General features: G+C 42.2%; 2 protein-coding genes across 4 annotated transcripts in view; both read left to right on the top strand.

The window, feature by feature from the left end:
* The window catches only part of LOC135539360 (protein kinase C alpha type), a 204,167-nt gene extending 188,104 nt beyond the window's left edge, over positions 1-16,063 (top strand). The window contains exon 17 of the mRNA XM_064965190.1: positions 12,216-16,063. Coding sequence (XP_064821262.1) covers positions 12,216-12,386 — 171 coding nt within the window. The 3' untranslated portion in view covers positions 12,387-16,063. The remainder of the gene's footprint in view (positions 1-12,215) is intronic.
* A 7,644-nt stretch (positions 16,064-23,707) lies between these two features.
* LOC135539357 (voltage-dependent calcium channel gamma-5 subunit-like) lies at positions 23,708-57,246 on the top strand. Of its 3 annotated transcripts, none has more exons than XM_064965184.1 (6): positions 23,708-24,062; positions 39,185-39,424; positions 44,777-44,863; positions 54,484-54,624; positions 55,661-55,806; positions 56,282-57,246. In XM_064965184.1, the coding sequence occupies exons 2-6, from the start codon at positions 39,229-39,231 to the stop codon at positions 56,552-56,554; spliced, it is 843 nt and encodes a 280-aa protein (XP_064821256.1). In that variant the 5' UTR covers positions 23,708-24,062; positions 39,185-39,228; the 3' UTR covers positions 56,555-57,246. The 3 variants fall into 3 exon arrangements, with proteins under 3 accessions (XP_064821256.1, XP_064821258.1, XP_064821257.1); XM_064965186.1 differs by lacking the exon at positions 23,708-24,062 and adding an exon at positions 27,243-27,267; XM_064965185.1 differs by lacking the exon at positions 23,708-24,062 and adding an exon at positions 33,720-33,790.
* Positions 57,247-60,579: the final 3,333 nt, after the last annotated feature.

Consider the following 60,579-nt stretch of genomic DNA (forward strand, 5'->3'; position numbering starts at 1 on the left):
AACGGTAGTGTAAGGTCGTGGCCAAAAGTTTTGAGAATGACACAAATATTAATTTTCGCAAAATCTGCTGCCTCAGTTTGTATGATGGAAATTTGCATATACTCCAGAATGTTATGAAGAGTAGTCAGATGAATTGCAATTAATTGCAAAGTCCCTCTTTGCCATGCAAATGAACTGAATCCCCCAAAAAACATTTCCACTGCATATCAGCCCTGCCACAAAAGGACCAGCTGACATGTCAGTGATTCTCTCGTTAACACAGGTGTGAGTGTTGATGAGGACAAGGCTGGAGATTACTCTGTCATGCTGATTGAGTTCAAATAACAGATTAGAAGCTTCAAAAGGAGAGTGGTGCATGGAATCAGTGTTCTTCCTCTGTCAACCATAGTTACCTGAAAGGAAACACGTGTCGTCATCATTGCTTTGCACAAAAAGGGCTTCACAGGCAAGCATATTGCTGCCAGTAAGATTGCACCCAAATCAACCATTTATCGTTTCATCAAGAACTTCAAGGAGAGCGGTTCAATTGTTGTGAAGAAGGCTTCAGGGCGCCCAAGAAAGTCCAGCAAGCACCAGGACCGTATCCTAAAGTTGATTCAGCTGTGGGATCAGGGCACCACCAGTACAGAGCTTGCTCAGGAATGGCAGCAGGCAGGTGTGAGTGTATCTGCACGCACAGTGAGGCAAAGACTTTTGGAGGATGACCTGGTGTCAAGAAGGGCAGCAAAGAAGCCACTTCTCTCCAGGAAAAACATCAGGGACAGACTGATATTCTGCAAAAGGTACAGGGATTGGACTGCTGAGGACTGGGGTAAAGTCATTTTCTCTGATGAATCCCCTTTCCGATTGTTTGGAGCATCCTGAATAAAGCTTGTCCGGAGAAGACAAGGTGAGCGCTACCATCAATCCTGTGTCATGCCAACAGTAAAACATCCTGAGACCATTCATGTGTGGGGTTGCTTCTCATCCAATGGAGTGGGCTCACTCACAATTTTGCCTAAGAACTCAGCCATGAATAAAGAATGGTACCAACACATCCTCCGAGAACAACTTCTCCCAACTATCCAGGAACAGTTTGGTGATGAACAATGCCTTTTCCAGCATGATGGAGCACCTTGCATAAGGCAAAAGTGATAACTAAGTGGCTCGGGGAACAAAACATCAATAGTTTGGGTCCATGGTCAGGAAACTCCCCAGACCTTATTCCCATTGAGAACTTGTGGTCAATTCTCAAGAGGCGGGTGGACAAACAAAACCTCACAAATTCTGACAAACTCCAAGCATTGATTATGCAATAATGGGCTGCCATCAGTCAGGATGTGGCCCAGAAGTTAATTGACAGCATGCCAGGGCAGATTGCAGAGGTCTTGAAAAAGAAGGGTCAACACTGCAAATATTGACACTTTGCATCAACTTCATGTAATTGTCAATAAAAGCCTTTGACACTTATGAAATGCTTGTAATTATACTTCAGTATTCCATCATAACATCTGACAAAAATATCTTAAGACACTGAAGCAGCAAACTTTGTTAAAATTCAGATTTGTGTCATTCTCAAAACTTTTGGCCATGACTGTACACGTACAGTATGTGCTTAGATCTCCCAGCAATGAGAATATTCCCCAGAGATCAACATTCACAGTTGACATTCAAATGTGTAATTACAAAACAGTAGTTACATAGTGGAACAACCGAGTGTGTAATAACATCCGGAGTCACATATGTGGAATAACCTTTGGCAAGTTAGTGTACTTACATATTCTTTATTCCAGTTGTGTAATAACTGATTCTGCAACAGCCCTATTACCATGGAACGACATAGTAAAACCTATAACTACTATGTTAGCAGTTATTACTGTTACTTTACATCGTAATAGGGTCAAATTAATGTCAAGTGATATCTAATCATCCTAACGGATGCAACTACACCAACTGTGGATACGTCCCAAATGGCACCCTATTCCTTACATGGTGCCCTATAAAGGGAATAGGATGCCATTTGGGACGCCGCCTGTGTATTGCATGTGGAGGGTCCACATTTCAGCAGCAATGCAGCAGGCTAGTTGACTCATGACCAACCATCAAACCCTTCCGTAGCAATCTGTCCTCGCTCTGGTCCAGGGTGTTACGTCAACCTCCTAATTCTTTCCATTCATCCAGATGCAGTGGAAGAAGGCTCAGCCGCACATAACGCCCTGGACCAGAGCCAAACCATGATAGAATGCAGCTTCTCGCTGCCCCCCTTTAAACACGGTCAAAACAACCCTGTAAGACCTGTATAATGACTTAGACCGTCGCAATGGAAGGCGTTGGCGATGCATAATTAACAGCATGCCCATGCCTTATGTATGTACGTCTTTAACATGAGCGGACTCGCTGTCATACGAAGTCAGGGAGTGTTTCTGAATCCCTGTGTGAACGCACACGCACCCACACAGACAAAACATACTTTATTATGAAAGTGATGTATGTGAAAGGGACGAAGTAAGTCCTTCGGTGTGCACGTTCAGGTGTGTGTGTCTTCATTGTCTGTCTTCCTTTTAAATGTGCAGCGTACTTCTGTTCCAAACCCCTTGTGCTTCTCACAAGGTGAATACTGGCCTCCCACTGTCCCTGGAGTCTCGCGCTGGTGTGTGGACTCCAGTATGAGTATGTAGGTAGAGGTGTGTGTTGGTGTGTGGACTCCAGTATGAGTATGTATGTGTGTTGGTGTGTGGAGTATGAGTATGTGTTGGTGTGTGGACTCCAGTATGAGTATGTAGGTAGAGGGGTGTGTTGGTGTGTGGACTCCAGTATGAGTATGTAGGTAGAGGTGTGTGTTGGTGTGTGGACTCCAGTATGAGTATGTAGGTAGAGGTGTGTGTTGGTGTGTGGACTCCAGTATGAGTATGGTGTGTGTTGACTCCAGTATGAGTATGTAGGTAGAGGGTAGTGTGTTGGTGTGTGGACTCCAGTATGAGTATGTAGGTAGAGGTGTGTGTATGTTAGGTGTGTGGACTCCAGTATGAGTATGTAGGGAGTGTGTTGGTGTGTGGACTCCAGTATGAGTACTCCAGTATGTATGTGTGTTGGTGTGTGGACTCCAGTATGAGTATGTAGGTAGAGGTGTATGTTGGTGTGTGGACTCCAGTATGTGGATAGAGGTGTGTGTTGGTGTGTGGACTCCAGTATGAGTATGTGGGTAGAGGAGTGTTTGACTGCAGGTGTGTGTGGATGAAAGACAAGTGACAAGATGAAAGGAGAATGATAGATGGAAAGTAAAAAGATATATGGACAGACCTGTGTGTGTGTGTGTGTGTGTGTGTGTGTGTGTGTGTGTGTGTGTGTGTGTGTGTGAGAGAGAGAACTAAACCTCTTCCCCTGACCTATAATAACCATCATCCATTTCAATCCAACTCCACACTGGAGTTGTAACACAGGCACCACCGGGAGTCTATTACAACCAATTGTCTGTCATTAGATTCATCTTTACACCGCCACCCATCCCTCCCTGACCTGCCTCTGTCTCTCTAATCCTCATCCTCTCCTCCTCATCCATCCTCTCCTGAATCAATCACACTTCATGCCTTTTCTGACAGCTGGGAGATTGCCATTTAATAGCCAGGTACAGTGAGACCCAGATTATGAACACTAGAGGGTTTATCCATCTATCGGAAACAGAGCAGGACAGATAGAACGCAGGGAAGAATAACAAGAACACCTGCTACAGTAGCTATTTATAGATACAGCTTATCTAGACTCATATTTAGAGAACCACTTGATATGTGGTTTAAGTTTGTAAAGATGGAAGTGGGTCAAAGTGGAAGGATATAAGACTTGCTGATTAATGGTGATGGAATCACTGTGGTCAGGGAGCTCACCGTAAAACTTAAATTAATAGCCCGGGTGTTTATTTGCTTCAATCACTGAACACAACAGGTGCTTATTGGAGACAAACTTCTATTTGAGCCAGGTGTCTATTTCCTTAATGAGCACAGCTTTTGCTCATTTGCATGTATAATTCCAGCATTCACTTCCAACATTTTAATTCATTTCTTCATTCCCTGCACCAATGTGTTATCATTTACATGCTGTGTCATGTTTCTTTTGTCTTAGTATGCCTCTATTAATAAAAAATTAATAAAAAATAATAATAATTCCTTGCCAGAATTATTCTCCTGGTAACTGTGCATTTTCGGCAGTTCTTACTTGCCACTGGAGGGCGATCGGACGATTTCTAGGGGTTTGTACTCCCTATGTTGTTGACTGTTTTTCTGCTTGTCTGTTAGCTATAAGTTCTAAGCTGTTAGCAGTCAATGGTTAGCAGTTTCTTACTGGCTATTAAAAAAAGATTGCCTTACTTTTTTTTTGTCATCCCTGAATTATTTAATGTAACAAATCAAACAATAAACCTCGTAAACAATTCATGGTTAACCTGGTAAATAAAACATTTAGAGCCGTCGTTTATTTAAAAAAGGCATTTATTTGATTAAATTTATGTCGTTGCCCGAGTATTAAAAGGGACAAATGGCTACTTGAGACTCGTTGAGTCATATTGAGGAAGTGTTGGATTGGAACATAAGGCAAGGCTGAGGTGCTGTGAAACACACATACTGTAGGTCTGAAACACACATACTGTAGGTCTGAAACACACATACTGTAGGTCTGAAACACACATACTGTAGGTCTGAAACACACATACTGTAGGTCTGAAACACACATACTGTAGGTCTGAAACACACATACTGTAGGTACTGTAGGTCTGAAACACACATACTGTAGGTCTGAAACACACATACTGTAGGTCTGAAACACACATACTGTAGGTCTGAAACACACATACTGTAGGTCTGAAACACACATACTGTAGGTCTGAAACACACATACTGTAGGTCTGAAACACACATACTGTAGGTCTGAAACACACATACTGTAGGTCTGAAACACACATACTGTAGGTCTGAAACACACATACTGTAGGTCTGAAACACACATACTGTAGGTCTGAAACACACATACTGTAGGTCTGAAACACACATACTGTAGGTCTGAAACACACATACTGTAGGTCTGAAACACACATACTGTAGGTCTGAAACACACATACTGTAGGTCTGAAACACACATACTGTAGGTCTGAAACACACATACTGTAGGTCTGAAACACACATACTGTAGGTCTGAAACACATACTGTAGGTCAGACACAAACATACACACACAGATAAACACATGAAAAATACTGTATGAACAAACTCACCAATCTACATTTTGGACTGTCTATGAGTCATATGTTTTTAGTGGTGGTGGTTGTCTGTGTTCTTTTTGGATTTTCCCTTCTAGATTCATTTGAGACAGAAACCTAATAGTATTATCTGATTACTAAAGAACAATTAGGACATTACTATAGACCAACTGATTTTGAAGGATGGATGAAACAACTGTAGTATTTTAAGTGTTGTTGACCAAAGATACAGTGCCTCAAAGAATTCACATCCATTGACTTTTTCCACATTTTGTTGTTACAACCTGAATTTAAAATGGATTAAATTGACATTTTCTGTCACTGTCTACACGCAATACCCCATAGTGTCAAAGTGGAGTTATGTTTTTTGATATTTTTACAAATTAATTCAACATGAAAAGCTGAAAAGCCTTGAGTCAATATGTATTTGTTTTTGCAAGCCTAAATAAGTTCAGGAGTAAAATGTTAACAAGTTGCATGGACTCACTCTGTGTGCAATAATTGTGTTATGACATAATTTTTTTATGACAACCTAATCTCTTTACCCCACACATACGATTATCTTTAAGGTCCCTCAGTCGAGCAGTGAATTTCAATCACAGATTCAACCACAAAGACCAGGGAGGTTTTATCAATGCTTTGCAAAAAAGGGCACCTGTTGGTAGAAGGGTTAAAAAAAAAAGTTGACATTGAATATCTCTTTGAGCATGGTGAAGTTATTAATGACACGTTGGATGGTGTATCAATACACCCACAAAGACACAAGTGTCCTTCCTAACTCAGTTGCCTGAGAGGAAGGAAACCATTCAGAGATTTCAGCATGAGGCCAATGGTGAATTTAAAACAGTTACATGTGATAGGAGAAAACTGAGGATGGATCAACAACCTTGTAGTTGCTGCACAATACTAACATAATTGACAGAGTGAAAAGAAGGAAACCTATACAGAATAAAACATGCATCCTGTTTGCAACAAGGTACCTAAGCAATAGTGAAACATTTTTGGCAAAGCAATTACATTTTTGTCCAGAATACAATGTTTTTGTTTGGGGCAAATCCAATACAACACATTACTGAGTACCACTCTGCATAATTTCAAGCAAAATGGTGGCTGCATCGTGTTATGGGTATGCTTGTTATCGTTAAGTCTGGGGAGTTTTTCAGGATAAAAGAAATGGAATGGAGCTAAGCACAGGCAAAATCCTAGAGGAAAACCTGGTTCAGTCTGCTTTCCACCAGACACTGGGAGATGAATTCACCTTTCAGCAGGACAATAACCTGAAACACAAGCCAAATTTACACTGAATTTGCTTGCCAAGATGACAGTGAATGTTCCTGAGTGGCCAAGTTACAGTTTTGACTTAAATCAGCTTGAAAATAGTTGTCTAGCAATGATCAACAACCGATGTGTGAGCTTGAAGAATTTTGAAAAAAAAATGGGCAAATGTTTCACAATCCAGGCGTGGAAACGCTTAGAGATTTACCAAGAAAGACTCACAGCTGCATTCGCTGACAAAGTATTGACTCTGAGGTGTGAAAATATATGCAAATATTTCTGTATATAATTTTCAAGAAATTTGCCAAAACGTCTTGGTATATTGTGTGGAGATGGGTTAAAAAATATATGTGTAATCCAATTTGAATTCAGGCTGTAACAACAAGATGTGGAATAAGTTGAGGGGTATGAATACTTTCTGAAGGCACTGGATGCTAGTAAGAAGATCATCAAAACAACAGTGAGATGCTGAGGTCGTTCTGTGGTAGGATAGAGAGAGAGGAAGAGTTTGAAATGGTGAGGGAGAATACTTCATTTTAATAGAAACAGACAACCATTTATCATACTAAATATAATTCCTTTAATATGCTTGAGTTGCGAGTGTTTTTTGTGTGTGTGTGACACAGAGAAATACCCAAAGTACGTCAAATGGCAGTTTACGAGCAATGCCATCTGTCATTAAGAGTAGCACAACGTAGCGTGTACAATGAGTGACATTGTAACAAACATTAAACACATCGAAACTAAGCTATACAGCAGGTTTGAGTCAATTTCATTGGGGTCAACATTCAGTCAATTCAGGAAGTAAGCCAGAATTGGAATTGCACTTGACTTTCTGAATTAATTTAATAGAATTAGCATTTGCACACGGGGGTTAGGTCTCAAAGGCAAAAAGGGGGAGGATGAAAAAGAGGAGAGGAGGTGATGAGAAAAGAAGTTGGACAGAAATCTATTGCCTTTAGTGGAAGATTTGGGAAAACGTGTAGGAGATTGTTTCTCAAGATCAACATGAGATGTGTGACTGACTGGCCATTGTTCAAACAAGCCAAATAGACACGACAGTATTCGAGGAGACTGATGAAAGAGGGGGATGGAAGGAATTTGTGCAATACTCCTTTCATCCATCTCTTGTGTGGACACCTTGAGAGCGAGGATGTGTGTGCGTGGGGTCGGTTTGACAGGGGTCTGTGTTTGAGTGCACAAATCTTTGTGTCTATAGAATGGAGTATGCTGTTGTTTCGGGGTGTCATTTGGTACAAAAACCCATAAACGTCATCGTAATCTGTCAGCGTGAATTCATATGCGCCTTTCCTTCCACAATATGTATTACAAGGAGATCTGTGCTGTTTTGCGCCACAAAGATGTCGCCATATCAGTATGTGCCTTCTCTCTTCTATGTTGATATGTGTTGTGGCTGTTTTCCTCTCCTCTGTTCTACTGTGCCTTGACACAGAGTGACAGTGGGTGGCTGGGAGCCAGTGTCACCTGTCTGTCAGTTTAGGAGTCAAGGAGGACACAGGAGTACAGTCAGAGCCCCCAGGCTCACTGAACACACACACACATATACACCACCCAACTCTGAATACAGGACAATGGGACTTTTCTATTTTGAACAGACACATACCACCACCAGCGTGCCGTGTAGACGACCACACCATCCCAATCAATGAAGATTTTCCAAGCACAGTGGAACACACACAGCCGTACAACAATGTAGACCTCCATAGGGAATCCATAGTGAATTCCACTCTGGAGAAAGAACTTCCACATCCAGACCCAGGCTTTCCATGTTAAAAAAACACTTTCGCACTCTCATGCCAACCCAAACATTACTGTGCTGGCTCGGTTTTTTACCTTTCACATTGTCCTTTCGGGCATGGTTCCAGCAACTATGTTGGGTGTATTTCTGAGGTGTCCTAATCAGTGATTGATGTAGATTTCGAGTCAATATATCACCAATCTTCCCCTATCTGCAAGTATGGCCAATGGCATTACACCTTATTGACATGTAAATTCAACTAACCAATCTGAATAAATAAACATCCAAATAAATATTTCTGCAGTAGCAAGAGGAAGCATAACCAACCCTGTTACAGGTGCGTAACGAGGCCAGCACAGTACAGCTTGCATCTGCTTGTCTCTGCTAAGTAATGTAAATCGACCCATATCCTTTTCCCATGCCGGCTTACAGAACAGAGAGAGATATAGAGAGGGAGGGATATTCCCTGCCAGGTTCCTGGGGAGGTTTAAAGCCCATTAAGTAGGACGAACACACACACACACACAGTGTAGGTGGAATAACTGATGAGGACAGAGCGAGAAGAAGAGGTGCAGCAGGGTTTCTGGTGTAAACACAGAACCACACTGTGAAGTTGGAGAATAAGTCTTTAATTCCCCAGTCCCCACTGCCTGTGCTCTTTGTAATGCCCCTGTGAACTGTGGTGTGTTATTATAGATTTACCATTGTCATTTTATGTGTTGACTGTATCCGTAGCAATGTAATGGTCCTAAAGCGTTTTGAGTTATATATTTGAATTTACCCAATTAACCAAGGTACTGGCGACAATCCTTAGACTCTTAAGACCCAACCCAAGAGGGAATCACTGCAACCAACCAGTAGCCTCCAAAATAAACCACCATTTTGGGGAAGATTGCCTTTGAAAAGAAATGTTCCACCAAACTCTACAGGCCTTCACGTATCAATTGTTAGAAGGCACACTGTGTCATGAAGTAGAATTGAGGCCTTCACAAGTTCAAGCCACAGTGCCAGGCACTTTAAAGGGTGTCAGAAGTGTGATGTTACTGACAGCAGTATTTTTGGTGTTGGCGGCCATTTTGTGCCATTTGCGTCCCAGTCGCCCTAATGTTCTTCAGTAATGCCGTAGGGCTAGAGCAGCTGCTCTTATTCAGATGTAATGACATACTGTCATGTAACAATTATTCAAGACGGATGCAAAATACTTAAGCAGATGTATTCTCCAGTCACTCTGGGTAAAGGCATCTGCTAAATGACTCAAATGTATAGTGTAAATCGATTTCTCTGCCCATTTTGCATTCAAGTTTAAAAAACGTACACAATACAATTGAAATAAGACAACTGAATGCTGGCTTGACTCCATTGAGAACTATGTCATACTGTACATACATACAAATGAATCACATAATGTATGTTTTCTTGTAGATGACCGAAATGAGATGTACACCCATGCTCCCAGAGCGTTCACAGAGTTGACCTTGGCTTGTTAGCTGTGGAATGCTAATCCAACCATCCTCGCCTGATACTTCTCCATGCTATTGATAGGTTGAAAGGATGAAAGCGGCTCAACTTTTCTCACATTCAATAGCAGAGGTTTGCTCTGCTCTTGTCAACACTCCAATTATCCCTTTGACAACCTGCTGTTGCTATTTTGATTCAAGTGAACTTCCTGTTTGTCGCAACGCAATCAGCTTTGACAGTGGGGGTCAGATGTTACGTAAAACCTCTACATACAGTCGGGGTCAGATGTTACGTAAAACCTCTACATACAGTGGGGGTCAGATGTTACGTAAAACCTCTACAAACAGTGGGGGTCAGATGTTACGTAAAACCTCTACAAACAGTGGAGGTCAGATGTTACGTAAAACCTCTACAAACAGTGGGGGTCAGATGTTACGTAAAACCTCTACAAACAGTGGGGGTCAGATGTTACGTAAAACCTCTACATACAGTGGGGGTCAGATGTTACGTAAAACCTCTACATACAGTGGGGGTCAGATGTTACGTAAAACCTCTACATACAGTCGGGGTCAGATGTTACGTAAAACCTCTACATACAGTGGGGGTCAGATGTTACGTAAAACCTCTACAAACAGTGGGGGTCAGATGTTACGTAAAACCTCTACAAACAGTGGAGGTCAGATGTTACGTAAAACCTCTACAAACAGTGGGGGTCAGATGTTACGTAAAACCTCTACAAACAGTGGGGGTCAGATGTTACGTAAAACCTCTACATACAGTGGGGGTCAGATGTTACGTAAAACCTCTACATACAGTGGGGGTCAGATGTTACGTAAAACCTCTACATACAGTGGGGGTCAGATGTTACGTAAAACCTCTACATACAGTGGGGGTCAGATGTTACGTAAAACCTCTACATACAGTCGGGGTCAGATGTTACGTAAAACCTCTACATACAGTGGGGGTCAGATGTTACGTAAAACCTCTACAAACAGTGGAGATCAGATGTTACGTAAAACGTCTACATACAGTGGGGTTCCGAAATGATTGGCACTCTTGATAAAGATGAGCAATAAGGACCACATAAAATAAATAATTCAACTATTGTTTGCTCAATAAATGGGATATGTAATATTATTTTATACTGATACAATTGCTCAGAGAAAATTATTTAGTTTCAAAAGTAATATTTTTTTATTTTAAATGGTAGGGGTCAAAATGATTGACACCCCTAAAGATTCTTAGAACTAAAGAAATAGTTTAGTGTTTGGTCCATAGCATGCAATGACTACATCAAGCTTGTGACTCTACAAACTTGTTGGATGCATTTGCAGTTCGTTTTGATTGTGTTTCAGATTATTTTGTGCCCAATAGATATGAATGGTTAAAAATGTATTGTGTCATTTTGGAGTCTGTTTTATTATGAATAAGAATAGAACAAGTTTCTAAACACCTCCACATGAATGTGGCCCCTACCATGATTGTGGATAATCCTGAATGAGTCCTGAATAATGATGATTGAGAAAGTTATATTGTCAATGATCATACCCTCAAGACATGCTAACCTCTCACCATTACAATAACAGGGAGGTTACCATGTCTTGGGGGTATGATCTTTGACCATTTGTACTTGTTAAACAAAATGTTTTTTTCTGAGCAATTTTATTAGTATAAAATAGTATAATTTCCACATTTTTGTGAGCATACAATATAGCTCAGTATTTGAATTATTTTATACAGTCGTTATTGCTCCTCTTTCTTTTACATTTGAGTAATTTAGCAGACTCTCTTACCCTGAACCACTAACAGTAAGGAGTGCATGCATTTCCATACCGGTCCCCTTTGGGAATCGAACCCTACCAACTGAGGCACACTTCAGTGTGTCAATAATTACGGACCCCACTGTACATCCAAACAGGTTATCGGGTCAGGAGCGACTAAGACGTGTTTGACTGTAGAGATCCTGACATCATCTCCCTCAACTCCCCCTGCGACTCTTTCCAAAGTCGTCTTCGTACAGATTGCTGTTTCACAGCTGCACGCCAATGTTACTCTTTAAAACCATTGGATTCCGTTGCATTAAAAACCTTATAATCCAGGTGACTGGGGTTTCCTCCCAAATGGCATCCAATTCCCTCCACAGTGCACTACTTTAGGGCCCATAGGGCTCTGGTCAAAAGTAGACGCACTATAAAAGGAATCGGATGTCATTTGGGACTCGTACTGGGATGTAGAGCATGTCATGTGATGTTAGCGTGGGAACAGGAGGGGGAGAATAGGAATAGAAAGAGCGGTATCAGGTGCGAAATGTTCTCTCTTTCCCTTCGTTCTCTCGTTTAGCAGACCAGGCGATGGAGGGATATCTAATCAAGCCCGGTTTCTATTTGCACATGTATTTCTTCTTACCTTTGTGTGTTCTGTATGTTACAGTTGCAGCCACCTGCGCCTCCCATTTTAAAACCTTTCTGTCTCTCTCTCTCTTTCTATCCCTCCCTCGCAGTGCGGCAAAGGGGCGGAGAACTTCGACAAGTTCTTCACGCGCACCCAGCCCCAGCTCACGCCACCCGACCAGCTGGTCATCGCCAACATCGACCAAGCTGACTTCTCAGGCTTCTCTTTCATCAACCCCCAGTTCATGCACCCCTCCCTGGTCTCCCTGCACACCGTATGAGGAGGAGGGGGGGGGGGACCACGGACCCCCCTTCCTACTTCCGCTACCTACCTAGTACTAACCTTCCACCAACTGCAGCTTCTCCAAGTCAAACTCCCAAAACTTTACAACAACAACGTGGACGCTGATATCGACCACCATTTTGAGTTCCTCTATCAATGTATTAATGATGTGTCCTAGAGGAATGGGACTTGGGGCTCTGAGTGAGAGGAGTTGGTGAGTGGAAGTGCTGTGTGTTAATGGTGAGGGGGAGGATGAAGGTTTGAGGAAGGAGGCGTATGTAGGGTTGATATACTTTCCCACCCACCCGTTGTGTTTGTATTCGAATGGGCAATTATTTTAAACCAACTCCTATTGAAATTATTCATGATAGGTATTGAGATGACTGACCTGTTGTTTTGAATGTGTGGGGACAAAACCCATGAAACAATGCCAGTTTTTTAAAAACTGATTCTAGAGCGAAGGGTTAACTTATTGTTAAACCCTGTACTGGCTATACTAGTCTCCATTGAAACCCAAGGAAACTACAAACGTAATCTCTTGTTTTGAGCTATTAGGTCAGAGTTTGAGCCAAATATGAGGTCAGTACAGGGAGACTCTGTTTACAGTCTTACCTTGTGTTGGTGAGATTTTATTTCAATATGTGTCATAACAGGTGCCCCTATGTTTCAATATGCATCAAATAATACACACCCAGTACGAATATCATGACACACTAACAATAACACACACATACAAATGTAGGCTCTTCATTTGATCACCCTATTGCAGGAAAACTTTCAGGAAAACTTTCCTGCATTGCAAACTAAAAAGTGTCATGTATTTGACGTTTAAAAAAAGGCTTTTGAAGTCTGTAATTTCCACTTAGAAATGTCCGACTTTATTTTCCCTTATGAAAAATGTATCACCACCTTTTAAAAAAAGGCTATTAATTATGATCCACCTAATAATAATTCACATTTCCTGTAGCTGCAGGATTATTTTCCTGCTGTAGCAAACTGGCTCAAATTAAGACCGTGTATCTGTACACACAAATTACAGTTACACAGGGATATCTTGAACCTTGAACTACAGGTTGTATGGTTATCTTGTCATTAGGTTTACAACTGTGAGTGGACATTCAGACAGAATGCAGTAGAAGTTCTGGTTAGAGGAAGTAGGCAGTGCAACAGTCCCATCTTCTTTAAACACCTACACAAGAATCACAGGTTAACAGAAGTGTAAAAGGTCGAGATCAAGTAACACTACTTTATGACAACCTTTTTACTATCCTCCCAACTTTGTTGTCACTGTTTGCCCACTTATCAAAAATGGCCATGATTCTCTTTGACGTGAGGAAGTCCTTCAAAGTTAAGTTCCTGAGGGAAAATTCTTGAGGATTTAGGAAGGAAATTACCTAGAACTCTGTTTTTTGTTTGTTTGAGAGGTAGCAACTAAATGAAATTGATGTTGAGTTATTGTCTGCTTACTCTATGAACCGTGCAATATTATATTGCATGCTTATACCCTTCTACATGGATATAACACCATTCTAACCATGTTGACTAGAGTATCACGTTATTAAAACGTTTAGTTCCCCTTTCTGCTTTAATGTGATGTCATGCATTCCCCCCCCAATTAGTTCTAATTAATATTTTAATGTAACACATACCAGTGTTTTAACTCTTTTGTAAATATTCATGAGTGATTTAAAAAAAAAAGTATAGTATCTCGCAGTTTTTATACCAACAACTGAATGTGATTTTATTACTTTAGATAGGTTAACATATTTCTATGTAAAAAAAAAATAAAAGTACCCCAAAATATCAATTTTGTAACGATTAGGTAATCAAATCGGTCGGGATTAGCAAACTGAGAGAAACATCTGGACGTCTTTTGCAGATATTATCAAGCGTTTTCCGCTTGCTCTCATCTCAATCGCGCGTATCCGATGTTCTTGAATGCGATCGTTGAGTGAGTTGACTGAATGTGTGCCTGGCTCTTGTATCTGCATGATACTCGGTACCAGTAACCAGGCCACTGGTCAGACAGCAAGGAGTCTCCGCCCAAACACAGATCCAGGATCAGCTGAACCTAAGCCATTCACAATTAGGAGACTATGGGCAAATCTGACTCCAGATATGCGGTTAGGGGAACTCTTAAAGACGTCTCTGTATTAGACCAGCGGGACAACTTGCTCTCTAGTGTGAAGGGGTTTTGTTTCTTCTTATCGTTAGTGTTTGTTCATATAAAAAAAATACAATTTACCTAATTTTTGTTTTGTTTTTTGGGGGGTTATAGATTCTGCTCAAGTAATTCAGGAATGTCTCTCGGAATTATCACCATAGCAATTCATATCTTCACATCTAACTGTTGATGGATTCATACAATTCCCTTGACTTTTGCTCCTCTAAACCTTTTTCTAACCTTGTAACTGTGCCAATCCTGAAATAGCCAGAACCCGATGATAGCAGCGTTGCACTAGCTGTAGTCGTACCGATGACGCGTCATTACCGAAGTCTTGTCAGTACCAAAATCTTGTCAATACCGATGTGTTGTCAATACACATGTTTTGTCAATACCGACGAGTACAGATGTCTCTCCCTGGTAGACTCTTAGTGATTAGTCCAAGAGAGTGTGCCAACCCACATATCACAGCGTCTGTCCGACACGTGCTTCTCGCTGAAAATATGTAGCTAAGGGAATGCTAATTCAAATAATGTCGACATGGTTCTGATGCCAGTCAATTTGGCAGTCGTTTCTTGTAGGTTTTTTTAATTTTTCTGTCACATTAGTAGCCTACACCTCCGTGTGAGTTTACCTTTATGCTTTATAGCCGGACAGCAGTATGACGCTTCTGCTATACCATGCCTGCTTACCCCTTACCTTACCTCTCTGTGCCTATCAGTCAATGTGTATGTTTACATGCGTGTATGTGAGAGAGAAGGAAGGAAGGAAGGAAAGCATAAATGGGTGGTTGATGAGTGATTGGGTGAATAAATGAGTGTATGTGGTTGAGTGAATAATTGGTCAGTGAACAACCACGTTCCTCCTATTGGCCTGTTAAACCCCCTGTCTGGGTAGCTCATCTCCTCTGTTCATCCTTCCATTCCTCCCCCCTTTCTCAGTGCCTGGGCAATCAATCCATTCTCTTATTGACAAAGCCCTCATCCCTTCTCCTTCAAGATCCAATCAGTTCATGAAAGCAGTTTTGTGTGAGAAACTCACCTGCCCCTTCCCATCCTCCCAAAACACACTGGGGAGAGAATTGGCCAAATATGTTTGTTTTCACCTTCGTTTACATCCTGTGTTATATTTTCCTTTGCCTTAGCTCCTACCGGTGCGTCCCAAATGGCACCCTATTCCCCATACATTGCACTACGTTTGTCCATAGGCCCTAGTCAAAAGTAATGCACTATATAGGGAATAGGATGCCATTTGAGAAACAGTCAGTCTCTAAACTCTCCCCCATTCTCTGTTGATTCATGTCCAAACCAAGCGCTTCTTCTGTCCCTGTACATAATGATTTAGATATCTACATAAACCTGTAAAAGAAAGAATATATTGTATTTTGCAAATGGTGTATGTTCGTCCTCCCCAAAACCCTTTGAAAGCGAGTCTGGGCTACTTACCTTGTAATCAAGTGTCATTTGTACCTACTGTATGATAATGCAAATAAAAAATACAAATAATGGCTATTCGGAAGCTGTTGTCTTTTTTACTTAAACATAAACTCAACTCATCAAAATCCAACATTATAAAAGGTTTGTTCCTGGGAATGACATTACTCTATTTAAATATACTGGGTAACACTTTACGGTCCATAATAAACCATTTAGAAGGCATTTACAAAATGTTTGCTCGCCATTTATTAGTCACTACTCCCACATTTGTAAACGTTAGTACATTTTGAAATTACACTGGTCACTCCAAACATTTTGAAAGTGTTTCTAAAGTACAAATGGCGCTCACTTTAAATGGCAAAAAGACTACTAATGATTTATAAATGTATAACACACAATTTATAAATGCCTTATACATGGTTTATTACAGACTCTTAAAATAATGTCACATTTCTGTCAACTCACAATCATCAAGTGTTCTCAAAATGGGATTGGTTTTTCTAGTCTTATTCTGAGAGATGCATCTCCTGCAGAACCCCAATATCGCTGTCATCGTTTCCTCTCCTTCACTGCTGACTTGGACGGGAAGTTTGCAATTGATGAAACCATTGGAAAATTTGATTCGAGCAAACAAAGTATGAAAAGGCACAGAAATGGGGTTTTAGCTGCGAGGAAGAGAAGATGGCTTGCTTGGGGAAAAGTCAGATGGCCTTACCTGATTCTTTGACAGTCAACCCATCTACACTAACAGCACGAGCACAGAATACAACAAGGAAACGACTTTCACAAACAGTTGGTCCAGTTGTAAATTGTTATATGAACACAGTCACAACAGCATTTCTCATAACTGTCCCTTACGGGAATCAACACATGCAACCAAGATGTATGACATTATGTCCACGATCTCAGTAAGCTTCAGTAACAGGTGTCCAAGTCTCTCTTGCCGTTTGGATAAGCGTGATGAACCTTAACCAAGGTTCAGTAAGCCTGGCTTACCATCATATGCGAGGAAAAGGGGTGAGTGCATACGGACATTAAAAGTTTACAAGCTGGTTGGCACAGGAAGGCCCCTGCAGATGTTCCAGTTACGGAGTTCAACCTGTACTTAATATCTATCTGGGCTGTGTCTCAAATGGCACCCTATTCCATATATAGTGCACTACTTTTGACAAAAGCCCACTGAGTGTACCAAACATTAGGAACACCTGCTCTTTCCATGACAGACTGACCAGGTGAATCCAGGTGAAAGCTTTATAAACGTCACCTGTTAAATCCCCCTCAATCAGTGTAGATGAAAGGCAGGAGACAGATTTAAAGAAGGATCTTTACACCTTGAGACAATTGAGACATGGATTGTGTATGAGTGCCATTCAGAGGGTGAAACATTTAAGTGCCTTTGAATGCAGTATGGTAGTAGGTGCCAGGCGCACCGGTTTGAGTGTGTCAAGAACAGCAACTCCGCTGGTTTTTTCACCCTCAACAGTCCTCCGTGTGTATGAAGACCACCCAATGGACATGGAGTCAACATGGGCCAGCATCCCTGTGGAACGCTTTCGACACCTTGTAGAGTCCATGCCCCGACGCATTGAGGCTGTTCTGAGGGCAAAAGGGTGTGCAACTAAATATTAGGAAGGTGTTCCTAATGTTTTGTACACTCAGGGTATACAGGGTTCCATGTCCTCTCCCATGTGGACTCATGAGGTCATTACACCTTTGCAACCAGGTCAGACAAGCAGAATACAGGAACTATAAAAGCTGTGGTAGGTAGGTAATGAAATTGCTTACTGTAATGTTTGTGTACTTAATACTTAGAATTTCATATCTGTGTTTGTGTGAAAGCATTTGTGGAAGAGCTTGAGATAAGCAAATTCTTGTACTGTGTACGCTACACTATATCCTGTGCATAATGACAAATCAACTTTGATGTGGCATGGACAGACATAGACAGACGTGAGTACTATACACCCACCTTATGCAGATGTCTGAGTAGGTTGATCATCAGCTCCATTGCTGGGTAGACTGAAGGACAGGCTGGTGTTGATGAAGAACTATGGTGGAATGGTCAGATCTGTTAGAACTTATCAGAAAGGGCAGCATTTTTTGGCGGATCTACAGAGCGGATATCTACGGAACGTCTTACTAACCAACCAGGGGCCAATCAATGAGGTGGAAGGAGCTCCATTCATTTCATGTCAATTCAAGGGATGAAATTCAAATATTGTGAGATATACTGTCCATTCGAAAAGTATTCAGACCCCTTGACTTTTTCAAAATGTTGTTACATTACAGCTTTATTCTAAAAGTGATTCCTCATCAATCTACACACAATACCCCATAATGACAAAGCAAAAACTGCTTTTTAGAAAGGTCTACAAATTTATAAACAAATTTGGAGAAATATCACATTTACAAAAGTATTCAGACCCTTTTCTCAATACTTTGTAGAGGCATCTTTGACAGCAATTACAGCCTTGATTTATGACACTACAAGCTTAGCATACCTGTACTTGGGTAGTTTCTCCCATTCTTCTCCTCAGATCCTCTCAAGCTCTCAGGTTGGATGGGAAGTGTCGCTGCACAGCTATTTTCAGGTCTCTTCAGAGATGTTTGATCGGGTTCAAGTCCGGGCTCTGGCTGGGCCACTCAAGGTCATTCAGAGACTTGTCCCGACGCAACTCCTGCATTGTCTTTGCTGTGTGCTTGGGGTCATTGTCCTGTTGGAAGGTGAACCTTTGCCCCACTCTGAGGTCCGAAACGCTCTGGAGCAGGTTTTCATCAAGGATCTCTCTGTACTTTGCTCTGTTCATCTTTCCCTCAATCCTGACTAGTCGCTGCCGCTGAAAAACATCCCCACACCATGATGCTGCCCTCACCATGCTTCACCGGATGGTGCCAGGTTTCCCCCAGACGTGAATCTGGCATTCAGGCCAAATAGTTCATCTTGGTTTCATCAGACCAGATAATATTATTTCTCATGATTTAGAGTCCTTTAGGTACCTTTTGGCAAACTCCAAGTGGGCTGTTGTGCCTTTTACTGAGGAATGGTTTCTGTCTGGCCACTTTGCCATAAAGGTCTGATTTAATAGTCCCTCTGACAGAGATAGTTGTCATTCTGGAAGGTTCTCCCATCTCCACAGAGGAACTCTGGAGCTCTGTCAGAGAGACCATCGTGTTCTTGGTTACCTCCCTGACCAAGGCACTTCTCCCCCGTTTGCTCAGTTTGACCGGCGGCCAGCTCTAGGAAGAGTCTTGGTGGTTCCAAGCTTCTTCCATTTAAGAATGATGGAGGCTACTGTGTTATTGGGGACCTTCAATTCTGCAGAAATGTTTTGGTACCCTTCCCCAGATCTGTGCCTCCACACAATCCTGTCTCGAAGCTCTATGGACAATTCCTTCGACCTCATGGCTTGGTTTTTGCTCTGACATGCACTGTCAACTGTGGGACCTTATATAGACAGGTGTGTGCCTTTCCAAATCATGTCGAATCAATTGAATTTACCACGGACTCCAATCAAGTTGTAGAAACATCTCAAGTATGATCAAAGGAAACCGGAGTCAACATGATCAAAGGAAACCGGAGTCAACATGATCAAAGGAAACCGGATGCTCAATTTCAAGTCTCATAGCAAAGGGTCTGAATACTTATGTAAATAAGATATATATACAGTGGGGCAAAAAAGTATTTAGTCAGCCACCAATTGTGCAAGTTCTCCCACTTAAAAAGATGAGAGGCCTGTAATTTTCATCATAGGTACACTGACAGACAAAATTAGAAAAGAAATCCAGAAAATCACATTGTAGGATTTTTAATGAATTTATTTGCAAATTATGGTGGAAAATAAGTATTTAGTCACCTACAAACAAGCAAGATTTCTGGCTCTCACAGACCTGTAACTTCTTCTTTAAGAGGCACCTCTGTCCTCCACTCATTACCTGTATTAATGGCACCTGTTTGAACTTGTTATCAGTATAAAAGACACCTGTCCACAACCTCAGTCACACTCCAAACTTCACTATGGCCAAGACCAAAGAGCTGTCAAAGGACACCAGAAACAAAATTGTAGACCTGCACCAGGCTGGGAAGACTGAATCTGCAAAAGGGAGGCAGCTTGGTTTGAAGAAATCAACTGTGGGAGCAATTATTAGGAAAAGGAAGACATACAAGACCACTGATAATCTCCCTCGATCTGGGGCTCCACGCAAGATCTCACCCCGTGGGGCAAAATGACCACAAGAACGGTGAGCAAAAATCCCAGAACCACACGGGGGGGGGGGGGGGACCTAGTGAATGACCTGCAGAGAGCTGGGACCAAAGTAACAAAGCCTACCATCAGTAACACACTATGCCGCCAGCGACTCAAATCCTGCAGTGCCAAACGTGTCCCCCTGCTTAAGCCAGTACATGTCCAGGCCCATCTGAAGTTTGCTAGAGAGCATTTGAATGATCCAGAAGAAGATTGGGAGAATGTCATATGGTCAGATGAAACCAAAAATAGAACGTTTTGGTAAAACCTCAACTCGTCGTGTTTGGAGGACAAAGAATGCTGAGTTGCATCCAAAGAACACCATACCTACTGTGAAGCATGGGGGTGGAAACATCATGCTTTGGGGATGTTTTTCTGCAAAGGGACCAGGACGACTGATCAGTGTAAAGGAAAGAATGAATGGGGCCATGTATCATGAGATTTTGAGTGAAAACCTCCTTCCATTAGCAAGGGCATTGAATGTGAAACGTGGCTGGGTCTTTCAGCATGACAATGATCCCAAACACACCGCCCGGGCAACGAAGGAGTGGCTTCGTAAGAAGCATTTCAAGGTCCTGGAGTGGCCTAGCCAGTCTCCAGATCTCAACCCCATAGAAAATCTTTGGAAGGAGTTGAAAGTCCGTGTTGCCCAGCAACAGCCCCAAAACATCACTGCTCTAGAGGAGATCTGCATGGAGGAATGGGCCAAAATACCAGCAACAGTGTGTGAAAACCTTGTGAAGACATACAGAAAATGTTTGACCTCTGTCATTGCCAACAAAGGGTATATAACAAAGTATTGAGAAACTTTTGTTATTGACCAAATACTTATTTTCCACCATAATTTGCAAATAAATTCATTAAAAATCCGACAATGTGATTTTCTGGATTTTTTTTCTCTCATTTTGTCTGTCATAGTTGAAGTGTACCTATGATGAAAATTACAGGCCTCTCATCTTTTTAAGTGGGAGAACTTGCACAATTGGTGGCTGACTAAATACTTTTTTGCCCCACTGTATATATATGTTTTAATACATTTGCAATCATTTCTAAAAACCTGTTTTTGCTTTGTCATTATGTAGATTTGATGAGGGAAAAAAATGTTTTATCAATTTTAGTATAATGCTGTAACAAAACAAAACGTGGAAAAGGGGAAGGAAGGGGTCTGAATCCTTCCCGAACACACTGCACTATACAGCACAAGGCTTTACAATGACTTCACCTGAATGAGCAAGAAGCTCATGACACTCCCATAGAAACATACAGCTCTCTGTCTCTCATTCGCTCTCTCCCTCAAGAGGTCCAAAGCTGTTACTTTTACTTTGTGAGACACAAAATTGTACAAGTGTACATCATGCTCTTCAATGTTTATTAGTTTCAACATAAGTAACACCCAACCATGACATCTTAGCACTCTGACGTGCATACGTGCGTGGGTGAGTGGGGTGGTGGGCAAGGAGAGGAGGTGTCATTAGATTTGTTGAATCTCTCTCTCCCCCTCTCACTCTCTCTCTCTCTCTCTCTCTCTCTCTCTCTTAATCTGACTCTACATCTTAACAGCAATTAACCCTCTTCAATAAGAGAGTCTTTGCTGTCAGTCTGGTATAATTGAATTAATAAAATGATTGTGATGAAGTGCCATGGGATCCCTCGATGCCTTATTAAGCCATCATGGTCCTGTCCCAAATGGCACCCTATTCAGTACACTACTCTTGACCAGGGCTCTTGGGGCTCTAGTCAAAAGTAGTCCACTAATATTTGAGAAATGGGAAAAGTGCCATTTGGAACGAAGCCCATATCATTGTGTCAACGGCTTCCCTGAATCTGAATCTAATTAACTGTCTGCTTTGCTCTACCAGTAACCACTAGGGATGTCTGCTCAACATCTGAGCTGCTATAGTCTGGAGCCCTAAAAGTCTGTTCATTGCTCCAGTGTGAGTATTGGAATGGGAGTTTTGGAAGCTCTGTGAAAACGATGGTACTGTATGTTGAGGGAACTTGTTAAAAGGTCCAGCTCTCTCAAATCCAAATTCCTTCATTGAAATGAGAAACATTGTGTCAATATTGCCAAAGCATCAATGTATGCAATATTCTTGAAATTGTAAGGTAATAATAAAACAATAAATAATCAAATAGAATAGTTAAAACGAAATAGAAATAACAACAATAGAATGATAACAGTGGATAGTAATAGAAAATAGAATCAATAATTGTTTAAACATGGAAAATAACAAACTATTATTACTACTAAAATGAATGCTACCACCACTGTTATTTACACTAATACCACAACGATCCCTATGATTACTATTACCAATACTATAATACTATAATAATACTAAAAACCTCTCTCCTCCCTCACTCACTCACACACACAACCCCTGTTTAGTGTTACCAGAATGTAGTGACAGCCACTCCTCTTCCCCAGAGTGTGTAATCTAATTTAGTGTGCCACTGGTTCCAGAACCAGGCCCAAAACAATACTAATTATCTATTTATCCAATTATGAACACAGCAACCTTGACCTTCTCTCCCTTTCACACTCTCAGGGTGCATCCCAAACAGCACCCTATTCCCTATATAGTTCCGCTACTTTGACCAGGGCCTCAGTGCATTATATAGGGAATAGGGCCATATTTGGGATGCAGCCTCAGGGCCGGTTGCTTCATATTTAATGTTCAGCTACGATGGGGATGAAGTATAGTGGTTCGGTAATGTCCCTAATGAGGGGTTAATGAGAGGAGTGGAGTTTTGAAAGGTTGCTGGTGCTGAGTTATAGAATTCCATTCAATTCTATGTCTATGGTTGTAGCTACCACGGCAATTTGTTACTTCAAAAACGTTCGAGGTCTTTATAATCCATTAGGACACATTTTATATCAGCAACATTTTATACACTGCCTGTGGGGCATATTCTGGCCCTGTCCATGGAGCTGAAATGTTACCAAAGCAACGCTTTGACTGCGAAAGAACATGGATAGACGGGAAGAATAACAGGTCGTAGCTTCACTGATGCCAGAACAAACATACATAATCAAAGTTAGCTTTTGCGAAATAGGCCTAACAATTGTGCCAGGAAAAGTAGTTCTCCCTTGGGTGGAGAGGGAAATGCAAGGGGCGATATAATAGCTGAGAAGCAATGAGACATGTATATGTGGACAATCAACGTTTTCCAGACGGCTTTTAATTATGGATACTACACTGATAGGCCATATGCTCGTAAATAATTGGATAAATGACCATATGCGTCTCCTTTGGGTGGGTCAGTGCTACATTTAGTTGTAATGCTTTGTAAATGTTATGGACACATAAATACCATAGACAATATGTTTAATAATAATGTAGTAAATAATTATAACTTTTTTAAATGAAATGAGTTATGATGCTAAAGTCACCCACAGGTACTTGTCTTGAATGTCACATGATGGAAGCTTCGTCGTGGGTTTGATGCTTGATTGAAGAGCAGTGTCGTATTCGGCTCACTCGAATCCAGAACGTTGATGAAGAAAAGTCTATGGGTGCCAATCTCTGGACCGTAGTTTTATCCAAAAGAGGGACATTATTTGTGGTCTGAATTTCGCAAAAGCTAACTTAGATTTTGTTTAATCAGTGAAGCTTCATAGGCTAACCATATCCCCAAAGGCTGCCTCTGCCCAACTGCTGGCGCCAGGCTGAAGTGGAGTGCGCAACGAGTATTGTCCTGTTGTGGGGCACTAAGTGCGCGACACATCCACTGCTTCTCCGCGAGTCTGTAGACAAGTGTAGAGCGACACGAGAGGAACAGTATTGTAAGAAAAATAGCGCTTTCCTCGAAGAGACTTATTTGTGAAGGTAAACTATGTTTATTTGAATTATTTCCTTTCCTTTTGAAGTGTCTTTAGTAGGCTGTCCGAAATGGGTTCAGTTGACATATAGGTGCTCAGAAGCGCCTCTTTAGTCTGTTCGTCTCCACGTGATATACTATTGTTTTCTACATTCACTGCTTTGTAGAAATAACTTATTTTCGAAGCTTACGCTTATTCCTGGGATGTAGCAATGTAAAAAAATGTAACTGTCAAGGTCGAATAATGATACAATAAACACTATCCTTTCTATAAATGTTCAAATCCATTTAGTCAGCTATTGATTTTAAGGTGGAGGGAAAACCTTTACTTCCATAAACAACTTTTTACCATATCGATGTGAATACGAACAGGTAGTTTTTACGACTGTGTGGGAATGATATTTTAAGCATGAACTAATGTGTAAGCAAGTCTGGAATTGACGTTGTTGGCAGGCAATTATAGACATAATTGCAAGCCCTTGCTTTGAAAATCGAAACGATATTGAACGCATCCCACTTGGTAATTTAATTTAGGTTTAGTGCATTACTGAAGAGCAGGACCAGGCAGACGTTGGTGGAAAGTGGAGTCAGTATCGATTTTGTTTGGTGGTTTGAGTATCTGTGATGCTGTAATACGTTTGATAGCATATTTCACTGTCACTGTGATCAAACTCCCAAAACTGAAACGATCGAAAACGTTCTAACTTTACCTTACTGAATAGTGTTATTGACTGTGTGTTTGTTTATTCCATGTTTAACTCTGTGTTGTGCTTTGGTTTATCTTGGCCAGGTCTCAGTTGTAAATGAGAACTTGTTCTCAACTAGCCTATGTAACAGTATAACTTTAGAGCGTCCCCTCGACCATACCCGGGCGCGAACCAGGGACCCTCTGCACACAACAACAACTAACACCCACGAAGCATCGTTACCCATCGCTCCACAAAATCCGCGGCCCCTGCAGAGCAAGGGGAACTACCTCTTCAAGGTCTCCGAGCAAGTGACGTAACCGATTGAAACGCTATTTAGCGCGCACCAGAGCTAACTAAGCGAGCTGTTTCACATCCGTTACACCTACCTGGTTAAATAAAGGTGATTTATTTTTTAAGTAATAGGATACATGCACATTACCCCAACCCTTTCCAGAGCCCATTGGGGCGAGTTGGGCAGCACATGGTAATGGCATGTGTGTTTTAGTGGCATGGCCACACAATCATGGAATAGTCCCAATCAGTATTATCCAGCGAAAGTCTAACAGGTTAGATTGGGCTACGTGTTGTTCATGTAGATAATCAACAAAAACAAGGATCAGAATGAGAAATTGGGTGATTTTATCTTGTGCTTTAATTACAGTTGATTATTATTTACAATCCTGTAACACTTGTGACAAATAAAGGTTACATAATCAAAGACCAACTAACTGTATTGTTTTGAATAAAACTGACTTAAAATTGCTGTTAAAGTCATAATGAAGTAAGAGAGAAATGAGTTATTATCTGCCAAGTCTATACATGCCTGTAGCCTTGGAGACTGGCAGTCATGAACACAGACCAATGTTATTTAACCTGCTGGCGGTTACCACAGGCTAATTCACAGCCGATGTACACTGACACAGCATCAGCATCTGCTTGACAGGGAGCTAATACCACTCTCCCTCTTTTTCTGTTGGAGGTGCCCTATCACAGGGCCTGCCTCTTCTTGTACAGTCTGTCCTGCTGTCTGTCCGCTTTACATTATCTCAGCCAGCCTGCCTATGCTTCTGTCTCCTCTCTCCTAAGGCACTGTCATAACAACACATTGACTCGTGACTTTTACATCTAATTTCTGTTTCTTCCGACTGGCTCATTAGCCTATTCTGTCACACCCTGATCTTTCACCTGTCCTTGTGATTGTCTCCACCCCCCTCCAGGTGTCGCATATTTTTCTCCCATTATCCCCTGTGTATTTATACCTGTGTTCTCTGTTTGTCTGTTGCCAGTTCATCTAGTTTGTCAAGCCTACCAGTGTTTTCTTGTGTCAGCTTCTGCTTTTCCCCAGTCTCTCTTTTCTCATCCTCCTGGGTTTTGACCCTTGCCTGTCCTGACCCTGTACCCACCTGCCTGCCTGGAGGAGCCTGCCTGCCTGTACCTTTGCCCCACCTCTGGATTACAGAACTCTGCCAGACCTGAGCCTGCCTGCCTGTACCTTTGCCCCACCTCTGGATTACAGAACTCTGCCAGACCTGTTACTTCGACACGGTCTGCATTGTTACTTCGACACGGTCTGCATCTGGGTCTTACCTTGATACCTGATATATTCAGTCTTCCTTAATGTGGGAACCTTAGTATTGTGCTGCACACAAAAGAGACATGGCCAAGTTGAGCACTAAAAGAGAGAGTACTTGGTCTCATGACAAAGCGAGAGAATGTGCCATTTCTCCGGGTGACTGGCTGTGTTTTGCCATTTGCCCCTCAAACATGACGTATGCTTCTATGTTATGATGAACCGTGGGAGAGTTCATCGTAGCATACAGTTTCAATGTCCTACAGCTGAGGTATAAAGATACTAATTTGTGTTTTATTTTAAGTGAAAATACATTTGAACAGATCCCATATAGATTTCTGACATAACCAACAGTGGAGTGTCATCTGAAAGATTTTATTTGAGAAAATGATCACCACAGTTACTCATTTTATTTTTGGATCAGTTGATTGACAGGCTGCTAACATTCTGGCCTTGTTTGAAGAGGCAGAAACACTTTATTTGGATAGTCCATCTGTAGATGCTCTACAGATTATCTTCACGCTAACTATCTACTAACTCTAACCTTAACCCTTATCTTTACCCTAAATATAACCCTTACCCTACCCCAAACCTTAACCCTAACCCTTATTCTAAACTTAACCCTGACCCTTATTCTAAGCTTAACCCTGACCCTTACTGTAACCTTCGCAAGCAGTTGCTTATCAACAGAGAGTTTGCTGATAGTATGACCATCTGTAGAGCACTTACAGACGGAAAATCGGGACTATCCAAATAAAGTGTGACCGAAGAGGCGAGCACAGCCAAGAAACACTGGCTGAGATCTGTCAGGGAGATGCCTTTGGAGCAGCATAAAAGGCTTGGAGCGAGGCAAGCACTGCTCAAGCCTACTAACATGTTCTGACATGAACTGTCCCCAGGCATTCAGTCAGAGGCAGTCCGTTGTTGCCTCTGAACCCTAAAGACTCGAGGCTGGTAAGATGCCCTCTGCAGTCTCCAGAGGTTTAACTGTTGGGTTGAGTTTGTGTTCAAAATTAATTATTTTTGTTGTTGTTGTGGAAATTGAAATCTTTAGATGGAGGGCCATTGGAATGTTGTTTTCACAGTGGTGAAATTTCATGACCTGGTATTTATTTTTGGGCTAAGTGACACGTTTTGGGATATTTTTATAGCCAAAAATACATCGTTACTAACAACAGTCTCTTGTGACGTATAGTAGATACTCTTGTAAGCATGGTGCTGGGGAAGCGTACCGGGAGTCTCCGAGTGTTTTGTAGGTCAGGAAGACTGTTTGACGTAGGAGTATGACTGATTTAGCACAGCCCTGTAGTGCCTATGCTACTGTATGCTAGTGTTATATACAGGGGCTATGGAGTGTGATGATTGTGGCTAGCTAACTGCTAGCTCCCTCCATAGCTGTGTTGGGGCTCCATGTCATGTCCCCCATGTCCAGCCACTGTCCACAGGGCTCTATAGTCCTCTGATGCTGTCCACCCCACTGACCGCCAACTCGCATGGGCTAAGTGACACGTTTTGGGATATTTTTATAGCCAAAAAATACATCGTTACTAACAACAGTCTCTTGTGACGTATAGTAGATACTCTTGTAAGCATGGTGCTGGGGAAGCGTACCGGGAGTCTCCGAGTGTTTTGTAGGTCAGGAAGACTGTTTGACGTAGGAGTATGACTGATTTAGCACAGCCCTGTAGTGCCTATGCTACTGTATGCTAGTGTTATATACAGGGGCTATGGAGTGTGATGATTGTGGCTAGCTAACTGCTAGCTCCTGGTATTAACATGAGTGGTATTCATAGCTGTGTTGGGGCTCCATGTCATGTCCCCCATGTCCAGCCACTGTCCACAGGGCTCTATAGTCCTCTGATGCTGTCCACCCCACTGACCGCCAACTCGCATCAGTGGAACACACAAGCCATGTTACTCTGGAGACTGTGCATAGCGACATCTGGCCGTCATGGAAACTGGGTCAGTGGCTTTTACGAAAGGAGTGTACAGATGAATCCTTGACAGTGACAGAGAAATAATGTTGTTGTTTTTTAAACAGACAATTTGGTTAACATTAATTTCTGTTCTACTACTGACAAATGTTTGAGTAACTCCAGACGTTATTGTGTTGGATTGTAACCAGGTCCTAATGTGACAATCACGTTCAGTGGTAGGGACCAAGTCAGTTGGGTAATTGAAGCCTAAATGGCTGTTTATACTGTTGAATTTGCATGAGCTGCTATGTTCAGAATGCTTGGTATTAAAATGAGCAGGTATGTTCAGAATGCTTGGTATTAAAATGAGCAGGTATGTTCAGAATGCTTGGTATTAAAATGAGCAGGTATGGTCAGAATGCTTGGTATTAAAATGAGCTGCTATGTTCAGAATGCTTGGTATTAAAATGAGCAGGTATTTCAGAATGCTTGGTATTAAAATGAGCTGCTATGTTCAGAATGCTTGGTATTAAAATGAGCAGGTATGGTCAGAATGCTTGGTATTAAAATGAGCAGGTATGGTCAGAATGCTTGGTATTAAAATGAGCAGGTATTTCAGAATGCTTGGTATTAACATGAGCTGGTGTGGTCAGAATGCTTGGTATTCAAATGAGCAGGTAGTTCAGAATGCTTGGTATTCAAATGAGCAGGTAGTTCAGAATGCTTGGTATTCAAATGAGCAGGTAGTTCAGAATGCTTGGTATTAAAATGAGCAGGTATTTCAGAATGCTTGGTATTAAAATGAGCAGGTATTTCAGAATGCTTGGTATTAAAATGAGCAGGTATTTCAGAATGCTTGGTATTAAAATGAGCAGGTATTTCAGAATGCTTGGTATTAAAATGAGCAGGTATTTCAGAATGCTTGGTATTCAAATGAGCTGGTATGTTCAGAATGCTTGGTATTCAAATGAGCAGGTATTTCAGAATGCTTGGTATTCAAATGAGCAGGTATTTCAGAATGCTTGGTATTCAAATGAGCCGGTATTTCAGAATGCTTGGTATTCAAATGAGCTGGTATGTTCAGAATGCTTGGTATTCAAATGAGCTGGTATGTTCAGAATGCTTGGTATTAAAATGAGCAGGTATGTTCAGAATGCTTGGTATTAAAATGAGCAGGTATGTTCAGAATGCTTGGTATTCAAATGAGCAGGTATGTTCAGAATGCTTGGTATTCAAATGAGCAGGTAGTTCAGAATGCTTGGTATTCAAATGAGCAGGTAGTTCAGAATGCTTGGTATTCAAATGAGCAGGTATTTCAGAATGCTTGGTATTAAAATGAGCAGGTATTTCAGAATGCTTGGTATTCAAATGAGCAGGTATTTCAGAATGCTTGGTATTCAAATGAGCTGGTATGTTCAGAATGCTTGGTATTCAAATGAGCTGGTATGTCCAGAATGCTTGGTATTAAAATGAGCTGGTATGTTCAGAATGCTTGGTATTAAAATGAGCTGGTATGGTCAGAATGCTTGGTATTAAAATGAGCTGGTATTTCAGAATGCTAGGTATTAACATGAGCTGGTATGGTCAGAATGCTTGGTATTCAAATGAGCTGGTATGTTCAGAATGCTTGGTATTCAAATGAGCAGGTATTTCAGAATACTTGGTATTCAAATGAGCAGGTATGTTCAGAATGCTTGGTATTCAAATGAGCCGGTATTTCAGAATGCTTGGTATTCAAATGAGCAGGTATTTCAGAATGCTTGGTATTGAAATGAGCTGGTATGTTCAGAATGCTTGGTATTCAAATGAGCTGGTATGTTCAGAATGCTTGGTATTCAAATGAGCTGGTATGTTCAGAATGCTTGGTATTCAAATGAGCTGGTATGTTCAGAATGCTTGGTATTCAAATGAGCTGGTATGTTTAGAATGCTTGGTATTCAAATGAGCTGGTATGTTCAGAATGCTTGGTATTAAAATGAGCTGGTATGGTCAGAATGCTTGGTATTCAAATGAGCAGGTATTTCAGAATGCTTGGTATTAAAATGAGCTGGTATGTTCAGAATGCTTGGTATTAAAATGAGCTGGTATGTTCAGATTGCTTGGTATTAAAATGAGCTGGTATGTTCAGAATGCTTGGTATTAAAATGAGCTGGTATGTTCAGAATGCTTGGTATTAAAATGAGCTGGTATGGTCAGAATGCTTGGTATTAAAATGAGCAGGTATGTTCAGAATGCTTGGTATTAAAATGAGCAGGTATGTTCAGAATGCTTGGTATTAAAATGAGCTGGTATTTCAGAATGCTAGGTATTAACATGAGCTGGTATGGTCAGAATGCTTGGTATTCAAATGAGCTGGTATGTTCAGAATGCTTGGTATTCAAATGAGCAGGTATTTCAGAATACTTGGTATTCAAATGAGCAGGTATGTTCAGAATGCTTGGTATTCAAATGAGCCGGTATTTCAGAATGCTTGGTATTCAAATGAGCAGGTATTTCAGAATGCTTGGTATTGAAATGAGCTGGTATGTTCAGAATGCTTGGTATTCAAATGAGCTGGTATGTTCAGAATGCTTGGTATTCAAATGAGCTGGTATGTTCAGAATGCTTGGTATTCAAATGAGCTGGTATGTTCAGAATGCTTGGTATTCAAATGAGCTGGTATGTTTAGAATGCTTGGTATTCAAATGAGCTGGTATGTTCAGAATGCTTGGTATTAAAATGAGCTGGTATGGTCAGAATGCTTGGTATTCAAATGAGCAGGTATTTCAGAATGCTTGGTATTAAAATGAGCTGGTATGTTCAGAATGCTTGGTATTAAAATGAGCTGGTATGTTCAGATTGCTTGGTATTAAAATGAGCTGGTATGTTCAGAATGCTTGGTATTAAAATGAGCTGGTATGTTCAGAATGCTTGGTATTAAAATGAGCTGGTATGGTCAGAATGCTTGGTATTAAAATGAGCAGGTATGTTCAGAATGCTTGGTATTAAAATGAGCAGGTATGTTCAGAATGCTTGGTATTAAAATGAGCAGGTATTTCAGAATGCTTGGTATTAACATGAGCTGGTATGGTCAGAATGCTTGGTATTAAAATTAGCAGGTATTTCAGAATGCTTGGTATTCACATGAGCTGGTATGGTCAGAATGCTTGGTATTCAAATGAGCTGGTATGTTCAGAATGCTTGGTATTCAAATGAGCAGGTATTTCAGAATACTTGGTATTCAAATGAGCAGGTATGTTCAGAATGCTTGGTATTCAAATGAGCCGGTATTTCAGAATGCTTGGTATTCAAATGAGCAGGTATGTTCAGAATGCTTGGTATTGAAATGAGCTGGTATGTTCTCAGAATGCTTGGTATTCAAATGAGCTGGTATGTTCAGAATGCTTGGTATTCAAATGAGCTGGTATGTTCAGAATGCTTGGTATTCAAATGAGCTGGTATGTTCAGAATGCTTGGTATTAAAATGAGCTGGTATGGTCAGAATGCTTGGTATTCAAATGAGCAGGTATTTCAGAATGCTTGGTATTAAAATGAGCTGGTATGTTCAGAATGCTTGGTATTAAAATGAGCTGGTATGTTCAGATTGCTTGGTATTAAAATGAGCTGGTATGTTCAGAATGCTTGGTATTAAAATGAGCTGGTATGATCAGAATGCTAGGTATTAAAATGAGCAGGTATTTCAGAATGCTTGGTATTAAAATGAGCTGGTATGGTCAGAATGCTTGTTATTTAAATGAGCAGGTATGGTCAGAATGCTTGGTATTAAAATGAGCAGGTATGGTCAGAATGCTTGGTATTAAAATGAGCTGGTATGGCCTATTAGCAACATCTACAAACACAGTCGATGACATGTAAATCGAACTCTACAAATCCCCAATTACACTAACCCATAGATCATAACAAGGACGGTTCCAAGCAACCAATGGATAACACCATAGCCTAAAAATATCAACATCAAAAGACTAAACATAAATTCCATATGTGATCCTGACCAGTGACCACCCTTTTTCCATGAGGCTGTGAGAGTTATTGGAACAGAGTTCTGATTCGTTGCAGGTTTTTTTTCCCCCCCATCATTGACTTTCCGACCGTTGTGTTGAAAACGGTAGTTGGCTTTAGGATTGAATAGAGGCTGATGAGGCTGGGTGCGTGCTAATTGAATGGACAGCGAGAGTACTGACTGACCTAGTTCCATTAGTGATGATGCAGTGGGTTCCATTCCACTGGAGACAGTTAGATGCATGGTCAATCTGATATCTGCTGTGGCCATACAGCATTTATTACGATGCGGCCTCCGCCGAAGTCAGAGCAAACATAATTTTTGCACTTCGCGGATCAGAGCTGTTGTCAAGGAAGTGAGTGTGTTTATACAGAACCTCCCGCCCCAACCTACCGTCAACCAATCGTGTCAATGCAGAGCTGTATGGAGCCATCCGCGTTATTACAACATTTGAGAGATGCACGGCGATGTGGTACGGAGCTTGATTTGGCCTCTGTATTCCTCCGGAGCCTCAGACCACATTTTCGGATCAGGCATAAATTGGCTTTTGGTCGCTGTTACAATGAACTCCGCCCTCGCGTGGTGAGTGGCGGGAGACACCACAGAACAGACCTGGGTCATGTTCATAAGGCACCAACTGGAGAAAAATGAAACAGAACTGGGACTTGTCGAACAAGAAACTATAATTTTAGTTTTCTTTTGCAGAATATCTTAAAGCATTTTCTATTTCTTGCTTTTATGAACATAACCCAGAGTAGGTGCATGGTCAAAATGGCTTCAGGTGCAGTCAAATAAGATTGTTAGGTTTCTATAGTAATAAAAAAATACTAGACACTAAACAGAACTAGATTGTTGCAGTTGGGTGTTCATCCGTGTATTGGATTCCAGTCACAGAATGGATGTGCCCATCTTATTCAAAGGTAGTTTGTTATAATGCAAAGAGGGACTATGAGGCTTTTTGGATCTCCCGGCTTAGGCCCTGGAAGCTTTGAACATCTAATGAGAAACATTGGTCAATAGACAGTTTTTCTCGGCTCAATCGCCATTCATAATCCTGTACGGGCAGGACCAATGTTTGGACTGAATTAGCATTCATAGTAGATTGAATGAGGCCTGTTGATCTCTTTGTGTGCGTGTGAATGGACATGATGCAGAATTTAGTTATTGGCTGTGGGTATCCTTTGATCTAATCTGAAAAGTGTGTGTGTGTGTGTGTGTGTGTGTGTGTGTGTGTGTGTGTGTGTGTGTGTGTGTGTGTGTGTGTGTGTGTGTGTGTGTGTGCAGATGCAAGCATGTGTGTTATGTGCATTTGTCAATAGGTTTCTTGGAAACCAATGACTCACACAAAGAATTGGCAAGTTGGACATCATCATAGCTTCCTGTACTCCCCACTGTACCATGGCAACAGGTATTAAGCCTTTGCCAAGACTGTGCTTCAAGTGGCGAGGACGGAACACAATGACACTCAAACAATTATATATTCCAAATGATCAACTGGGTGGTTCTAGCCCTGACTGCAGATTGGCTGAAAGCTGTGGTATATCAGACCGTATACCATGGGGTATGACAAAATGTTATTTTTACTACTCTAATTGTGTTGTGTCGTGACTAAGAACAGCCCTTAGCTGTGGTTTATTGGCCATATACCACACCCCCTTGGGCCTTATTGCTTAAATAGACTCCCTGTTTGGATTCTGTATTTTGTCTAAGATGTGACACTTATAAGTGGATCCATACCAATCTAGGAAACTTGTTTAAAAAAAAAAAATCAAAAATCAAAACACCACTAGCTACTGATGATAAGCATTTAATCGTGCTATCCTTTGGGTGGGCAGAGCAAATGGCTCCTCAAAAGGATGCGGCCACTAGGATAATGATATCTAAGGGATTCGGAAATAACTAAAATATTACATATTAATCTTTTCTTTCTCATTTTCATGTTGAGGTAGAGGATATTGTTCTGCCCTAACGGCAACTATTTCACCATGACACTTAGACGTCAACTAGATTAAACTGCATTCCCACTTCTGACTGCCTGGTATTTTCACTGTAGAAAATATAAGTCTGTCTGGATATTTCTCCTAGTATTTTACTTGTATATGGCCCAAAAGTCCACAACACCCTGCACTGGTTGCTTTCATGAATATACAACAGAATATCTTTGCAAATAACTTCCTGTGGAAGTAGCTGTTTGGACACTTCATAGAACCAGTTAACTAGCATTAATGTACACAGTCAAATCTGTAAAAAAAAACTTTAAAAAAATGTCTTCCCCCCAACTGAAAGCTTTAAAATAGTTCTACTCTATTTCTTCTGAATTTCAGGTCCATATTGGTTCAAATCCTAGAAGTCCTCATCTTTCAGCATCAGATAGTGACTATGTAGCAAAGCCAGGCATGGCAAAGTTCTCCCTGCCTCCACTTGTCTCTGGTCCCTTCCATATGTCTTGGGCCCTTCTTTCCCCATCCAAACACTTGTCGAGCCCCTCTGGCAACCAGCCTCCCCATCTGCGACAGCCAGCCCGAAAAGCCTGCAAACGTCACTGTTCAAATACAGTCCCATAGAGTTGGAATGGAAAATCACATACTTTTACCCTATTCCCCCAGCCACTTTAATACGGACAGACTATTTCTGACTGATCGCACAAGGACTAATGACGTCTGTATATTTTTAAACCATCTTGCACTGACAACGCGTGATCAACAGTCAGGCTTGTTCTGTCATTTATGTTCTGTCATGTATTATTTAGTATTCTGTCATTTGGTGCTCTGTCAGTGTTGTGATTTAGTGTTCTGTTATTTTGCATTGTCATTATGTGTCCTGTCGTTTAGGCATAGCGTTTTGTCATTTATAGTTATCTATTATTTGAAATGTAGTTTTGTCTACACCAGGAGGTAGGCCTTCTATACATTGAAGCTCAAACTGCCTTGATAGATCTCTATTTTTAGAGGTTTGGTAATGATGCCGTGTGTGTGTGTGAGAGTGTGTGTGTGTGTGTGTGTGTGTGTGTGTGTGTGTGTGTGTGTGTGTGTGTGTGTGTGTGTGTGTGTGTGTGTGTGTGTGTGTGTGTGGGAGTAACGAGCGCAACTGGATGCTAGCATCGAACGTTAACCACCCTATGATAAAACACAGTAGCCTGTCAATGAATGGCCTTGTGCGTCACACGCAAGCTAGCGCGTCACATGCTAGCAAAGCCACTGGTGTTGAAAGGCTGGTATTAATATCTAAGTGGACGTGTGGGTAAGAGCTGTACTGAATGGGGACTGATTGGCTACCTGATAATGGCCCTCATTTGCTTTCCCCTCATTGCTTACACCTGCTGAACCTTTGTGCTAAAAAGTCCCATTTGATTGACTGGTGAGTCTATGGCTGTGTTCCAATCACTTTATCACCTCCTCGTCTCCTTTCCGAGCTGACCAATGGTAATTTTCCACCTCTGAGTGAGCTACGTGGCCCAAATGTACTTTTGGTCTGAAGGGAAGGCCTATGGACCTTTTTGCCTTCATCCACTTCTAATTAAATGGAATTGATTTTCTAATTGTCCAAATTATAAAGTGGTTAATTGGTAATGATAGAATAGGCCAGTCTCATTACACGCATAGCTGCACCATAGTGAGTCTACCGTAGTGGGAGAGATGTGTTGCATCCACAGTCAGAGGTCAGATGAGATATTTATATTACAACTGTCACACCAATGGCTCTGACTCAGTCCTTTGAAACGATGAACATGCAAAAGCCCTTTAAATGAGATGCATTAGTCATCTTATGCATTCATACCCATATATTATCAATATCGTGATACAAATTGTCCGTGAGGCCATGTTATCAATATCGTGATACAAGGGGCCGTGAGGCCATGTTATCAATATCGTGATACAAGGGGCCGTGAGGCCATGTTATCAATACCGTGATACAAGGGGGCCGTGAGGCCATGTTATCAATACCGTGATACAGGGAGGCCATAAGGCCATGTTATCCATACCGTGATACAAGGGGGCCGTAAGGCCATGTTATCTATACCGTGATACAAGGGGGCCGTGAGGCCATGTTATCTATACCGTGATACAGGGAGGCCGAAAGGCCATGTTATCTATACCGTGATACAAGGGGGCCGTGAGGCCATGTTATCTATACCGTGATACAGGGGGAGCCGTGAGGCCATGTTATCTATACCGTGATACAGGGGGGCCGGGAGTCCATGTTAAGTAGAGGTCGGAATGGCTGATTTAGTTAGGGCTGATTTCAAGTTTTCATAACAATCGGAAATCGGTATTTTTGGGCGCCGATTTGCATATTTTTTAAATTATTTTTTTTATACCTTTAACTAGGCAAGTCAGTTAAGAACACATTTATCACACACTTATTTTCAATGACGGCTTAGGAACGGTGGGTTAACTGCCTTGTTTAGGGGTAGAACGACAGATTTTCTCCTTGTCAGCTCGGGGGATCCAATTTTGCAACCTTACAGTTAACTAGTCCAACGCAATAACGACCGACCTGCCTCTCTCTTGGCAGTAAGCCAAGGTAAGTTGCTAGTTAGCATTAAACTTATCTTATAGAAAACAATCAATCATAATCACTAGTTAACTACACATGGTTGATATTACTAGATATTATCTAGCATGTCCTGCGTTGCATATAATCTGACTGAGCATACAAGTATCTGACTGAGCGGTGGTAGGCAGAAGCAGGCGCGTAAACATTCATTCAAACAGCACTTTCGTGCATTTTGCCAGCAGCTCTTCGTTGTGCATCAAGCATTGCGCTCTTTATGACTTCAAGCCTATCAACTCCCGAGATGAGGCTGGTGTAACCGAAGTGAAATGGCTAGCTAGTTAGCGCACGCTAATAGCGTTTCAAACGTCACTCGCTCTGAGCCTTCTAGTAGTTGTTCCCCTTGCTCTGCATGGGTAATGCGGCTTCGATGGTGGCTGTTGTCGTGTTGCTGGTTCGAGCCCAGGGAGGAACGGAAGCTATACTGTTACACTTGCAATGCTAAAGTGCCTATTAGAACATCCAATAGTCAAAGGTTAATGAAATACAAATGGTATAGAGGGAAATAGTCCTATAATTCCTATAATAAGTACAACCTAAAACTTCTTACCTGGGAATATTGAAGACTCATGTTAATAGGAACCACCAGCTTTCATATGTTCTCTTTTTTTTTATACTAGGCAAGTCAGTTAAGAACAAATTCTTATTTTCAGTGACGGCCTAGGAACAGTGGGATAACTGCCTGTTCATGGGCAGAACGACAGATTTGTACCTTGTCAGCTCGGGGATTTGAACTTGCAACCTTTCGATTACTAGTCCAATGCTCTAACCACTAGGCTACCCTGCCGCCCTTTGCTGTTTGGAGCAAGGAACTGAAATGTTAGCCTTCTTACATAGCACATATTGCACTTTTACTTTCTTCTCCAACACTTTGTTTTTGCATTATTTAAACCAAATTGAACATGTTTCATTATTTACTTGAGGCTAAATTGATTCTATTGATGTATTATATTAAGTTCAAATAAGTGTTCATTCAGTATTGTTGTAATTGTCATTATTACAAATACATGTATAAAAAAATGTTTTTAAAAAGGCCGATTAATCGGTATTGTCTGTTTTGGTCCTCTAATAATCGGTATCGGCGTTGAAAAATCATAATCGGTCGACCTCAAGTCGTTGCAAAGAGAGAAAAACAAAGCCTGAATAGACTGGTATTTCTCTCACACACACACTCCCACTCAAAAACAGCCAGTGACAGTAAACAGACAACTCATTATGTAAAAGGACTGCCTTTTCAACACATATCCCCATGCATGCCCAGAATTCAGGCTTCCAGCTAGCGTGGGCAACAGCTCCTGCAACCAAGTGATCAGTGCTGCTTATGACTGATGAGCATCAACATCAATATGCTGTTGCATATGTCACACCATCATAGTGTAAGACTGCTGGACTTTTGCTTGACTGGATCATGTTGTGTTAATCAGATGGGTCTTGACAGGATCATGTTGTGTTAATCAGATGGGTCTTGACTGGATCATGTTGTGTTAATCAGATGGGTCTTGACAGGATCATGTTGTGTTAATCAGATGGGTCTTGACTGGATCATGTTGTGTTAATCAGATGGGTCTTGACTGGATCATGTTGTGTTAATCAGACGGGTCTTGACTGGATCATGTTGTGTTAATCAGACGGGTCTTGACTGGATCATGTTGTGTTAATCAGACGGGTCTTGACTGGATCATGTTGTGTTAATCAGACGGGTCTTGACTGGATCATGTTGTGTTAATTAGACGGGTCTTGACTGGATCATGTTGTGTTAATCAGACGGGTCTTGACTGGATCATGTTGTGTTAATCAGACGGGTCTTGACTGGATCATGTTGTGTTAATCAGATGGGCTGAATTATGGAATATGAGGAGTAATTCACAGGCCTCCCCAGCACTATTAGTGGTGTGTGGTTTTGGCCTGAGGCAAAGCGAGGGCAGACAGACCTTCAACTGCAGTTTAAAGTTCAGCTTTTTCAAAATCAGCCCAATGTTCATGAAGCAGGATACACTGTATGGTTCTTCTAAAAGTATTTTGAGAGATCAGGGCACTAGGCTAGATTTTCCTTACTTAAAAAAAAAATACAGCTAAACAACTGACAAAGTAATACACTAATATAAAAGTACACTAAACTATGATACACCGATTAGATGTCAGGATGGAAAGGAGAGCAGGGAGGATTACTGGGACATTTTTTACATATTGAGACATGCCTGGCAGGCAGAGCTGCCTCCCAGGTAACGCTCATGGCTTAAGTTTGTCTGGCAATTGACAACTGGGACGCAGACTTGACCATTGGGTCTTAGCCATTGCCTTACAATTGACCATTAGGACATAGACATGGCCTTATCATTGACTACTGTGACACCGACCACTACCTTTTTCTATTAACTCCATCCTCTCTGTCTCCCTGCAGCTCCTCTTTCTGCCGGCGGCGCCCCCTGCAGTTGTGGATGTGGTATGACCCTGTGTGGCAGGAAGGTGTTGACAGTGCTAAGCAGCGTGTTCGCTGTGTGCGCCCTGGGCCTGCTGGGCATCGCTGTCAGTACTGACTACTGGCTCTATCTGGAGGAGGGTGTCATTCTGCCCCTCAATCAGAGCACTGAGTTACGCATGTCCCTGCACTCGGGCCTCTGGAGGGTCTGCTTCACAGCTGGTAAGTTTCTGGTTAGGGGTAGACGTTGCCCTTTAGTTACAGATCTAGGATCAGTTCAGATTAGAGATGCTTGTCCCTGCAGTCAGAGCTGAAAAAAAAAGATATATGCTATGTCACCAACACCAGATAGGTATAGTGAAGTGTGTGGTTTTACGGGATCAGCCATACACCCTTAGAAAAAAGGGTTCTTCCCGCTGGGTTCTTCCGCTGACCCCGTGGAGAACCCTTTTAGGTTTTCTAAGAGTTGAGTTCAGTAGTACGGCGCCCCTGTAGCAAATTAGGGTTAAGTGCCTTGCTCAAGGACACATAGTCAGATTTTTACTTTGTCGGTTCGGGTATTAGAACCAGTTTTCGGTTACTGGCCCAACGCTCTAACCGCTAAGCTACCTGCCACCCTAGATGTTGCCCCTTACCCTTAGGCACAAATCTAGGATCAAGGTAGAGTCTGCCCCTTAGGTGTCCCGAGATCATCATAACCATTCAGGGACACTGACCATTGTTACTTCAGTATCTGACGTTTCTACGTCTGATGACTGGTAGCTTCTAGCTGACCTCTGTGCCAGTCTGTTTCTGTTTTGGTAAGTGATGACAGGAGTTGGCGAGGAGGAGAAACAGGCTGGCACTTCAGGCTGGTTCACTAGACTCTTGAGAGTCAAATGTTCATCCTCTTCTCTCTCCACTCCCTCTCGGCTGCGTCCCAGTGACCTGTCCTTGAGTTACCCTGTCACCCCATGTTGGGTTATTACCATGTCCTATCAACTCAGCCTGGCTGCTCTCTCGCTCTAGGACGCTGACGGTGGGACAAAATCATGATCTTCTCCATTCTCTTTTTCCTTTGTCACTACCCCATGTGTCCCATTGCTGACGTGTTCCTGCTGCTCGTCATTCCAGCATACAACACCTGCATTATTATCCAGGCCCATAAACTGGCCCGTTTTCTGAAGACGCAGTAGTGACCCTACTAGCCAAGCTAACCCAACACCCCTGTTCACCTTCTCCTTCTACTCTGACTGTGAAAAGCCTTGTTTCAAGGGGAACTAACACAGGCTTTTCTCCACCCCGCATGGTTACCTTGTGCCCTGTCACAGGGAAGCTCTACCCCTTCCGGCCCCACCCCCTCACTGCACTGAGACGCCACCCCTTTTCTCCCTGAGCGACGCTATCTTTCAAAGTGTTTCCAAGCAGTAGACCAGGTGTTCACTTCCTCTCTGATGTACTGTCGTCTCTCCCAAGGTAGCCTCTGGATACTGAGGCTGACACAATCAAATGTAGCCAGTGTATTAGAATGAAACTAATGAGCTAACATGTACTGTATTTAAAATGCATGCACTTGCCAAGTAATATTTGTCAGGACAATAAACAGGATTTGTTTCTATATTGCCATTATACCAGTGACGGCTGGTGGAGGTAGAAATGGGGAGGACGGGCTAATTTCTCCCCTCACCAGCATTATACTTTCCAGGGAGTATCACAAAGTGACATGGTGGTACAAAGCACATTCCGAGGTACTTCCATGGAACATGTCTTCTTTATCCCTCCGTGTCCATCCTGATCTCCACATGTCCTCAAGCAACACACTGTCAACATGACATGTTTCTGTGGTGATTAAAATAGCAAATGTTTTGCCTTGGTCCAAAAGACCAACTTCCAATGCAGGACTAAGGAACCATTATTTGTGTTTTAGCGGAGATTAAATGGCCTTGTTGCTAAACTGCCCCAGCTAGCTGTCTGTTTGACCCAGAAACTCTAGGCTTATGTTTAGTTAGGCCCTGTGTGTCTGTCCCTATCTGACTCAGTACTGTTATGATACATCATTACAACATAAAGAGTGAATGGGCTGTGTTATGCCCAGTATTGATGCTGCGGTGCGTCCGTTGAGTAGTAGTGTTAAATGCAGCTGTTGGTTCCAGTCTGTTTGATTTGTGCTTGTATTGACTCTGGTCAATCCACTGATGTATAAAAGCTCACTTGTCTCATGTCCATGAGACTGGGAAGAAGATGTTCTGACTAGGGTGCTGTAGTAGTTTAGAAATGGCAAACAGGTCACTGGTTGATCGACATGCACATAAGACCAGTTTCCTTGACTGGAAGACACTTCTAGGAGATTTTCCATTGAACATGCTTTTTAGTCCAGGAGTAGGCCTAATATGAGTCCAGTAAACCACCTCATGACGAGTAAGAAAAATGAAGGAGATTTGTTATATTGAGTTAGAACAAACTGAAATAAGCCACCTATCGACTTTGGACCATAGACATTAAAACCAGTAGATAGTGCTAACGCTAATGTCATCCATGCATTCCGTATGGACGATTTGAAGGGCGCCATATTGCTGAATGCCACTTCCTCGTAGCCTACCAATGTGTGATTGGTCTGTTTCAGTACATGGTCCTGTATGACAACAAATGTAGTTGTCAGAATGGATCACTGTTTAATTCAATCTATTGATTTGTAGCAAACTTTCAAATAATTCACGTTGGGTTCGAACTTGATCATAATAAACACATTTTAGAGACCAAAACCTCCCTCAAAATTTTGGGGGCGTTCTGGCGATTTATGTAGGCTTTCTTGGGCAAACCAGGGCTTTTGGCACCGCTAGGTTGTTACGAAGTAGACGACCAGCAGAGCTTGTTACTTCACACTCCAGACCAGAAACTGGGGCCCTGCTTTGGACATGTAAGGGTACTGTACACAAGTACAAATACATGTCCTTTTCTTTCATTCCACCAAACCATCTAACCATGGTTCACCTGTTCACCAAGTCCTCCTCCTGGCCTAACCAAGTACAATGCTGGGTGCTTTAATTTTAATGTTGTTTTTCTGGGCAGAGCTTAATAGTATTTATGAACATATATACTGTAGTATGTCTAAAAGTTGCAGTCTAATTTGATTCCTTTTATTATGTAATACATTTTACTGCAGTCCATCATCGCCACAGCAATAGTTGTGCAACATCATTATAAATCCATTTTCTGCCATCTCTATATAATTGTGACTTGTCTAGTGTTACTGTTAATGGTGTTTGTCATTGTTGACACAATATGACATGCGTTCCAAATGCCCCCCTTTTCCCTACATAGTGCATTACTTTTGACCAGAGCCCTGGTCAAAAGTAGTGCACTATTTAGGGAATAGGGTGCCATTTGGGACAGGCCATTATGGCTTAATAAGGCAGCGAGGGATCCCATGGCTCTTCATTAGCCTTCTAGTAATTAAATTATACCAGACTGACAGCAAAGACTCACTTATTGAAGAGGGTTAATTACTGCTAAGATTCTGCAGCGTGAGAGAGAGATTCAAACCCACGCATACATGCACACACACACACCATCACCTGTGGGTAGGGTGAAATTAAAATAAACACTCTTTCGTCACAGGACAGGGTGATAAAATGTCATGGCTTGGTGTTGGCACAAACACATCTTCCTCTTTCCTGATCTAACAACCCCGGTGTCTGTCTGTTTAAATCCATTAACACAACTCTATGCAACAGTTCTCTGTTATGTCTATTCCCAACTCTATGCAGCAATTCTCTCCTATATCCATTCCCAACTCTATGCAGCAGTTCTCTCCTATATCTATTCCCAACTCTATGCAACAGTTCTCTCCTATATCTATTCCCAACTCTATGCAACAGTTCTCTGTTATGTCTATTCCCAACTCTATGCAGCAGTTCTCTCCTATATCTATTCCCAACTCTATGCAACAGTTCTCTCCTATATCTATTCCCAACTCTATGCAACAGTTCTCTGTTATGTCTATTCCCAACTCTATGCAACAGTTCTCTGTTATGTCTATTCCCAACTCTATGCAACAGTTCTCTGTTATGTCTATTTCCAACTCTATGCAACAGTTCTCTGTTATGTCTATTCCCAACTCTATGCAACAATTCTCTGTTATGTCTATTCCCAACTCTATGCAACAGTTCTCTCCTATGTCTATTCCCAACTCTATGCAACAGTTCTCTCCTATATCTATTCCCAACTCTATGCAACAGTTCTCTCCTATATCTATTCCCAACTCTATGCAACAGTTCTCTCCTATATCTATTCCCAACTCTATGCAACAGTTCTCTCCTATATCTATTCCCAACTCTATGCAACAGTTCTCTGTTATGTCTATTCCCAACTCTATGCAACAGTTCTCTCCTATATCTATTCCCAACTCTATGCAACAGTTCTCTGTTATGTCTATTCCCAACCCTATGCAACAGTTCTCTACTATGTCTATTCCCAACTCTATGCAACAGTTCTCTCCTATGTCTATTCCCAACTCTATGCAACAGTTCTCTCCTATATCTATTCCCAACTCTATACAACAGTTCTCTCCTATATCTATTCCCAACTCTATACAACAGTTCTCTCCTATATCTATTCCCAACTCTATGCAACAGTTCTCTGTTATGTCTATTCCCAACTCTATGCAACAGTTCTCTCCTATATCTATTCCCAACTCTATGCAACAGTTCTCTGTTATGTCTATTCCCAACCCTATGCAACAGTTCTCTGTTATGTCTATTCCCAACCCTATGCAACAGTTCTCTACTATTTCTATTCCCAACTCTATGCAACAGTTCTCTCCTATGTCTATTCCCAACTCTATGCAACAGTTCTCTCCTATATCTATTCCCAACTCTATACAACAGTTCTCTCCTATGTCTATTCCCAACCCTATGCAACAGTTCTCTACTATGTCTATTCCCAACTCTATGCAACAGTTCTCTCCTATGTCTATTCCCAACTCTATACAACAGTTCTCTCCTATATCTATTCCCAACTCTATACAACAGTTCTCTCCTATGTCTATTCCCAACCCTATGCAACAGTTCTCTACTATGTCTATTCCCAACTCTATGCAACAGTTCTCTCCTATGTCTATTCCCGACTCTATGCAACAGTTCTCTACTATGTCTATTCCCAACTCTATGCAACAGTTCTCTCCTATGTCTATTCCCAACTCTATGCAACAGTTCTCTCCTATATCTATTCCCAACTCTATACAACAGTTCTCTCCTATGTCTATTCCCAACTCTATGCAACAGTTCTCTCCTATATCTATTCCCAACTCTATGCAACAGTTCTCTCCTATGTCTATTCCCAACTCTATACAACAGTTCTCTCCTATATCTATTCCCAACTGTATGCAACAGTTCTCTCCTATATCTATTCCCAACTCTATGCAACAGTTCTCTCCTATGTCTATTCATCTACATTCATGCCATTTAATTCCTGCACAATTCCATTGATTAACTCTACTTAACCACTTTTTTAGCGATGAGCGTGTGGGCTTTGTATTCACACGTGAAAGGTGTCGTAAAGGGTTAATAAATGCCTTCTCCTTTGCTTGTGTTGTAGGAGATGAGAAAGGCCGTTGTTTCACCATTGAGTATGTGATGCCCACCAACGTGCAGCTGACGTCGGAGTCTACAGTTAGTGTGCTGAGTAAGTGAAGACTTGTCATACGCTCAACTCAGTGTCATCTTCCTCTGTTCTGGGGACATATCAAGTGTCTTAGAGTAGGAGTGCTGATTTGGGATCAGTTTGACCTTTTAGATCACCATGTACAGTATGAGATAACATGGACAGACGGATACGTTAGGAATACGGACTCTGGTCCCGAGCACAAACACACCTGTTCTGTTGTGGGAGGGCATGAAGGTAGGGTCAGATCCAGATCAGATCACATGGTCAGGAAGAGCTCTTGGCCTAACTCCTAGGCCGCCAGACAGACTGCTGTCACTTTAGACCTCAAGATATTTCTGTTGTTAAAATAAATAAAAAATAACTTTGACATAAGTTCAGTGATAGATGAGGGGTATGCCTGAGGAGAGGAAGAACGTGCTTCATTGTCAATCGCACAGGGTCCATTCTGATAATGTCAAACAAAAGGCATGTTGAATTATCATAATGACAAATAGTGAATTCTGTGGACAATGATGCGATGCACATACTGTATGTCATTCCCCCAGAGAGACCGAAGGTATGCATGGTATGTATGCATGTATGCCAGGGGTAGGTAACTAGATTCAGCCGCGGGACAATTTTTGTCAGAGCGGATGGTTGATTATAATAATAGTGCAAATTGACCACAAGCCCAAAAAGAGATTTTGAATTTGAAAACAACAATTTCATACCTTCATTACATTGAGACACGATCACGTAAACTCAACAAAAAAGAAACATCTTCTCACTGTCAACTGCATTTATTTTCAGCAAACTTAAAACTGTCGTTCTGCCCCTGAACAGGCAGTTAACCCACTGTTCCTAGGCCGTCATTGAAAATAAGAATTTGTTCTTAACTGACTTGCCTGGTTAAATAAAGGTTTAAAAAAAGTGTAAATATTTGTATGAACATAAGATTCAACAACTGAGACATAAACTGAACAAGTTCCACAGAAAAGTAAGTCAGTATCTGGTGGGCCACCAGTTGCATTAAGTACTGCAGTGCATCTCCTCCTCATGGACCGCACCAGATTCGCCAGTTCTTGCTGTGAGATGTTACCCACTCTTCCACCAAGGCACCTGCAAGTTCCTGAACATTTCTGGGGGGGGAATAGGCCTCACCCTCTAAACCAACAGGTCCCAGACATGCTCAATGGGATTGAGATCCGGGTTGTTCGCTGGCCATAGCAGAACACTGACATTCATGTCTTGCAGGAAATCACGCACAGAATGAGCAGTATGGCTGGTGGCATTGTCATGCTGGAGGGTCATGTCAGGATGAGCCTGCAGGAAGGGTACCACATGAGGGAGGATGTCTTCCCTGTAACACACAGCGTTGAGATTGCCTGCAATGACAACAAGCTCAGTCCGATGATGCTGAGACACACCACCTCAGACCATGACGGACCCTCCACCTCCAAATCGATCCCGCTCCAGAGTACAGGCCTCGGTGTAACGCTCATTCCTTTGAATGAGCACAAATCCAACCATTACCCCTGGTGAGACAAAACCTCGAATCGTCAGTGAAGAGCACTTTTTGCCAGTCCTGTCCTGGCCTGTCTCCCTGTAGCGCTGTCTTAGGCTTCTCCCAGAACGGACATTGCAGTTTATTGCCCTGGCCACATCGGCAGTCCTCATGCCTCTTTGCAGCATGCCTAAGGCATGTTCACGCAGATGAGCAGGGACCCTGGGCATCTTTCATTTGGTGTTTATCAGAGTCAGTAGAAAGGACTCTTTAGTGTCCTGTTTTCATAACCTTAATTACCTACTGTCTGTAAGCTGTTAGTGTCTTAACGGCCGTTCCACAGGTGCATGTTCATTAATTGTTTATGGTTCATTGAACAAGCATGGGGAACAGTGTTTAAACCCTTTACAATGAAGATCTGTGGATTTTACGAATTATCTTTGAAAGACAGGGTCCTGAGAAAGGGACGTTTCTTTTTTTTGCTGAGATTTTCTTTTTTTAGTGGAAATACTTGAACAGATTTGGTCAATTAAATCAATTTTTAGCTGAATGTTGCCAACCCCTACCGTATGCTCTGTGTAAGAGAAAATGTAGATCCATACGGCACGGGTTTGGGATGGACTGAATGGTTGTAAAGTAGAGTAGTGCTACAGTGGTCCCAACTGACACACATCCACAGAATCCACACATCTCCCCCCATATAGATGTATGTTTATGCTATTCCTGACTTGCCTCTGAGGCATGGCTCATTCCACTCTAACAAGAAATAGGGAGGGAGATATGAAAAATGCGAGGTGCAATTTCTTTTGCGAGAGATGTCCCTCAGGCCAAATGCAGATGGATACACACAGGATGGGTAATGCTCAGACAGGCACTAGGATCCTGGAGACACACTGTCAGAGGAGACGCAGTTTGAGTATATGTAAAATACAGTGAGAGAGATTCCCATAAGGCCTAAAGTGAAGAAGGGGAGAATGAAGATTTACAAAACTCTGAATAATAAGTAATAAGACCTGTGGGGTTCTGTCTCACAATTTAAATAATTTGCAAAAACCCACAGACCAGACCAATATACTACCAGACACAATTGTATTCATTGAACAAGCATGGGAAAATGGGAAACAAACCTTTTACAATGAAGATCTGTGAAGTTATTTGGATTTTTACGAATTATCTTTGAAAGTCCTGAGAAAGGGGCGTTTTCTTTTTTTGATGAGTTTATGATGACGGGAACCGAGAACTACTCGCCATTTAAGCTGGCTATCGAAGAGTGGGTCCACTGTTTAGAGAGAGCTCATCACAAATTCCTTGTCCTTACCGACCACCGAAATTTGGAGTACTTAAGAAGTGCTAAGAGGCTCAACCCCAGACAGGCTCACTGGGCGCTCTTCTTCACCCACTTCAACTTCACCGTCACCTATCTGTCTGTCAAGAAAAATGTGAAGGCCGATTCCTTATCCCGTCTATTTGACTCCCCTTCCTCTAACCCAGCTCCCGAGCCCATCCTGTCTCCGTCTTGTGTCGTGGGACCCATACAGTGGGAAGTCCAATCAGCCATCCAAGAGGCCCTACGCCATGACCCAGTACCTCCTGACACCCCTGCAGGCAAGACCTACGTTCCGGCGTCCGTCAGACCCCAGCTAATGCAGTGGTACCATACCTTGCTGAGTTCTGGCCATCCCAGGATCACCCGGACCACGGAGCTACTGTCACGCAAGTTCTGGTGGTCATCCCTAACAGCAGACGTCAGAGATTACGTGCTTTCCTGTCCCGTCTGTGCATGGGCAAAGAGCCCTCGCCAACTACCTACCGGTAAGCTCGAGCATTTATCTACACCACACAGACCATGGTCCCACATCGCCATGAGTTTCCTCACTGATCTGCTAAACTTTCGGGCTTCACTACTATTTTAGTTGTCGTGGACCAGTTCTCCAAGGTGGGCCGACTCATCCCGCTTCCATATCTACCTAATGCCATGGAAATGGCCGAGTGCATGTTCCAACAGGTGTTTCGTCTGTATGGGATCCCAGTTCGTCTCCAGGGTGTGGCGAGCCTTCTGCGACTGGCTGGGGGTCTCCATCAACCTATCCTCCGGATACCATCCCCAAGCCAACGGGCAGACGGAACACCTGAATCAGGAAATAGGGAAGTACCTTCGCCAACTCTGCACCCACCAACTACACGAGTGGAGTCACTATCTAGCCTGGGCCGAATACGCACAGAACTCCCGGGTGCACTCCATCGCACTCCTTTTCAGTTTGTCCTCGGACACCAACCCACGTGTTCCCATGGGAGACAGAGCCCGGAACTGTGCCTGACATCGATGAGTGGTTTCGACAGTGTGAGCAGGTTTGGGAGACAGCACATCGGCACCTACATCAAACTTCCCTCTCCCAGAAACGGTTCGCCGACCTACTCCGCTCTTCCAACCTGGGCAACATGTGTGGCTTTCTACCCGGGACATTCAGTTTCGTGACCCCTGCAAAAAGTTCAGTCCCCAGTTCATTGGTCCTTTCAAAATTACACAACGCATCAATCCTGTCACCTACCATCTCCAGTTGCTCCGCCATTACCGGATCTCCTCATCCTTCCATGTGTCCCATCTCAAGCCTGTGAGGTACAGTGGCTCACCCTCTCCATTTGATGTCGGCAGTGCACCGGCTTATTCCGCCAAGTCCTCCTTGACTCCAAGCGCCCGGGTGGTCGCATCCACTACCCGGTGGATTGGGAGGGGTACGGACCTGAAGAACGGTGCTGGATCCCCGCCCAGGACGTCCTTGACCCAACAACAATCCTGGCTTTCTACCGTAACCGTCCTGACCGCCCAGCTCCACGTCCCCAGGGAGGCCCCCTGCTCAGCTTCCTAAGCCGTCAAGAGCCGCCCATGGAGGGGGGTACTGTAACGTCTGCTTCCAACTCACTCTCAAACACGTAGATCCCCTGAACACAGCGCACTCTCCAGATCCCAATCACCTGATTTCTGATCACCTGTTCACACACCTGTCTGTCATTATCACACACTATTTAGTTCAGTTCTTTGCACCCCATCATTGTGATGTCTTGTTTGTTTTGTGACACACTTCGGAGCTCTCTTTTTCCCATGATTTAATCCTCCTGTGCATGATAGTTTTGGCTTGCCTTATTAACGACGCCTTTTGACTATTCCCTGCCTGTACTTTATCCGGATTTCCGGATCTCCTGGAGAACATTACTAGCCTTTTCCCTGACTGTACTGTTGCCATTTACAAGCCCCTGTGTATGACCTTCTGCCTGCCCCTGGACCCAGCTACCTGCCTCCTCCTGTGGTTCTTTACAATAAACACCTGCTGCGCCCTGTGCTTGAAATCAGCTCTCTGTCTCCCATCGTGTTCATTACAGCTGTAGCATAGACCTGCCTCTTTACCCAGGCTATGAAATTTGACCTATGGCCTGCTCCTGCTTCATAGCATAGTTGTTTATGTATTTATTTAGCCTGGCAAGTCAGTTAAGGACAAATTCTTATTTACCATGATGACCTACCAAAAGGCCTCCTGCGGGGACGGCGGCTGGAATTAAAAATACAAAAATAAATAAAATATAAATATAGGACAAAACACACATCACGACAAGAGACAACAATGCATGAAGAGAGACCTAAAACGACAACATAGTAAGGCAGCAACACAACATGATACATGGTAGCAGCACAAAACATGGCACAAACATTATTGGGCACAGACAACAGCGCAAAGGGCAAGAAGGTTGAGACAACAATACATCGTGCAAAGCAGCCACAACTGTCAGTAAGAGTGTCTTTGCCATGATTGAGTCTTTGAATGAAGAGATTGAGATAAAACTGTCTAGTTTGAGTGTTTTGTGCAGCTTGTTCCAGTCGCTAGCTGCAGCGAACTGAAAAGACGTACAACCCAGGAATGTGTGTGCTCTGGGGACCGTAAACAGAAAGTGACTGGCAGAACGGGTGTTGTATGTGGAGGCTGCAGTAGATATCTCAGATAGGGGGAGGGTTTATAAATAAACATCAACCAGTGAGTCTTGCGAGATGACCAGTTTACAGAGGAGTATAAAGTGCAGTCATGTGTCCTATGAGGAGCATTGGTGGCAAATCTGATGGCCGAATGGTAAAGCACATCAAATCGCTCGAGAGCACCCTTACCTGCCGATCTATAAATTATGTCTCTGTAATCTAGAATGGGTAGTATGGCCATCTGAATCAGGGTTAGTTTAGCAGCTGGGGTGAAAGAGGAGCGATTACGATAGAAGAAACCAAGTCTGGATGTTACTTTAGCCTGCAGCGTTGATATATGCTGAGAGAAGGGCAGTGTACAGTCTAGCCATACTCCCAAGTACTTGTATGAGGTGACTACCTTAAGCTCTAAACCCTCAGAGGTAGTAATCACACCTGTGGGGAGAAGGGCATTCTTCTTACCAAACCAAACCACATTTGGACCTGTTTTGGAGGTGTTCAGAAAAATGGTTATGGGTAGGGAAAGCTTGTTGGACACCAAGAAAGATTTGTTGTAGAGCATTTAACACACAATCCAGGGAGGGGCCAGCTGAGTATAAGACCATCATCTGTATATAAATGGATGAGAGAGCTTCCTACTGCCTGAGCTATGTTGTTGATGTAAATTGAGAAGAGCGTGGGGCTTTGGATTGAGCCTTAGGGTACTCCCTTGGTGGCAGGCAGTGGTTAAGACAGCAGATTTTCTGACTTTATACACTGCACTCTGAGGTATTTAGCAAACCAGACCAAAGACCCCTCAGAGACACCAATACTCCTTAGCCGGCCCACAAGAATGGAATGGTCTACCGTATCAAAAGATTTGGCCAAGTAAATAAAAATAGCAGCACAACATTGCTTAGAATCAAGCGCAATGGTGATATAACCATAACCTGGGCAGAAACCAGATTGCATACCCAAGAGAATACTATAGACATCAAGAAAGCCAGTCAGTTGATTATTGATGGGTTTTTCCAACACTTTTGATAAACAGGGCAAAATAAAAATAGTTCTATAACAGTTAAGATCAGCTTCATCTCCCCTTTAAATAAAGGACAGACTGTGGCTGCCTTCCAAGCAATGAGAACCTCCCCAAAAAGGGGGAGAGAGGCTTGGTGATGATAGGGGCAGCAACCTTAAAAAAGAAAGGGTCTAAACCATCTGACTGTTTTTTGGGGGGTCAAGTTTCAGGGGATCCTTCAGCATCTCGGACTCAGTGACTCCCTGCAGGGAGAAACTTTTTTTTTTTTTGCCTTTATTTAACTAGGCAAGTCAGTTAAGAACAAATTCTTATTTTCAATGACGGCCTATGAACAGTGGGTTAACTGCCAGTTCAGGGGCAAAATGACAGATTTATACCTTGTCAGCTTGGGGATTTGAACTTGCAACCTTTCGGTTACTAGTCCAACGCTCTAAACACTAGGCTACCCTGCCGCCCCTTTGTTGTGGGGCAGGGGAAAAAGAGGGCGAAACATCGGAGATAGTCACATTAAAGGGGTGGGAGATGAGGAAATGTTGGATGGGTCTTTATGAAGTGGTGATTAACCTCTAGCGTCGAGCAATCCCGTATCCGGGAGCGTAATCATAGCCTCAAGCTCATTAGCATAACGCAACGTTAACTATTCATGAAAATCTCAAATGAAATGAAATAAATATATTGGCTCACAAGCTTAGCCTTTTGTTAACAACACTGTCATCTCAGATTTTCAAATTATGCTTTTCAACCATAGCTACACAAGCATTTGTGTAAGAGTATTGATAGCTAGCATAGCATTAAGCCTAGCATTCAGCAGGCAACATTTTCACAAAAACAAGAAAAGCATTCAAATAAAATCATTTACCTTTGAAGAACTTCAGATGTTTCCAATGAGGAGACTCTCAGTTAGATAGCAAATGTTCAGTTTTTCCAAAAAGATTATTTGTGTAGGAGAAATTGCTCCGTTTTGTTCATCACGTTTGACTAAGAAAAAAAAAATGAAAATTCAGTCATTACAACGCCAAACCTTTTTCCAAATTAACTCCATAATATCGACAGAAACATGGCAAACGTTGTTTAGAATCAATCCTCAAGGTGTTTTTCACATATCTATTCGATGATAAATCATTCGTGGCAGTTGCCTTTCTCCTCTGAACCAAATGGAAAAGTGCACGCAGCTGGAGATTGCGCAATAATTTCGACGGAGGACACCAAGCGGACACCTGGTAAATGTAGTCTCTTATGGTCAATCTTCCAATGATATGCCTACAAATACGTCACAATACTGCAGACACCTTGGGGAAACGACAGAGTGTAGGCTCCTTCCTGGCGCATTTACAGCCATATAAGGAGACATTGGAACACAGCGCATATCTTATATGAAATTTCATCTTGGTTTCGCCTGTAGCATTAGTTCTGTGGCACTCACAGACAATATCTTTGCAGTTTTGGAAACTTCAGAGTGTTTTCTTTCCAAAGTTGTCAATTATATGCATAGTCGAGCATCTTTTCGTGACAAAATTTCTTGTTTAAAACGGGAACGTTTTTTTTATCCAAAAATTAAAAGAGTGCCACCTATATCGAAGAAGTTAAAGAACTTCTTGAGGTCTGACCCACAGAGAGAGAACTGCTCCTAACTTTGGCCTTCCGGATAGCCTGAGTGCACTTATTTCTCATTTGCCTGAACGAGAGTCAGTCAGCCTGAGTATGCGTATGCCGAGCCTTTCACCAAATGTAATTCTTGAGCTGGAGTAACTCTAAAAGATCACAGTCGAACCAGGGGCTGAACATGTTTTTAATTCTCATTTTCTTCATGGGGGCGTGTTTTGTTAATTAACAATACCACTGAAAATATCAAAAAAGAAAGCCCAAGTGTCTTCGATAGAGGGGATCAAGCGGATTCTATACCATTTTACAGAGGCCAGTTCACGAAGGAAGGCTTGCTCATTAAAGTATTTCAGCAATTGTCTATGAAAAATCAGGACAGATCGTTTCACTGAGCAGCCATTACGAACACAGGCTGTAAAACAGTGATCACTAAGGTCATTACAGAAAACACCAGAGTGATACATATCAGGATTATTTGTGAGGATAACATTAAGAAGAGTAGCCTTTTCTGGGAGTTGGAGTCATACCTTGTGGGATTGGTAATAATCTGAGAGAGATTTAGGGAGTCCTATTGCTTTAGGACTTGGTCAGGTGGTTTAAGCATGTCCCAGTTTAGGTCACCTAGCAGGACAAATTCAGACTTTGTGTAGGGGGCCAGGAGAGAGCTTAGGGCAGGTAAGGTACAGGCCGGTGCTGATGGAGGACGATAGCACCCAGCAACAGTCAACAAAGAGCTATTTGAAAGTTTAATACTTAAAACCAGCAAATCAAATTGTTTGTGGACAGACTTGGTGGAGACAACCGAGCACCCGAAGGTGATCCTGGGTAAAGGTTGCCACTCCCCCACCTTTGGAAGATCTGTCTCACTGAAAAAGTTTATAACCAGAAAACATCAGTATTCAAAACACTCTCTTAACCACGTCTCAGTAATGACCAACACATCTGGATTGGAGCTGTGAACCCACACTTTCAATTGATCCATTTTAGGTCATAAGCTTCTAGTGTTAACGTGCAGAAAACCCAGGCTTTTACGAGAGTCAGTGAAGCCGATATTAGAGCACAAGTCAGAATTGGGGCTTGCAGTTATATTGGTATGGTTAATGGAGAATCCAGGGAGAAACCATTCTCACAGTGGGGGTCCCAGCAAGTTGAGATGCCTGTGGAGACATCCCAGGCAGTGGAACCACCCCTTGGTGTGTGCAAATGGAATGACACCAGGAACAGAGGTAGCTATATTGCTCCTTGTTTGTCAGAGACCTCAAGAGAGAAAAGCAATCAACTGTGGGAAGTTGAAAAAAGTTACAAAAGCAATTTAACCAGGAAACAAATCTAGTGTTTGCTATATGTCATTCAGTTATTTAACTGAGTCAATCAAATCATGTTGTGCTTTATATCAGTGGTTCGATAACACATTTTATTGACTCGTATATTTAAACTCTTCGCAGAACACAGACTCATCACAATAGATTGACTTGGATGAATTGACACAATTGACTGAATAAATGAATGAACAAACTCATGAACAAACTTACTAAATGTAACATCCATTCTTTCTCCTTTCCCTGTTCCAGAGATGATCCGTTCAGCCACTCCCTTCCCCCTGGTTAGTCTCTTCTTCTTGTTCATTGGATTTGTCCTGAGCAACATCGGACATATCCGGCCCCACCGCACCATCCTGGCCTTCATCTCCGGAATCTTCTTCATCCTCTCAGGTAAATGACATATCACTTCTGTGAATGCATTTTGTTGAAACGAGATCCTTCACATTATTTATTGAGTTTAAGTGCCAGTTTCCTGGACACAGATTGAACCTAGTGCTGGACTAGTAAACTATTTAAATGGAGAATCTCTGTTAGGCGGAGCGGCACAGGAGAACCCAAGAGCAGACTCAGACGATGAAACCAACCAAGGTATTTAGTGTAACACAGGGAGATATGGAGTGCAGATCCAATCCGGGGAAGCTCGGATGAGTTGTAGGAAACTAGATGTGGAGGCTGAGGTTGGAGTGAGCTGGGTTGGGACAGGGTCCAGAGGGGAATCCAATGGAGTGGTGGTGTGGTGAATCCAGAACAGGGTAGCGAGATGTGGGACAGGAGCTAGAGTCAGAGCAGCAAAATGAGCAGAGATTACGCTCTGGCAGAGTGGATGTGGCAGGACTGAGTATTTGTAGAGGTCTTGATTCTGGAACGGGTTGCAGCTGGTGGGGATCTGCTCTGACTCCAGCACACCTGTCTCCAACCACACAATCACACACAGAGAGGGAGAGAGAGTACTGGGGGAGTGGCTGCAGGTCAAGGAGACACCGGATGAACACGTGGCAGATGTGACAGATCTCCATGGACAATGTGTGTTAGTCCAGGACTAGGTTTAATCTGTGTCAAGGAAACTGGCTCAATATGGTTTAATTTGAAATCCCCAGGGCACATTCTTAGTTTTTTCATCTAGTAGTGATTTGCATGCACAATTGTTACTGGCATTACCATAGAATGCAGCCCTACCATAGAATGATCACACCATGACAGCTATACTACCTATTTCTATTTCTAATGAAATGTTGCATATCATTAACATACTGTACAAGTACACAAATATATCACCATAGAATTACAACATCCTGCTTATGCAGAAGAATCTGTATTCTTCATATCACTTGTTCTCTCTCTTAAAAACACTCGTTCTCTCGCCCCCCCACCCCCCACACACACACACATTTTTTTTCTCTCCATCCCTCCTCTCTCTCTCTGCTAGGTCTGTCTCTGGTGGTGGGCCTGGTGTTGTACATCTCCAGTATTAATGATGAGATGTTGAACAGGACAAAGACCAACGAGGCCTACTTCAGTTACCAGTATGGTTGGTCCTTCGCTTTCGCTGCCATCTCCTTCCTGCTCACTGAGGTAACTTCCTCCTTGCTTCTTCATTACATTGTGGGCCCAATCCCAAATCCACCCCCATAGCCTAACCTACCCCTAGAGCCTATGCATTTTGCTTACACCTGTCAATGTAGAGTAGTACATAGGGCAGCATTTCCCAAACTGCACGTTTTGGTTCATTTTGCCTTAGCACTACACATCTGATTCAAATAATCAAAGCTTGATGATTAGTTGATTATTTGAATCGCCTGTATAGTGCTAAGGAAAGAACTAAACGTGGCATCCCGAGGACAGAGTTTGGGAAATGCTGACAGGGTCTAGGGGTCAAATATTTTGCGCAATGATACCCATATTCTTAAGTCTGACACAGATAAGGGGACATCTAGGTTGATTGGGCAATTAACTGTTCCTCGAGGCACAACCCTGCAGTTGTGATATCATTTGTTGAAGAGGATACTGTAAGTTATCCTACTCCCTTGCATCTGTCATGTATCTCCAGACGGCCGGCGTCATGTCCGTCTACCTGTTCATGAAGCGCTACACGGCCGAGGAGATGTACAGACCCCACCCGGGCTTATATGGGCCACGCCACAGCAACTGCTCCGACTACTCTGGTCAGTTCCTCCACCCGGACACCTGGGACCAGCACGGCCGCAGCCCCTCCAGCATCTCCAGCGAAGCCTCGCTCCAGATGAACCACTCCCTCCACTCCAACTACCCAGCGCTCCTCAAGTGTCCCGAGTATGACCGCATGTCCTCCTCCCCATGCTGAGGCCTGCGTGAAGCCCTGGAGCCTGGGCAGTGGGTTGTACACACATCCCCAGGAAGGGAGAGTCTGGCTGAGGTGGTAGACTAGGTTGTTCAGTCTGGAGGAGGGCGATTGGGGGGGCTGATGGGGAGGCGCCTAGGCTGGCTTTTGTGAGAGAGGGGGGGTGTATCTTTTTCCATGTGTGTGACGACCTCTTTTGAAGTCTTCTTGTAGTGCAGTTTTCTGAATTTTGACACATTTGGGAGATGGCGACCATGTCTGGTTTTACTCAAAGTACAGTAGAAGTAGTGATTCTCAATCAGACCTTGTTCACCTTCGCCGTACAGTACGTTCTCCATCTTGGTCAATATAGAAGCCGATATCTCCCCGGTAACCCACGTAGGTCTTCTGTCAACTGTATAACCTGTAAGATAATATACTATAAGTGGGTAGATTGAAAGTGAAAAGTTTCTCTCTTTATTATCTATTTATTTTGACTGTGGGTTTAATCGTCCCGTCAGAGAGCAGGATGTTTATTACACGTCATTTATCAATTTAAATCTTCTTTTCTTCGTCCATCTCACGCTCAGCACTGTTGTACTGTTAATAAAGACAGAGATAATGTTTGTATATGTTTGAATGGAAAGAAACAAGGAAGCTACTACATCCATGGAGTCCAAATGGAGTCCCTGCAGAATTACAGGATGTACATAATGCAGTGGAAACGGGGGGGGGGGGGGGGGTAAAGGGATGATGAAGCTAAAGAAGAGAGAAAAGAGAATAGTGTGTGTATAGCCTCAGAACATGGTTTGATGGTCATTGTGACCATCAGATATGGAGAGCCAGTTTGAATGTAATGTAGCTGATGTAGAATGCAAAGTTGATATAAGCTAATCCTGATTTTGCTGTTAATAGTGCACCAGGCACATATACACTACTGGTCAAAGGTTTTAGAGCACCTCTTTCAAGGGTTTTTCTTTTGTTTTTACTATTCTCTACATTGTAGAATAATAGTGAAGACATAAAAACTATGAAATATCATACTGTATATGTAATAATGTAATAACCCAAGTATTTTATAGTTGAGATTCTTCAAATAGCCACCCTTTGCTGATGACAGCTTTGCACACTCTTGGCATTCTCTCAACCAGCTTCACCTGGAATGGTTTTCCAACTGTCTTGAAGGAGTTCCCACATATGCTGAGCACTTGTTGGCTGTTTTTCCTTCACTCTGCGGTCCGACTCATCCCAAACATCTCAATCCCCCGATCTCAACCCCGTTGAGGTTGGGGGGTTGTGGATGCCAGGTCATCTGATGCAGCACTCCATCACTCTCCTTCTTGTTCAAATAGTCCTTACACAGCCTGGAGGTGTGTTGGGTTATTGTCCTGTTGAAAAACAAATGATAGTCCCACTAAGCCCAAACCAGATGGGATGGCGTATCGCTGCAGAATGCTGTGGTAGCCATGTCTTAAAGTAATGGACTGTTGTTTCTCTTGCTTATTCGAGCTGTTCTTGACATAATTGAGAGAATGCCAAGAGTGTGCAAAGTTGTCAACAAGGTAAAGGGTGGCTTTTTGAACAATCTCAAATATATTTTGTTTAACACTTTTAGTTACTACATGATTCCATATGTGATATTTCATTGTTTTGATGTCTTCACTATTATTCTACAATGTAGAAAATGTAAAAAATAAAGAAAAACCCTTGAATGAGTAGGTGTTCTAAAATGTTTGGCCGGTAGTGTACCTGTAAAAGAATCAGCTTTTTGGCAATGGAGTAAATCACTGGAAATGTAAAATGTATACTTAAAACAAGTTTTCTATCAGATTGCATATGTGGGGGTCAGGTAGCCTAGTGGTTAGAGAGTTGGGCCAGTAACCAAAAGGTTGCTAGATCAAATCCCCGAGCTGACAAGGTAGAATCCTGTCATTCTGCCCCTGAACAAGGCAGTTAACCCACTGTTCCTAGGCCTTCATTGTAAATAAGAATTTGGCTTACCTAGATAAATAAAGGTTAAATACAAAAATAAATAAAAATAAATGTAAGCAGTTTGTCTTTGGATTGTTGTGTGTGTCCCAAATGGCACCCCAAGTTATAGTATTTATGCCATAGTAAGACCTCATTATTTGTTCAATCTTTGTATATTTTAAAGTCAATTATCAATCTCGAGGACACAACTATTGTCGATGTTCAATGTTGCGACTGATGTTAATATTGTTAATAAATAACAATTACTATGTTTTTTCTTGTTAAGTGGTCTCATTGACAGCCTAGAGGCCTAGAAGTTTCTACCCACAGTAACGCAAGAGGGGGGGGGACAGCAATAGCAAAAAAGGAGAAGGGTATTGGAGTGGAGAAGCGTGTGGCTCAGTCTGAAAACATCCGATAGTGTTGTGGTTGTTCAACAGGCAACATTCTTCAGAAAGTACATACGGCATGTTTCCACTTGATAGCTTTGTTCAGTTTGAAGGATAAGTCATATATTTTGAGGAAAAAATCCAAATGTTAAAACTTCCAAACAAATATGAACTATCTCCACATTGTCAAACACTATTTGAGTTGTTTCTTCAGATTCGAACAGTCTTCTCGTTACAATGTATTTGTGTTAACACTGTATATATTTAATCATAAACATGTACATAGACTGAAATACATTTTGTATAGACTATTACATGTGTTAGTTATAACCGTCTGGATGTTCTACTCATTGGTAGCCATGGTAAGCCATAGAACCATTCATTTATGCAGTATATCTATTATGCCTGTGGTTATAGCTGCTTTGCCTCTTGCATCGCATATTCAAAATGTGAGCTTTTGCATTTGTCGTAATACGCATAATATTTTAGAAAATATTAAAGTCAGAGAAGAAGTCATTGGAGATGTTGAAATGTAATTTTTTTTTTTTTTTACAAAGTGATTTTCATGATGTTCGATGTGCAATCTACTGTATTATATCTCTGTTGAAAATAAATAAATAACTGCTGTATTTGATGAAGTACCTCAAGGTGGAACTTCTTGTCTCCTCTTAAAATAAATGAATGTGTCCACTTCATACTGCACTACCTCAAGAGACAGATTATCTCAAATCAAATGTTATTTGTCACATGCTTGGTAAACAACAGGTGTATACTAACAGTGAAATGCTTACTTCCCAGCAACGCAGAGAGAAATAATAGAGGAATAAATAAAAAGAGTAATGATATATGTAAGGATTATCTGTTGATTTGTGTGATGTGCTGCACATGGTCTCCCTGTAGTATAGTGGTTCCAGGGATACTAGGACTCCTGTGGGGGTACTTGGCCTATCCGTAGGGGTAAGATTTGTGAGACCATAGGACTACTGGTAAAATACACATGAGGGGGTACTTCAGGGGTACTCTGGGCAGAGAGAACTTCAGTAACCAAAAAAGGTAGAGAACCGCTGGTCTAGCAGTACAGTACAGTACCCTATATTTTGTACACTGCATGGCCAATGCTCTTTACTAGTATAGTAATTGATGAAGAATTCCCTTTAGACTATTGAGATATCCCCCTTTTTTTAGGGTATTGAGATGTGCCCATTTTACACTTTTGTCCCCATTTTAAGAGTATTGAGATGCACTCTTTTTAACACATAATGGGGGCTGATTCAGACCCTAGTGATGCGTACTTAAATTGAACATAATTCTCTTTTCATGAACATTCCTCTATGTGTATTCTGACCTTGAACTTAACGCACACAGCAAATCCACTGGACTCACTTCGCTTAGTGCTGACGCTGTTACACTTTCTCAGTGTAAGAAATGAACACTTGTAGAGTTACAGTAAATGCTTTTTTGGGGTGTTTTAACACTGTATGATGTAAAGCCTAATTTGCATATTTCTCAGGTTGCATTTTCTTTTTGAATAAATTAAGTTAATACCCATGTTAATACCCATGATTGTTGAACTCTTTCCTTTTAAAGGCCTCTGACTTTCCCCAAGTGAGTTCCGGGGTGAATGTTATCATAAATTATACTCTGACAATATATTACATGTATCATAAGGTCTTACTTATTGGCCTAGTT

Source organism: Oncorhynchus masou, chromosome 5 (assembly GCF_036934945.1).
Source record: "Oncorhynchus masou masou isolate Uvic2021 chromosome 5, UVic_Omas_1.1, whole genome shotgun sequence".
In the NCBI taxonomy this organism is placed as follows: Eukaryota; Metazoa; Chordata; class Actinopteri; order Salmoniformes; family Salmonidae; genus Oncorhynchus; species Oncorhynchus masou.

Excerpts from the sequence above, each read along its gene's own strand:
- LOC135539357 (XM_064965184.1), top strand. The coding sequence starts at position 39,229 with ATGACCCTGTGTGGCAGGAAGGTGTTGACAGTGCTAAGCAGCGTGTTC. Across the intron at positions 44,864-54,483 it reads GTCTACAGTTAGTGTGCTGA|AGATGATCCGTTCAGCCACT; the intron begins GTAAGTGAAGAC and ends TCCCTGTTCCAG. Across the intron at positions 54,625-55,660 it reads AATCTTCTTCATCCTCTCAG|GTCTGTCTCTGGTGGTGGGC; the intron begins GTAAATGACATA and ends TCTCTCTGCTAG.